The sequence below is a fragment of the Oncorhynchus masou genome, chromosome 27 (assembly GCF_036934945.1).
Source record: "Oncorhynchus masou masou isolate Uvic2021 chromosome 27, UVic_Omas_1.1, whole genome shotgun sequence".
Lineage (NCBI taxonomy): Eukaryota > Metazoa > Chordata > Actinopteri > Salmoniformes > Salmonidae > Oncorhynchus > Oncorhynchus masou.
This window is the reverse complement of record NC_088238.1, coordinates 23,764,047-23,835,500: the sequence shown is the minus strand read 5'-3', so window position 1 is coordinate 23,835,500 and position 71,454 is coordinate 23,764,047. Positions and strand designations below refer to the sequence as shown.

The window sequence follows — 71,454 nt, the reverse complement described above, 5'->3', positions numbered from 1 at the left end:
ATCGTGCGCATTAGAAAGATCCAGGTCACCGTCATTCAGCATGTCAAATGGGTGACTTGATGACACAATACCGGCATTAAAACCATCAATGAGGGTGTTGACACTTTTCACCATGATATTCCATTCATTACTTGGAACAAGAGTTTTATCAGCTGGACTTCTGACATTTCAGACATATAAAAGCAACAAACTGAAGACTGTTGAAGGTTATGACATCACTATTAAAAACAGTTTAATGCTTAAATTATTATTTTTTAATCACTGCAATTCTACCAATTTTATTCCCTCCAGTGCTGCGATGCATGATCGGACGAGTGTATCGACCCTGTTCGCAAGCATAAGAGTGTGGTGGATCCTACACTGCTGTCCTGCCGTCGGTCAATCTCCTGCAAAACATGATACACTTTCCTTATGTGTTCCTTACATCTGTGGCATGGTTCTAAAACACAAACCATGTATAAAACTATTAAAAATGTTTTGAGAAACCTGAAAACAATTGTACTTGTCAATTCTGGGTCACATAACATAGCTACATTTGGAAAGTCACCATTGTTCAGGTGAAGAAAGTCTATACTGTTTATGATAGTAGTAGTGAAGATGCATGTGAGAGAGGAGAAGTGACTAGCGGTGGGCCTTTTGTCTTAGTGGGAGATAAACTGCAGGCCAAGCCTCCGCAGATCGGCTATCAAACAGATCTGCTAGGGTTTTAACCACTCTCAGACTTTCCACATTGCCTCAACAGCTCTTCTGCATCATTGCATTACACTCTCCCACAGACGCACGACAGCTGGTGATCTTTCTTTCAAAATGATGATGTCTGTCAATTGTTGGAAAGCACAACAGAGGCAAAAAAATAAATAGAAAGTACAATAAAGCCTCTAAAATCAGGCCAAACTCCACTGGGGGAAAAACAAGTGCAATTGATTACAGGAACATTCAGCTTCAAAGAAGACAGACCATTGATTAAATAAAACATTACTAGTACTGCATTCTACTTCAACACGACAATGAATAGTTTACAATCTGAAGAAGCTGGTGAGCTTGCCCTGTCCGGCAATCAGTTTCTTGTTACTTGGGGCTTTCTTCTCTGACAATTTGGTTGATGTTACAGTGGTGGGGGGGGTTTCTTCAGAGGGAGCTCGTTCTCTGACCCACAATGTTCACTACAATCCACCAGCTTCCGTTTACAGGCCTTGCTACTTCCTTCTGTCTGGATGGATGTTGGTCTTCAGACCGCCCCCGCCTGCTCCACTCCTGGGCCCCAGCGCTGTGGCAACCCCCCGGGTCGTGCCTCCTCGCTGGGCCTCTTTCCTCTCAGCCTCTGGGTAAACCTTCACTGGAGAGAGGAAACAGTAATAGAGCTTAACAATTGGGGTCGAAAAAAATTGACATAAGAGAGGAAGGAAAAAGGAGGGGGGGGGAACGGATAAAATTGCTGACGTTAGCCTGTAGTTTAACAGCCAGAGTGTTTATTCTAGCGGGCTGAAAGTGAACATTTGTCATGTAAACCGATGGCGCAGAGCCTGGATTCCCACAGAAAGGGGGGGGGGGGGGTAGGTTTTTACTACAGATGTGGGGGCGGCCAGGTTTTATAAAATGGGGAATCATTTAAAGGTTGATCGTAAGTACCAGTCCCAGGGCTGGGACTGGGCAGGGTTCGAGGCCAGGGCTGGGAAGGTGGGTCTGGGCATCGATCCGAATCTGTGGCGTCAGAGGGAATAGAAGCCAATCCCTGAAGGGGGGGTGTATGTAACTGTGCTGCACTATATATGAGGAAATCTGGAGCAGTTCACCAGCATGCATGCAGATTAGTATATGCAGTTACAGGTCTCTGAGAAAGGGAGAATGATGCCACAACTAGACATTTTTACCTCTGCTGTCGAGGAGCTGGGCAGAGGTGGAGTCCACAGTAGTGAGGGTCCACTTGGAAGCCTGTTGCACACAGGTAGGGCCAAGGATGATGCTGGGGAAGTCCAGCACGCGGTTGAGGGGTGGCTCCGAGTCGTCCTGGTACGTGCAGGCAAACTGAGATCTGGCCTAAAAAAAAAAAATAATAAAAAAAGTCTCTTTGAATTTAATCACGGCTCTTCAACCCTGTTCCTGGAGAGGTACCCTCCTGTAGGTTTTGTAACCATCCCGATTCAGCTTATCAACCAGCTAAATATTAGGGTCAGGTGCACTAGTTTAGGGTTGGAGTGAATATACAAGATGGTAGATCTCCAGGAACAGGCTTGTTAATCTAAACTATTTTGTTGCAAGTTCTGGAGGAAAAACTTCATTACGTCACAATTTCTCAGCCAAGCCGCCATTAGACAATGAACCTAGAAGCCCGTTTAAAAATAAATCATTCAAAAAAAAAGTAGCGAGTCTCATCTCCAGAGCCCACGATCGCAGCAGCCCCAGGAGTATACTATGATTGAAGCTAGAGATACTCAGGTTTTTCTAAATCCAGCCAGCTTCAGTTGGCTTCTCCTTCTCAGGCTTCCTCCATACTACAAATGTGTATATTGATTGAACAGTCATTGCAAATTCCGCAGGCGATGGTGTGAAATAGGCTTGAAGTGCAGTGTCAATTTGAAATATAGTTTTGCTGTGCTTATCAATGCACAAGCACCCCCCCCCCCCCACACACTCCTATTGATAAAATAGCATTACGTCATATACAAGTTTTACTCTGCGTGAAGTTTCAAATGCATTGTCATTACTAATGTGTAATTTAACATCTCTTATCCAGACCAATTAGGGTGTCTTGTTCGAAGGCTCGACAGCTTTTTCACCAAGTTGGCTCGGGAGTCGAACCAGCAACCTTTCGGTTATTGGCCCAACGCCTGTAATTTGAGGCATTTTATTTTTATCAAATATTTTTAAAATCAGTAGTCTTCCTCAAATTAGGGGGTTGACTCAATATTTGTGAGAGGGAGGGAGTCTGATTTAAATTGGTCCTCAACTGTGGCTTCATTCAGGATAAATGGAGTTTGCCAGCCTGGGATCAGGTTAGTTCTGAAGTATTCGTTGCTGTAGAAATGTAGCTGGCTTAAAGGTGAGCGAGCACTGTTGTGGAACTGGCCAGTGGCGACCTGTCATTCAGGGCAGGTGGGGCAGAGCTGCACCGGATTAGCTAAAATACAATATTTTTTGTTTTAGCATGTCATTTTGGCAATAAGTGTCACAACAGTTTGCAGACAATGTAAAAACATTTTTTTTAAAGTATCATGGAGTTAAAGCCGCATACAAACGTGGTCTCTTTTTGTGCCGTTTCCTCTAGTTGTGCCGTGATAGGCTCAGTGTTCTGTCACTCATGGGGACACTATGCCACCGCAAAGTATACGAGGAGAGCTCAAAAATTCAAGCACCTTGGGTGCTGCCATAGATTTACATTAGAAGTGCCCATCCAAGAAGGCTCAAGTTCAATGGCCACAGATAAAATGACGTTATAACAACAGTAGCTTTGATTGGACTGATCATGTCAAAATCATACTTTCAAAATCTTAGCTAGCAAGCAAGCAGTAATTGTGAATCAAGTCGACACTACTGGCAAATCCTTGTCATATGAAGATAAAACGTATCGGTACTCATCAGCCATACAGTGCATTTGGAAAGTATTATGACCCCTTGACTTTCCCCACATTTTGTTACAGCCTTATTCTAAGAGTTAATAAATAAAATGTTAACCAATCTACACACAATACCCCAGAATGACAAAGCGAAAACAGGTTTAGAAATGTTTGCAAATTTATCAAAAATAAAACAAATACCTTGTTTACATAAGTATTCAGACCCTTTGCTATGAGACTCGACATTGAGCTCAGGTGCACCCTGTTTCCATTGATCATCGCCTGCGGACATGATTTGGAAATACACACACACGTCAGAGCAAAATCCAAGCCCTGAAGTTGAAGGAATTGTCCATAGAGCTCAGAGACAAGATTGTGTCAAGGCACAGATGTGGGGAAGGGTATCAAAACATTTCTGAAGCATTGAAGGTCCCCAAGAACACAGTGGCCTCCATCATTTTTAAATGTGAGACGTTTGGAACCACCAAACTGAGCAATCAGGGGAGAAAGGCCTTGGTCTGGGAGGTGACCAAGAACCTGATGGTCACTCTGACAGAGCTCCAGAGTTCTTCTGTGCAGATGGGAGAAGTTGTTCAGAAGTACAACCATCTCTGCAGCATTCCACCAACCAGGCCTTTATGGTGGGGGACCAGAGGAAAGCCACTCAGGAAAAGACACAGGACAGCCCACTTTGAGTTTGCCAAAAGGCACCTAAAGACTCTCAGACCACAAAAAAAACAAGATTCTCTGGTCTGATGAAACCAAGATTGAACTCTATGGCCTGAATGCCAAGCGTCATGTCTGGAGGAAACCTGGTACAATCCGCACGGTGAAGCATGGTGGTGGCAGCATCATGCCGTGGAGATGTTTTTCAGCAGCAGGGACTGGTAGACTAGTCAGGATTGAGGGAAAGATGAATGGAGCAAAGCACAGAAGTGGCTTTGTGACGAGTCTCTAAGTGTCCTTGAGTGGCTCAGCCAGAGCCTGGACTTGAACCCGATCAAACATCTCTGGAGAGAACTGAAACTAGCTGTGCAGACACATTCACCATCCAACCTGACAGAGCTTGAGAGGATCTGCAGAGAAGAATGGGAGAAACTCCCCAAATACAGATGTGCCAAGCTTGTAGCATCATACCCAAGAAGATTCGAGGCTGTAATCACTGCCAAAGGAGCTTCAACAAAGTACTGAGTAAAGGGTCTGAATACATATGTAAATGTAATATTTCAGTTGTTTAATTTGTTCAATTTGCCAAAACTTGAGAAAAAAACAAAACAGTTTTTGCTTTGTCATTATGGAATATTGTGTTCAGATTGATGATGGGGAAAACACTATAATCCAATTTAGAATAAGGCAGTAACATAACAAAATATGGAAAAAGCCAAGGGGTCTGAAAACTTTCCAAATGCACTGTAAACATTACATTGGAAATCGCAAATTCAACAATAAGTGGTTTGGAAGGAATCAATGGCTAACTGCAAGCGCTAGCCTGCTATTCAATGGAGAGGGTATGGTCCAAGTCTGGGTATCTTTCAAGTTAAAAGGATAAAACATTCACATGCAACATCATGGGCCAGAAAAGGTTGAATACAATCGCCCATGTTGTCAATCCAGCATGACTTCTGCCGTGTTCAAAACTGGAAACTCGGAACTAGGAAATCTGAGACCTCAGCGAGTTCAAGACAACTGGGACCTTGGGGTGGGGGGGACAAGCTCTGACTTGGAAAATATATTTGGAAAGGTCATGGTGTACAGTGCGAATACTGTAAGAATTGCCCATGTTCTGAATTCTGCCGCTGTACATTTCAAAAGTGCTGAAATAGACTCGTCTTAACTCGCTCACTAAAAGTCTTCCTCAAAATGGAAGATTGCCTCATCCGCTCATCATTCCCTTACGCCATAGTTTGAACATCTCAATTGTCATCTCAATTGTCAGTAGAAACCACATTTGTTGAAGCAAGTCAACCATATAAGATGAGGCTGAATTTCGCAGCCAGACAAGGCTCCACTGATATCCAGGTGAAGTGGTGGTGAAGGTTAACTCCATGGTGCTGAAAAGAAAACTCTGCTGTTGGTAAAGCTTTATGTGGGCCCTAACAGTTTGTGGGCACCGTTTGTCACAGTTATAGTGCAATTCATGTATTGTTTAGTGTTGTGTAGTGGCTTTGCTGGCATGCACCTTTTTTTAACGATTGGGGTAGTTATCCCCACCAATACTTACATGCTAAAATTGCCAATGGAACTGGCTCTCTCGAGTTGAACAAAGTTACCCCGTTAATGTCTCAAACCAAGTACGTAGTATAGGGCTCATGGACCGGTTTCTCAAAAGCATCTTAAAGCTACATTCATTGTTAGAACCTTCGTAGGAGTAGCGTTAAATCTGTCTCGTTACCGTTGCACTTGAAAACGCTCGTAATTTAACGCCTGCCTCACACTCATAGAACAGCTAAATGCGTCAGGTGCTTTCTTGCCCTCCCGCTTCACTATATACAGATCCCCGCAAAACACAGAATCACATGGTTTATCCGTCTGACCACGGATAACAGAAAATCCAAGTTGTATTTGCAATTGACAAACAAGCGAAGTATAAAAATATGCTACAAATGAAAATCGAGATAACATGTATATTTCAATGTTATGTTCAATCAATTGAGTTATACATGTTTCTACTTCTAGGCTACTCTGTATAATGTCAATACATTGCATGGTGTGTAGCCTACTGTATCATGTGCGAATATGCCAAATCCGCGATTTGACTGAATTTTTATTGGGTAGGCATTACAATAAACCGCGTCAAAATTTGCAGCAATGGATGGTAATATCGCTCGGAGCTGATCTGTTGTCAGTATTTTGAAATAACTTTTTATAATTAAGGAAAAATTTGAATGGAGAAAGCGGATCCGAGAGCAGCGCTCCCATCATCCTCGACACATGCTCCAAGATGCACATCACGACCCTTTCTTTTGGGAGATGCATGTTACATATTTAGCCGTTTTAGGCAAGAGTCATCGTTAAAAACACCCGTAAGCCTAAATTCCATCACTATCGGGAAACCGGGCCCTGGTTGATCCACTCCTTTATCCCCCGTTTGATCTTGGCCTGCTGGGGATTATCACAACTCAAAAGATTTCTCCCTCCAGGCCAGCAGCAGAACCGCAGTAGGGAAGGAGGAATCATTGGAGAAAAAAGAACGGTGTGCAAAGCTGGGTGGGACTGTAAAGCGAAGGGGGAAAATTAAAGTCAAGAGAAAAGGCTTTTCAAAGAACTCAAAATAACTTCTCAAACGAGCACCTAAAACAACATTTAACCCTCGGATCACCAAGCATGAAATGTACACCCGTACCCTCGTTACATGCTGATAAAAACGCCTCGCTAAAGCCAGAAATAATGACGGACAGGGGAGAACATAACGCAGGCAAAGAGGTAAAAGACTGACAAGACGTCCTCCTGACATACAGCTCACACTTAATCCAATTACAGCAGCTGGAAAGAGCAGCATCTAGTTATATTACAGGGAGAGGATGGGGGGGGGGGGGGGGGCACTGCAATGAAGGAGGGAGGGGGCACTGCTTCTGAGGCTGTCCTAAGACAACCTCTATAGACTGGTTGGCCTGGCCAGGCTAAGGTAAGCCCATCCCGATGAGACCTCAAGGAACAGCAGGTGCAAGCAATTGCTCTGTTCTCGGGTCTGGTGTTTGTTTTTGAATGCACGCACACAAGCCCAATAGCCCACCTGCAAAATCAGGATATTAGGTGAGGAGTTGGCAGACACATTGTGTTCTTATGGCAGCTCCTCTTATGATGAGCCAGCTTTCATTTCATGGGGAAGAGGAATAAGTCAAAGCATTGAAAGGCATCTTGTTACAGAGATCAAATTATCACAGAGACGTCAATCAATAATGTATCATACTATTCATCCAAATTATGCAATTCAATACATCATTAAGCTCACTTAACTTGCTGTGTTTAATCTGTCTGAAACAGACACAAAAGCATGGGAAAAATAACCGCAATGCAAAAACTCAAATGTGACCATCTGCACGTGTGCCAGGTGACTGCCGTCAGCATATGATGAAACTATTGGACAGGGGCCCGGGTTGATAAAGACATTCAGCAGACAACAACCATTCAAGTTTCCCTTACTAGTCGAGTTAAGTGACTGATATGGCATCTTTAAAGTGAAGTGGATGCAGAAAGCTTCCGCCCGCCGAGTTCAGGAAGCGGTGAGCCGCCCAGGGACCATTACAGCGCACTCACAGGAAGACGGCCAGAATGTGGGGAGCTAAAGTGACATCTGCTAGCGCAATCAAATAAAGGAGCCCATTTCCACAAAATGTGTTTAGCACACATGTTTGAAAGGGGTTCAAGCAGTCTTTCATGTAGAGACAGAACAACCCAGCCCCTTTAAATCTCAAACTGTCATTGTTTTTAGAGGAGTAAGCAGTTTCTACATCCAGGTTGTATTTGCGGAACGGTATACTTGTTACTGACGAGCACAGCATGTTAGCACCAGGTCTCAATTCTACTAGTGCATCGTGGAAACGGCAAACATGTACACGGAGGCAAGTCGATAAGCCCACAGCCTTCCAGGCTGCAAACACCGCACTGTTAACTGAGAATCTCTCCACATCCGCTGGTTATATCAATCCGTTTATATCAAGATAATTTGGGCCGATACCAGTATAGTATCGTGGCAAGAAAAAAAACAAAAAAAAAACATGAAGCGGGTTCCACTTTAGGAAAAGAACCCAAATGTTGGAAACAAACATGTTGTTTGTCACATTTTTTCTTTCTTTCTCCAAGCTACAGCAGACAATCTGTATCCTTTAAAAAAATATATATTTTTAAAAGGACCAAAGAATTCTGCTTTGTGTTTTCATTTTTGCTATGGAAAAATATTGCGATACTGGTATTGTCCCTAGCCTACTGATAATGAATGAAAAGAGAACACATCTAGGGATGCTATACAATGACCACAGTAAACAGGTAAAACCTCAGAGGGATAGACAAAAACAGAAGAGTAGAGCATCTTCTGACCAGCTACTTATCAAACCAAGAGGGTGGAGCCCTGTTGAGAAGCATAACAAAACGTGTCACTGGGAGGTTGCCGGTTTGAATCCCCGATTGTAGAGGAGTAGTTCTATACCCCAGACTCAACTAAGAGCAACACACTGGATTAACGGGAGCAATAACACAGCTGTACAAATGTGAACGTGTAGAAGCCAGTTATAAGATGAGGGGCGTCAACTGAGCAAATAAATAATACAATACCGGGGAGAAATTACAAAACGTAAAGACATTATTTTTCAATGTTTGGACATCTGATTCAATGTTTCGTATTCGGGTCTCCTGGTCCTACTTGGAGGGTGGGCGGGCTGTGTGTACCTTGGGTTTGAGTTGATCTTGTCACTCCTGGACGTGGGGCTGCAGGGGTTTTGGAGAGGAGCCTGTGGGAACCTCAGGGGATCTGAGGACACAGAAGCAAATCAGACTGAAAGCAGCTGTTTATGAGTTAGGGGTTAGAGAGGCTGTGAAAACCTAGGAATTATTAGCATATTAAGCATTGATTAGTGTGTGTGCGTGCGAGATGAGGCTTACCGGAACAGTAAGAGCATGCAGGTCCCCTCCTCCCCACTGAGAACAGCCTGATCCACAGAGTGTAAGACGGCCTTGTTCCTGAATGGTGGTGCCAAAGCATCTTCATCCAGCAATGCTATCAGGACCTTCAGTCTCCCGACCTCCATAAGCAGTGGTGTGGTTAATAGCATGGCATCTAGGCTGAAAAGGATATACACAAAACCATATAGTGTTAAGATGGCGTTGATCAAACAAAAAGGGCCATGACATATACATGTAGGCTGAGAGAGGTTGGATCCGTTGGCCCAGAAAGGTGTCATACCTTTCCCTGGCTGGGCTGATCCCGGTCCCACTAGCCGACTGTAGTCTGTGGGACAGGTTGATCTGAGCGATCTGCTCTTTGAGGTCCTTGGCGGTCTCATTGTGTATGCTGCAGCTGACATCTCCACTGGCCCACCCCTTCAACAGAGCTGCCCTGATACTGGTCACCAGACGAACGCCAGCAATATTGAGAAAAACAGGTGTACATAAAATATAATAAAACATTTGTAATGATCTAATCCATTATGAAGACAAGTTAAGCAGCCTTCTACTTATAGGCCTCGGGTAGAAAGATGATAAAGACGCTCCCTTCTTCTAAGGGTTCACTCACTTTTTTATTTCACCTTTATTTATTCATTCACCACTGACCATGAAGTGACTACAACATTATTGGGGTGTGTGAAAAGAGCAGCAAGTGTCAACACTGTAGCAAGGTGGGGTGGAGAAGGAGCAGGCTAGATTCCCTGACCCAGCTATGATGAGGGGAGTGAGTCTGGAAGAGAATCATCTGGGATACCAGATGTTAGCTGAACAAGAGGCCCTGAACCCTTCAGAGAAGGTGTTTGTGTGTGGAAATACAGTACTCCACTGAGGGTGTGAAGGGGGAGGTAGGGGTGCAGGCTGTTGAAAGAGCCATTCTGGCATCAGATCAGTCCAGTGTCCCATCAGAGAGGCACCACAGCAGAGCAGGGAGAAAATCCTCAGTCATAAACACCCAGAAGGCCCCTGCTATGAGGGAACTGGGACAATACATCCAATATCATGGACTCTACAGCTATATATCTGAGTGCCAAGGTGTCAATCATCTAGCGCTGTAGTTGCTACTGCAATTCAGGGGAAATGAGGTCTTGTTGTGACACAGCATGGCTTCTTCCATTGCATTAGATCAAAGTTCAGTCCACACGTTTTCATCTAATGACCAAACAATCTCTTAACCACATTTGTGGCACTGCCAAACGCTTGATGGAGAAAACCTGAATCAATCTGTAATTATACACAGGCCATGAAAGTGATCAATGAAATCTTAAAGTTTGATGATAATTTAACAAAGTAATCAAACCAAGGAAGGAACATATTATCTTTTTACTTTTAGTCAATTTTACTTTGATGTAGCCGAGATAAACATGTTTTAGTAATTCACATGTTATCATGAGAACCTGGGGCAGAAGTCATTAGGGGAAAATCAGATCTGTACACAGCAATAGGCAGGTGGGATTTGATGACAAGGGTAAGCAGAGATGGAGTCTGCCAGGCCAGGGTGGTATTCATTAGGCACCAAACTGAAGAAAACCGACAAACCAGGAGGGACTACAGTACAAAAACATATCCATTAATAAAGGTTGGGTTTTACCTTCCATTCCAAAATGTTTTGCTACAATGTGCACTAATGAATACAACCAAGCTGGTTGAGTACCTTGGGTTAGGGTTGTCTCCCAATATCTCCTCCAGATTGTCTGTGAAATGGACAAAGTCTGACAGGCCTTTAACATGTTTCCTCAGGTCAGACTCAGCGGGAGCATAGCCCTTTCCTCCCAGCTGGACCGCTCTGGCAAATGATGTCGCAGCCTGCAATATATAGATGATTAACATTACGAGATCATAGGATTGTCATGTTGTCAACATTCATTGGCTAAACCCATACGTCAGTGTAATGATAGGAAACAGACACGGAAAGTGTAGAGGCCATTTTGTCATTATTACCAAGAAGAGTGACATGTTCTTGCTCCGTGCTCCAGGTCAGTAAAAGCTACACGTCCGAGCGATCTGCCAGGGGTGTCACGGGTGTGCGCTAGGGCCATGTCGTTCTTGGAGTTGACCAGCTGATCCAGATAGAAGCAGAAGACCCTCCTCGCCACCTTTCCTACCCATTGGGGATTTAGCAGCCTTTAAAAACAACAGCCGATGCCACAAACTACACACACACGGCCCCATTTAAAGTCAGAACACCATCTTCAACCCAAACCAACATTTCAAAAACCTTGTCATCCCCAGGCAGTATTACAGTAGCAACCCGTATTCTACCCACTCATAAATCAGACAGTTGACAGGGCAGCAGCCTGGAGAGAGCAGCGCATGTCCTAGCCCACAATGTCTGTTGCGTTTTAAAACAGCTGCCTGGTAATTTAATTCACATTTGGCTCTTAAATCTGAGTGATATGATTTAAAGTTCCTGTTAATAAGAGTGAGACAGATTCCAGTGCCTGAGAAAGACTGGAAAAGCTAAGAGAGAATGAAAGGCTTGCCAGGCTGACTGGGAAAACGAGAGGGAAGAGTGAAAGAAAGTACCTTGGTTGCACAACGATATGAGCCAATGTAACATTTAATATTCTGGCCATACCACCTTCTCTCATGTGAGGAGAGAATGGAGAGTCAGTTTGCTTACACTATGCTGACATATTCATACATTCTTATGACATATCTGCTTACCTGTGTGCTGCATGGCTTTGACTTGCTTGATGAGTCGAGGGGACCTGGGACAGGGAATCCCTCACCTCATAGGTCTCCATGTTACTGGACTGAAACAGCTGGACCTTGGCAACAACATGAACACAGAATTGGCAGTTAGCGTAACTGGCCTTCGAGACTATATCAAACAGTTGACTAAAACTTCCAATCATGGTCATTCATCCTAGTTTCAATCAGACCTAATACTCACTGAGCTCAGAGGCTCCTCAGGGTCCCGGATCAACTTTCAACTGTTTGTACATAGAGTGGATATCAATCAAGTCCATAGTGTTGGTGCGCTTCAGAAAGGAGTCATATTCTTTCCTGATGATGTCATAGTTTTCTGGTCAGGAAGAGGGGCAGGTGAAGTTTGTCTACTAGTAAGTGTTTCCAGGCCATCAGGACGTCGCTCAGGGCAACAGTGAACTCTCCACTCTCCTGTCAGAAGAGAGCAAAAGCAGATGGCTTAAAGCCATGACTGCTGCCTGTGAAGGGAATCAGAATGCATAGTTCATGGTGAATTCTCCTCCCATACAGTCTGGTGGGACCAAGGGTGGGACAAATTATGTTATTATTGTAGGGTCAGGAGTCTTTCCTGACCATGTGATCAGGGGAAACCAGGCCCAAATGGCTATAATAGGGGTGCAGATAAACTCATTGCCTTAATGGCATAACTCCAAAACGTGTTGTCACTAAATGTTATGACTTTGATCCCCGTGTCTATTAGGACCACAGTCACTGGCGTACCACAGCAGGCTTGGGGGACCTACGTGGTACGCAAGAGTGGTACGGACATGAAGCTTCTTCTGATGGGATAAAGACCAGCCATTTGGGTCAACCATGGTTTACCAGTGCTGTGATAATGATGGTGTAAAATAATGAATGGGAAAAATGTCTGCACTGTATGTTGTTTGTTAGATAGCCAGCTTTAGATGAATGATTCCATAAAAATAATATTTTAAAAAGTAACTGCCACTATTACAGTCAAAAAATGCAGTCAATCCACAGCTATAAACTAGTTGAAATCAGTAGATGCTAGGATTTAGACACGTAAATGCTGATATTGTACTGATATTGTAGCATATACATGGTCGCCAATAGAATATAACAGTATAAGCCATATCAAATATGCTAAGAATAATAGGAAATTAGCTGTAAAACTGCAACAACAAAAAATCTCAGCATCATGGCAAAATGTGCAGAATAGCAGGAAATTAGCTTTAAAAAAATGACAAATTCTCAGCCTCATTGCAGAATGGTATAAGTAGCTATAAAATCCACCATTTTCCTTTGCCCCATGGCATAAAGTGTAGAATTCTAGTAAGTTAACATATCCCCCCCCCCCCTTCTCGTCTGAATGTTCTCACTATTGTCTTCAGACTGTCCTCTAAATTAGCGATTGTCCTTGTGAAGATGATAAACAAGACTGTTTAGTTATATGTTCTGAAACCCTAAACGGCAATGTAACCAATACAAACGAAGTACTGTATGACGGCTTATAACAATGTATTACTTAGAATGTTCAACGTTAATTAAAGTGGATATAAGATCTACAAGAATACTATTGTAGGTTGCTGGTAGCTAATGAAAATATAAAACACCATTAAACACATACTTACCTAAACAAATGTTACAGCCTCAAACAGGGGCGTATGTTGTGAGCGTATCGCCAAAATACATTCTTCACCCACGTAGCCAATGCACAAGCAGCTGATGCGTTGACATTTTTTAAATTCTGCGAAATAACCACTCTGACCAATCAGATTCTGTGTCATCATTTAACCACGCCCACGTTGTTTCAACTGCTATCTGTGGTTCATTATCACAGAACCCAATATTGTTTTTAGCATGTCTGACTATGTTTCGTATGAGAACGTTTATTAATTATTATTTTATAACGTGTTTTTAATATAGCAATAGTGTGTAACGTGTCAAAGCGCTGAACCATTGCGTTTTTAATCTCAGTGTGGTCCCCCTAGAATTGAAGAATAAAATGGCATGGTACGTTCCAACACGGACATCAACTGGGGAACAAATGCATTTTTTTTTTTTTTGGGGGCAGAAGTTGTAGCTAACATGCTGAAAGGCGCGCGTAGGTATGGTTATGAATGAGCTATATATGCTAGTTAAAAGGCCGCGTTATTTGTTTAAATATTTTGTATTATATTGTCATCACTTTTAATCGCTTTAGTGTGTTGTAGGCTGCTAGCGTTTGAGTAGTTTCCCTGGCTGACATTAGCTGTCTATCAGCTAACTAGCGTCGTGTTTGGACGTTAATAGCTAGTTAGCAAGCACTGCTATATTGCAAGCTAGCGTTTACAACAGTGGGGGGCTGCTAGTTACATAGCATTTCACAATGTTACATTATCAGAGCATGTCCTGAAGCCAAGGCTACAACCTTTCTGGTGGTTACAAGGAAGATAGTCTACCTAGCTATCGGCCGCGAACTAAGTATTCTAGCTAGCTACAGTACCGACCGTTTGTGCACTGTTGAGCTAGCAATAGCCAGGGCATGCCTCATTGACCCTAACCTACTAACTATATTATAGCCTGTCTTCTATGTGTAACATATATATTTGGATTGTTAATGCCTATCCAGACATGTTTTAACCCCGTATCTCAGGAGTTATCTAAAACATTTTAGAACGAACTAAGCCCCCAGTACGTTAAGTAATTAACTTGCCTGCTTAAAATGGCAATTTGAAGTTACTATAATATTTTTTAGACCTTTTAAATATTTTTTTTTGTTGCATACCCATTGATTATTGAATACTATAACTCGTAGATGCCTCGTGAGCTTAGTTCAACTGTCATACCCCAATCAGAACCCACAATGTAAGCTTGTTTTTTTTATTCCTTTTGTTTGCAAATACTGTATAGCTTCAATCTGATTAATCCTATACTTTTGATATAGATCAGGGGTAGTTAACCCTGTTATTGGATGGAGTGCCACAGATACTACAGGATTTTGTCCCAACATGGCACCACACTGAGTTGGTTACTTTCTTAATTGATCAGTTCCCTGATTGCCTAAATTCAACACACCTAGTCTTCCAGGTCAGTTAAATCAAAAACATGAAGTGCCTGTGACATTCTAGGACCAATGTTGCCTACCCCTGTCATAGATGGTCAGTACTTTCATCCATAGCTCTGTCCATGAACTTGAGTGGTTACATTTCTCAAGCCCCATCCCACAGCTGTTTACTAAATCAGTGGCAGTGTGGGCCGCTCTGTAATTGTTCGAACTGCACATTGCCCCTTTAAGACTGCAATCAATGACACTTGAGACTGAATGATCCAGTGTAGTGAAATGGTGTTCTGTTGCCTTCACTTGGTGGATCCCCCTAGCTGTTAACCTTGAGTCCAAAAGCCCAGTGGTTTTCAAACTGGGGGGTAGTGCATTGCCAGTTTTCTTCTTGTCATGTCAATCATTGCATACCTATTTATAACTTAGCAGAAATGTCCAGATCAACTAGCCCATGTCAGCTAATGTTTTTTTGCCCATAGATTTTGTCATGTTTGAGTCACTCAATTCACATGAATGCACATTAGTTCTTTAAAACAGAAACATTTTCTCTCTGCCAACAAGAGGGGTGAACGGTTTGTGTCATGAACAGTGCTTATGCCTATAGAAATGGATGTGGCGCCTGCAGGGGGATGCTCCCCAAACCTGGAAGTGGGGTCTGAGTGAAAAGTTTTGGGAATGTACAGTTTGGGAACCTACAGCCTACATGATGTCAGTACAACAGCAAGAATGATGTCCCATTATGTGATCACTGACAGCTGTCACCTATGACCTTTCACACAATAAAAAAAAAAACTTCCATCTAAACAACCTCCCCGACCCACATGTGCCGGAAGAAGGGTGTTTCACCGCACCCTTCCTAGAAAAGCCGGGCAAGTCTGTGTTTCTGGTATATCTCTCCTAGTCAAATTGTAGCAAGGGATCTATATGACTGGTTTTGCATTTAGGGAGGTTCTGATCTCATGGTTATCTTATTGTCACTCCCTACAGTGACTACCACAGAAATTAAACAGGCACATTAACGTTTAGGCTATATGAATCCCCCTCAACAAGTTAGCCCAATACTGGAGAATGTAAGCTTTGGCTCGCTTGAGTATGCATACGGAAGTATTATATTTGGCTTTCAATACAGATGTGCTGTTTCTGTATCAGGAAGTTAATATTAACCCCTCTTCAATCCTGATGCAGGTGGTAAAGTCAAACCAAAGAGTAAATACACCGGACATAAACATCACCAAAAATACATTTAGCATGGAGGACTCTGGTCGAGGAGCCAGCTACACAGTGCCCTGTGACGACTACGTCCATGTGGTGGAGTTCAGCCCCTTTGACAGTGGCTCAGCTGCCCTTCTGGCATACGGCGGAAACCAGTATGTGGTGGTTGGCACCTGCCGCTTCCAGGTGAGTGGTAGCATGCCAGATTCCTCTTCCTCATGTCCTCTCTTCTAGCCTCCCTTCTCAAAATGAATCTGAAGAGAAGATCCTCTCAAGGTTCCTCTCTAAGGAGGCATGGATAGGGGACACAAGGAAATGAGAAACAGTCTGTGTTTTGGTGCCATGTGTGATGTAAACCACTGCTGTATGTGTGACGTTAACCACTGTTTGAGCAGGAGGAGGACATGGAGGTAGAGGGGGTTGAATTCACCACACTGCGTGTTTTCCATCATGCGTTACCTGTGGATTGCCTCGCATGGAGCCCTGAGTCTCGGCTGGACAAGCTGCCCCAACTCATCAGGTAGCCTACTTTAAACCTTTTAGTTCTTACAGCCGTCTTTACATCAGGGTGTCTGGTCCCGGAGTGCTGCTGGTTGTTTCAGGCTTTCTTTCCAGCCCTGCAGTAAGTAACAGCTTGATTCAGCTCATGTCGCAGACTGAAGACTTGGTTAGTTGGTTATTTGGACCAGCCACCGCTGTGGGTTGAAGCTGCACTACTGTTTTTTTTCCATCTTTCCTACGTAAAATGTATTTATAAAGCCCCTTTTTATATCAGCAGATGTCACATAGTTCTTATACACAGACCCAGCCTAAAAGCCCAAAGAGCGAGCAAGCAAGCAGGAGAGGGCGAGAAGGATACTTAAGATCACACAGGACTCCAATCAGACTGGAGAAAAACTTCAGATAGGACAGACCCACCCTTGCCCCCCGGTAGGTAGACTATTGCAGCATATATATTAGGGACTGAGATGGAGGGGTCGGGGGACACTGTGGCCCTATCCCATGATACCCCTGGACAGGGCCACATACTTTGCAAAAGCACAGCCTCCACACCACCAGATGGATATCAACAGACCACGAGTATAGCCCGTGGAGATCTCCCCCATCACATGAGCCCGAGGGGGCGCAAGACCAAGTTGGAGTATAGTGAAAAGAGCCTGGCAAAACGTGATGTTCCCGTCCTACTGACGGCATCAGAGAGCACAAGCAAGCCACTTACTCAGCCCCCGTAATAGGGTCAGTGGAGAGAATCCCAGTGGAGAGGGGGGGGGCAGGCGGAGACAGCAAGGGTGGTTCATCACTCCAATGCGTTGCTATTCAACTTTGCACCCCTGCTTCAAGATTACACTCAATCATAGGACCTACTGAAGAGATGAGAATTCAGTAAAGAATTAAAGGTTGAGACCGTTTCTGCATCTCTCATATGGATCGGCAGACCATTCCATAAAAATAGTGCTCTGCCCTGCCTCCAGCTGTTTGCTTAGAAATTCTAGGAACAATGAGGCCTGCCTCTTGTGAACGTTGGGTACGTGTAGGTATGTACGGCTTGACCACCTGCTTATCCCAGAGCCATAGATTTATCTAACTATGTCTCTGGGTCATTCATCTACACCACCTCTGTGTCAGTCAGTGGTATGAAACCCTCAGTAGTCTTGGCCCAGCTGTATTCCTCATTCACCTACCATATGAAGCTCAGTCATCATTCTAGTCTGTGGCCCATTGTAGCGGTGGAATACCAACCCAGTTATTTCAGGTGTGGTTTGATTTTATAAAAAAGGAAGTTGAACGTTATTACATAGAAAGCAACGTTTTCCTCTTAATTGGAATGGTGGATGGGAATGCTGTAATCCCGCAGGAGATGTTTCTTTAATTGAAAGGGAAAGATAGCGATACTTCCTGGCCTTCTGTGGTCAAGTCTGCAGGGCCCTGGGGCCGGCATGTGACGTGCGCACGTGTTATTACACTGATGGCTCCCCCGCTCAAGTTCCGTCCCTCCCCTAGTTTTGCACGTAGTTATGCCTTCCAGGAAAAGCACAGTGTTCTCACTGGCGTGCCTGAGACAGGGGCCGGCGAGGGTGCTAGGAGGAGGAGGGGGTAGGGGGCTTACGCTGGGAGGATCCCAGATTCTACCAGGCCAGCCATGTGAGGTCCAGTCAGCAACCTCCTGGTAGATTCTGGGGAAATGTCAGGAACACTTCCCCAGCATCAATCAGCTCAGGGCCAAAACAGACCCAGTCATTAGTCAACCCTGTGACATTGACAAGTCTTTGAAGATTGTGTCATGAAGAAATGTTCTCCCATTTGGCACTTGTTCTTTCATTGACAATATTCCTGCAGCGTAGGCTAAATCTCGATAGCCTAGTCCGTATTGCAAGACTGAAGTATGTATTGAATTAGAGGTTTGAGTTGAAAGAAGGGTGAAATGCCCTCCACAATTCGCTAACTACTAGGCTATGTATCAGTTCTTGGTATACTCACCTGTACCAGTTGCTTGGGGGAATATTCTGACTGTGTATCGTGACATGCCAAATCCGTCTGTTCCTGTGACTGCAAATGTGTGTGATGTGTTTTTCTTGTAAGTGAGATAGTGTAATTGCAGGCGCTGGTATATACTACTACTAATTAGAAGCAAAGTCATCTCCCAGGCGTTAGCAATGCTCAAATGGCATGAGGAATCTTTGTTTTTCTCCATGTTTATCTTCGCACTTAGAATTTCCCTGGCAGTGTTTCCATTGATCCATGTCCAAGTCTTTACCACACACACATCCAAAGGTGTCAGTCCACGCTGCAGTGCAGTCAAACACACGCGTAGACATGGACATGTGCCTGGGTGCGTGTGCGTTTGCGTGTCTTATAGTAGGATGGGCTCTGTTTTGATGTTCTCTTTCTTTGTTTGTTTTTCTCTCCGTCTTTCCCTCCAGATTTTGCACTGCTGCAGCAGACAGAAAAGTGAGGCTGTTGACTTCTGATCTTCAGAATCAACATGAAGTCAAGGTAGAGTACTGGAGCCCCTGCCCTCACGACTAGATCCCACTGGAACTACTGCACCTGTCAGTTCAGTTGGCTTCTGGTTTCTTTAAATCAAGCAGTTTGTATATAGCACACTGACAGTAGGCACTTAGTGAATGGCTTTTTATTTTAGTCTAATCAAGAACACAGCACATAAGGAGCCAGGGAACTGTCTTACAGGCTCGCACCAAATGCAGTGTTTTGTTAATTGTATCTTCTGTGGTGATGTCTGTGTGGTTGTCTAGGTGATGGAGGGTCACACCAGCTACATCAACCACTTAGTGTTTGAACCCACGGAGGGGAAACAAATCGCTTCGGTCAGTGATGACCATACATGCAGGTCAGTCCGAACCTCCTCCCGGTCTCATTCAGCAAGAATAATATGTGTGTCTTCCCCCAGCTCCTGGATCTGCGTTCTGTTCTCTGTTAATGGTGCAGAAAGTCCTGACTGTTTCCAAAATGAAACCCAATGCTTATCACAACACACGCCGGTGTTGCCGTGCGGAATCACACCGCTGCTTCTCCAGCTTTTCAAAGTAATTGGTTAAATATGTAAATCCAATTAGCTGCAGTACTGGTGGAGGTTGTTCCCCTCCTTAGGGTTGACTCTTAACAAGGTCCCCCAATGTGGCCTATCAATCAGTAGCTAGGTAGTGGAGCAAGGAAGGAAAGAGTGTGTCGCTAGCCAAAGGTGTAACCATGGGGTAACCTGGCACAGGAGGTTGGTGGTACCTTAATTGGGGAGAATGCGCTTGTGGTAACGACTGGAGCGGAATCAGTGGAATGGTATCAAATACATGGTTACCCGGTGTTTGCTATTCCATTATCTCCGTTCCGGCCATTATTCTGAGCTGTTCTCCCCTCAGCAGCCTCCACTGAACCTGAGGGTCCTCCTGTTACCTTAGTAACTAGGGTTGTAGCTAGGGTCCAGACAGGTCGAAATCCTGGCCCAAATCCTACTTCCTTTTTGCCCCTTCCCACATAATGTGAGCTCTTATTGTTTGACCTGTGATTGATCAAATCAAATCAAATTTATTTATATAGCCCTTCGTACATCAGCTGATATCTCAAAGTGCTGTACAGAAACCCATCCTAAAACCCCAAACAGCAAGCAATGCAGGTGTAGAAGCACGGTGGTTAGGAAAAACTCCCTAGAAAGGCCAAAACCTAGGAAAAAACCTAGAGAGGAACCAGGCTATGTGGGGTGGCCAGTCCTCTTCTGGCTGTGCCGGGTGGAGATTATAACAGAACATGGCCAAGATGTTCAAATGTTCATAAATGACCAGCATGGTCGAATAATAATAAGGCAGAACAGTTGAAACTGGAGCAGCAGCACGGCCAGGTGGACTGGGGACAGCAAGGAGTCATCATGTCAGGTAGTCCTGGGGCATGGTCCTAGGGCTCAGGTCCTCCGAGAGAGAGAAAGAAAGAGAATTAGAGAGAGCATATGTGGGGTGGCCAGTCCTCTTCCGGCTGTGCCGGGTGGAGATTATAACAGAACATGGCCAAGATGTTCAAATGTTCATAAATGACCAGCATGGTTGAATAATAATAAGGTAGAACAGTTGAAACTGGAGCAGCAGCACGGCCAGGTGGACTGGGGACAGCAAGGAGTCATCATGTCAGGTAGTCCTGGGGCATGGTCCTAGGGCTCAGGTCCTCCGAAAGAGAGGAGAGAATTAGAGAACGCACACTTAGATTCACACAGGACACCGAATTGGACAGGAGAAGTACTCCAGATATAACAAACTGAACCCAGCCCCCCGACACACAAACTACTGCAGCATAAATACTGGAGGCTGAGACAGGAGGGGTCAGGAGACACTGTGGCCCCACCCGAGGACACCCCCGGACAGGGCCAAACAGGAAGGATATAACCCCACCCACTTTGCAAAGCACAGCCCCCACACCACTAGAGGGATATCTTCAACCACCAACTTACCATCCTGAGACAAAGCCGAGTATAGCCCGCAAAGATCTCCGCCATGGCACAACCCAAGGGGGGGTGCCAACCCAGACAGGATGACCACATCAGTGAATCAACCCACTCAGGTGACGCACCCCCTCGAGGGACAGCATGAGAGAGCCCCAGTAAGCCAGTGACTCAGCCCCTGTAATAGGGTTAGAGGCAGAGAATCCCAGTGGAAAGAGGGGAACCGGCAGCAAGGGTGGTTCGTTGCTCCAGAGCCTTTCCATTCACCTTCCCACTCCTGGGCCAGACTACACTCAATCATATGCCCCACTGAAGAGATGAGTCTTCAGTAAAGACTTAAAGGTTGAGACCGAGTTTGCGTCTCTGACATGGGTAGGCAGACCGTTCCATAAAAATGGAGCTCTATAGGAGAAAGCCCAGCTGTTTGCTTAGAAATTCTAGGGACAATTAGGAGGCCTGCGTCTTGTGACCGTAGCGTACGTGTAGTTATGTACGGCAGGACCAAATCAGAGAGATAGGTAGGAGCAAGCCCATGTAATGCTTTGTAGGTTAGCAGTAAAACCTTGAAATCAGCCCTTGCTTTGACAGGAAGCCAGTGTAGGGAGGCTAGCACTGGAGTAATATGATCAAAATTTTTGGTTCTAGTCAGGATTCTAGCAGCCGTATTTAGCACTAACTGAAGTTTATTTAGTGCTTTATCCGGGTAGCCGGAAAGTAGAGCATTGCAGTAGTCTAACCTAGAAGTGACAAAAGCATGGATTCATTTTTCTGCATCATTTTTGGACAAAGTTTCTGATTTTTGCAATGTTACGTAGATGGAAAAAAGCTGTCCTTGAAATCGTCTTGATATGTTCTTCAAAAGAGAGATCAGGGTCCAGAGTAACGCCGAGGTCCTTCACAGTTTTATTTGAGACGACTGTACAACCATTAAGATTAATTGTCAGATTCAACAGAAGATCTCTTTGTTTCTTGGGACCTAGAACAAGCATCTCTGTTTTGTCCGAGTTTAAAAGTAGAAAGTTTGCAGCCATCCACTTCCTTATGTCTGAAACACATGCTTCTAGCAAGGGCAATTTTGGGGCTTCACCATGTTTCATTGAAATGTACAGCTGTGTGTCATCCGCATAGCAGTGAAAGTTAACATTATGTTTTCGAATAACATCCCCAAGAGGTAAAATATATAGTGAAAACAATAGTGGTCCTAAAACGGAACCTTTAGGAACACCGAAATTTACAGTTGATTTGTCAGAGGACAAACCATTCACAGAGACAAACTGATATCTTTCCGACAGATAAGATCTAAACCAGGCCAGAACCTGTCCGTGTAGACCAATTTGGGTTTCCAATCTCTCCAAAAGAATGTGGTGATCGATGGTATCAAAAGCAGCACTAAGGTCTAGGAGCACGAGGACAGATGCAGAGCCTCGGTCCGATGCCATTAAAATGTAATTTACCACCTTCACAAGTGCCGTCTCAGTGCTATGATGGGGTCTAAAACCAGACTGAAGCATTTCGTATACATTGTTTGTCTTCAGGAAGGCGGTGAGTTGCTGCGCAACAGCCTTTTCTAAGATTTTTGAGAGGAATGGAAGATTTGATATAGGCCGATTAGTTTTTTTATATTTTCTGGGTCAAGGTTTGGCTTTTTCAAGAGAGGCTTTATTACTGCCACTTTTAGTGAGTTTGGTACACATCCGGTGGATAGAGAGCCGTTTATTATGTTCAACATAGGAGGACCAAGCACAGGAAGCAGCTCTTTCAGTAGTTTAGTTGGAATAGGGTCCAGTATGCAGCTTGAAGGTTTAGAGGCCATGATTATTTTCATCATTGTGTCAAGAGATATAGTACTAAAACACTTGAGCATCTCTCTTGATCCTAGGTCCAGGCAGAGTTGTGCAGACTCAGGACAACTGAGCTTTGAAGGAATACGCAGATTTAAAGAAGAGTCTGTAATTTGCTTTCTAATAATCATAATTTTTTCCTCAAAGAAGTTCATGAATTTATCACTGCTAAAGTGAAAGTCATCCTCTCTTGGGGAATGCTGCTTTTTAGTTAGCTTTGCGACAGTATCAAAAAGGAATTTCGGATTGGATTGATGGGGGAGAACGTTTAATCAAGTTAGCAGCTTAGAAATTAATGACTGGCCCCTACTTTTCTCTCCGCTAGAGCCTGAAAGAGCACGTCTCTCATATCCATCTTTAAATCCAAAGCTCCCTGGATGAGAAACACACCTGAAACATCTGCTTTCTATTCATAAACTCATAATTTCAGGAGCCTGGAGCTCGCGGTTACACTTCCAGTCATCAAATACAGGCCATGGTTGAATTATCTCCTCGATCTCCTTCCGCCCTGCTTAAATGCTCTAAAGTGTTGGTTAGGATGAGGGCTGTGGGGAGAGAGCGGCCTCAGCTCGGGCTGGTGATGAAGCTCTGCTACTGCGAGAAACATCAGCAAACATTTCTCCCTCAGCCTCCCTCTATAATGGTCTGGCCAGAGAAAACGGGTACGCTTGCTCGGCTCCATCTGCAGAAAGATTTAAATTCTGTCACGTTGAAAAAATATAGGACGCAGGAGGAAGAGTAAGGTGGAACTAGGGAAAGATCAAGTTAACAGGAGAGGGGCCTTCCAGGCAGCCCACAGAAACCGAGACCCCTGATAGGGTGAGAGAAAAGAAGAGTGGACCGTCTTCTGTACTTGGCAGGTTGCACTACTATAACTCTGCTGTGCTCTTTGTCAGCACTGTCCTTTCCTTCGTGGGAACTTTACTCCAGCCGGAGTAGCCACCTGTAGCAGCTAGAAGGTCGCAGCCTCCCACGGAGGTCAGAGTGTCTGCCAGAGGTCCTAACCTCTCTGGGCTTGGCTCCCATTGTCTGTTAGCTTCCAGTTGGATTTGCAGTAGGTAAGTTTCTGTTGAGTGAGATGGATTCCTCAGTTCAGCCAGCTCTAGTTTCGTGTTGACATGGATCAGCAGAATACAGCTTACTCAAGGGGCTTGAACAGAGACACCTGCTGCAACTATTTGTGCGGGATCTCAACTATTTGTTTTGTGTATGATCTACTGTGTCATCCTTTTGGGAAGTATTTCTGAGGCGTTATTGCAATAGTTTGAGACTTTCTCCCCCCTCTAGCCCATCAGTCAAGTTATCTGTCAGTTAGTATGTCCATGTCCACTCTACAACATTCCGGTCTTTCATCTCCTCTTTTCTCCTTTTCTTCTCATGTTCTCACACTTTCTTTTTGCTCTGTTCTAGGGGATCCCATCATCAACTCTAGCGAGAGGAGCAAACCGATCCAATAAAAATGACAAATGGCCGAGATAATTATTTCAACAGTCCAAATGTCTGTTAAAGAACGTGTTATTGTTCAAGACACTTGAGCAGGTCTGATCAAGATGGATGTTGGTGTGGTTTCGGGGAGGGGAGGATGGCGTGCTGTGCACCTCTGCCTGGACTCCCCTGTGAGGCTCTGAGGCGGGATTACTGTTTGTCTTTCTCAACCCTCGTTCCAGCCGAGTGTCGCCAAAGTTATTTACCCTGCACACTCTCATAATTTAGTTCACACGGTGCACACTACGTTTCCCATTTCCTCCGCTCATTTGGAAAACGTTGACCGAAATGAAAGTGTGGCTGCTGTTTCTCACTCACATCTACACAGACTTCAAATGTAGTCTCGCCTTTCAACTCTATTGTACATGAAGCCCAGTGTTATTGCTTGATGTCACGTCAGCTGTGTTATGCAATTACACATGTCTTTGTCAGTGGCGGTTTGTCTTGTTTCTTGCCCCCTTTCACCTTGTTCAGCAAGGATTACATTAAAAAATATATATATATAATTTTTAAATCATAATCTTTCCCCATTTGAAGGGCAAAGTGGTGGACCACAACTTGGCCGGATGTGGCGTAGCATGCGATTGAACTCTGCTTGGCGAGTGGTCTGAGAAGAGAGGGTTTATGCTTGTTTGTCTGCGGTGGTCTGAGGTTTCCAACCTTGCTCATGCTCTATGGGGGAGGGTCTGCACCTCACTCTACACAGGGCCATTCTGACTTTCTTGTTGGGTCACGTGAAACGTGAGGGTGTTTTATCCCCTGCAGGGAAGACACAGGAAAAGTTTATTTACTGAGGTTATCATCTGGGATGGGGCATAATCATATCCTCTCCTCTGCGCCACTGCAGACATCTCTCCAACATGTTTGACTTTTAGTTGGGCTTTGGGCCTTTTATTAGATGTCTTCTGCATGACCTCATCAGTCAGCGCATTCACATCGCTCCCAACCATAGTCCTTAAAAAAATAATGTTTAATCTGCTTGCATGTTTATTCCTCCCTGGTTGAGGGGAATGTTTTGTGATATTCGAGGCCTTGTGTTCGCTGAGGAGGGCTCTCCGATGTGGTTGAAGAGTAAATCCTGGTCTTGGGAGCAGCCTGTCTTCTCCAAGTGATTTATTACATCCGTGCGCACGTTTGCCTTGTGTCTTCGGCCTTCTCGCTCATCAGCGCATGGCCCCGCCCTCCTGTCTTCACAGCTCAAGGGGGAGATTACGACCAAGATCCCTTTTTCCCTGAAAGAAGGGTGGTACTAGTGAGGCTCTGTGTCCGCATCTCTTGGACAACTGACAGAAGTTAGATAAATTACACACAGGCATTACATGCTTTCAGAAAAACACTGGCATCACTACAGGCCTGGTGTGTGCTACTCACTCATTAGAGTACATTCCGAAGAGCGTCTCAGACGCCTGGGGAAAGGTGGGTTTGGATGGAGGCTTGTAACTTCGCTTTTTTGACATGGATCCTGTGAGACAAAAACATCCAGCCAGCCATGATGTCTTTTGTTATTTTTGATATTTTTAGCTGCCATTAGCGTGTGTAATCCTTTATTTTGTGTGCTGTCAGCACCAAGGCATCTGCCTGCGCTGTGCAGCGCGTCGTCGCCTCTCCCCTCCTCACACGGGGTGGCTGGTCTCCTCCGGAAGCTATTTTTTTAACACTGCCGCGCATCCAACTCCAGTACAGCTAATTGAGTGCCTATTAATCTTGTTTTTTGGATTTGATAATTTGTCATTTTTGACAGGACCTGTTTTCAGACCCAGTTGTTTTTGAATCGTAGACTTCCTGTCTCAGGTTGTTTTCTAAACGGGTAGTTGAGGATAGGAGAATCATTTTCTTTCGGTCCTTAAACGGTTCATTTCCCCTGAGCACAACCTCTCTCTGACCATTCTGTAGTGTCCAGCTAGTGCCCTTTCATGCTCGATGGCCTCTTGTCCCCGCAGGGTGTGGGACCTGGAGGGGAATGAAACCACTACATTTAGACTACGCTCTCCTGGTGTCAGTGTGTGCTGGCATCCTGAAGATGCCTTCAAGGTACGTTCAGTAACAGTGCTCTCCAGTTTCATAAGGAGAGTTTAAATACTTAGTGCGAGTGAAAAGAGCTTGTGGTACTAAACCTTTGTCCTCTGTATAGCTGATGGTGGCCGAGAAAAAAGGGACGATACGGTTCTATGACCTGGTTACCCAGCAGGCCATTCTTTCTCTGGATTGCGGCCAGTCGCCGCTCATGTCGGCCGACTGGTGCCTCACCAACACCATCAAGGTGGGCGCGGTGACGGGCAGCGACTGGGTCATCTGGGATATTACCCGCTCCAGGTGAGTGTCTGGACAGATGCTTGTGACCGACTGGGTTTGAACCCAGACAAGGTTACCCATCACCTCCGTTACATGCTGTGTAACACTACTGTATGAAGACATGGGATTTGTTAATGGTTATTTGTCTGTTCGTAGTTACCCACAAGAGAAGAGGCCTGCCCATGTAGAACGAGCAGGAAACTTCAGGTAACTGCTTTGTCCATGCTTCCAAAGTCCTTGCTATCTGGTATCCTTGGGATGTCCCTCCCCCATTGAAATTATGTTAAATGGATAAGGTAAGGGTTATGGTTATGGTTAGGGTAGGGATGTCCCAAGGATCCTGAATGCTTCCAATTCCTCTGACCTTCAGAGTTGTGTGATGCATGTTGTGGTAGTCCGGCTGATACCGCTGCTGCCGACGACGTCCATGATAATGGCTGTGGTGGTGATGATGATGATGGCAATTACTGTAACCACTGGTGTCATGTCTTCCAGGTGGTCTCGGGTCAATGAGAATCTCTTCTCCACGACAGGATGTCCAGGCAAGATCAGCAGTCAGTTACTAGTGCATCACCTTGGTCACCCGCAGGTCAGTGAGCTGTGTGTTTGCCTGTTTGCATAGACAGTGAGTCAGTTTCTGAGTAATAAAAGTGTGGGAATAATGTTCAGTAAGAGTGTTGGAAATGAGGATAACGTAACATGCGTCCTGAACTTGATTTCTTACGTTTATATGGTGGGGTTGCAGCCCGTGATGATTGGATCAGCCACGGTGGGGGCGGGTCTAAGCTGGCACAGGTCCCTCCCACTCTGTGTCATTGGCGGTGACCGAAAGCTCTCTTTTTGGATGACAGAAATGTAATGCAGTCACTCCCTATGGACATACGGGAGGCAATGCAAATGTACATTGAAACTGTTTGACATGAGGTGTGGTTGGATATTTCTATTTTCATAATTTTTCAATAAAGTATTTCATTTTCCATGTTTTTGTTTGTCTTGACTTCTGAACTTAGTTTACACATCCTGGACTTTTGATGTTTATTTTAGAGTCCGACAACTGACCGCCCAGACAAACAGTCATACCCAGACAAACAGAAGGGTGGAACTTGGCTTCTGTGAAAAGCGGGGCTGGTTCTGTCTTTCTCAGAAGTTTTGTATCAGTGCTCGTTTGTTATGATGTTCTGCCAAGCACCTCAGGGTGAGCTGCAGGTCACAGGAATGTGTGCGCTCAATGCTGCCAGCACTCTACTGCCAGCACTCTACCGGTCAACATCACAATCCCTCTACAGGTGCTCACTCTCTGTAAAACAGACACACACTCACCCATACACAATCTGTCTCACGCGCACACACACAGCTGTCACCACCCATGTAGGTCCTATAACACCTGTAGAGTGAGGCCTGGGAAGGCGAAAGACTAATGCATGCAGGCTGCTCCTGCTATTGGGTTATCCTTGAGATTATGACAAGGGCAGGAAACTAAAAAGAGAAATAAGGTTTTGAAAAAGAAGCTCAGGGAACTGGGAGTTGAGGTCTTTTCAGGTCAAATACTACTGGCTGGCAGAGGGGATGAGTGATTTGTCTCTCCAGAGAAGAGGGAGATGAAGAGAAAACACAAGAGCCACACATCTCATCGTTCTAGTGGGTGGAGACGATCAGTGATGCTGAGATGGAGCATGGGAGACATTGGACCATAAGCCAACAGACGCAGAGTACTCCATTAGAAACAAGGGCTCATTGTATCCTATTGGACGGCCCATGTGCGAGAATACCACTTACTAACTGCATTAGAACTACAAGAGGGCAAGCATTAAATTTGATCATGAATCATATTTAGTGACAGCTAATCACTTGTTTCCACGGATGGATCATTTTTAGTCCGAGGGCACAGTCCTTTGGATGGAGTTGTGTGTGTCTACAGGGAGTAACACAGAACAGTTTATTTTACTCCATTAATGTATGTTTAAGGTGTGAAACAGTAGGTTTTATTGTGCACCGGTGTTGCTGCACGACAGCGTGAGGCAGGTATAGGGGAGGTGAGACCTCCACTCTTTCAATCCCGCTAGACAGGCCTGTATGTTTCTTGGAGCGTACGCACTAACCACCATCCACAATCATAACATGCTACCGCTCTCCTGGTCGACTCTTTGTTTGAACAAGTCCAATGTGGTCGGTGCCGTACGTTTGCAGTGTTGGACACAAGTGGTGCTCGAATCGCTATGTGAAACACAGAGAAATCAATGTTGGAGATCAAGACGCCGCAACCTCTCTTTGCACACACCACTGAACATTTTCCAAAGACTATAATATCCTCTTAGGGTGAATTAGAATTGCAAAGTGCAAGGTTTTCGTGAGAAATGTGAGTCATGAATATCTCAATCAATCGTGTCTCCCAGAATCAAAGTGACCCAAGATCACCACCTGGTGGTCTCCCACCCCTGTTTCTAGTCTCTAGATCACGGATGGGTAACTCCAGTACTATGGTGCTGGAGAGGTGTCACACTTTCCCCCATCCCTAGAAAACACAGGTGATTGAACTAATTGTGTTATAAACAAAAAATCACAATTAGTTGATTATTGGAGTCAGGTGTGCTGGCTGGGGCAAAAGTGACACCAATCAGGTCCCCGATGACTGGAGTTACCCATCCCTGTTCTGGACAGATGGCTTGCCTCCCACAATGTACCAATGATCCATCTTAACACGTCTGGAAAGGAAGGGGAAAGGGGGATACCTAGTCAGTTGTACGACTGAATGCATTCAACTGAAATGTCTTCCGCATTTAACCCAACCCCTCTGACCCTCTGAGAGGTACGGTATGTATACAACGTCAGTTTGGCATAGAAGAAAGGGTGGCGTTGGTACATCCAGCTTTTTTAAGTCACTGCATTATACACTTCTTGCCTTATCTTAACATCCCCTGGACACATAGTAGCTGGTAAGATGGAGATCACAGGGGTTATTTTTAATGAGGGCATTTTTGCTAGTGGCTAGTTTGTTGCAACTACCTTCACTAAAACTACAGCAAACGTTGGTTTTGATGTGTTTGCCTCGTGATTTTTTGGGGAGAGTTGTCTGTCTGAAGAGGACCCTCCCGGAACAACCAAGAGAATCTGTCATTAATCCCAGACCTAGTACTGTTGCTGCCCTAGGTCTTGAATGTCAGAGACTGCTTTGTTACCTTCTTTGTCATACCATGTCATTTTTGGCAAGTTAAACCAAGTGTAAACTGAGCTTGAAGCTTGCAGTATTAAAGTATCCATATCAGGTCATTCCCATGACCCTTAACCTCTTTATTTTTTTGTTTGAACAAGGAGATCCTTGGTTTGAAGTTGAACAGTATGATAACCATGATAGAGCTATTTCTCATAGGCCAGGAAGGCTAACCTGGTTAGTAGGCCAACTTGGCTTCCAGCTTAATCTCCAGTTGTAATGTAATAACGAACGCAGAGAGGAATCAAAGAGAGATCAGACAGGTGTGAACTCTCCACCTCTCTCTCTGTAATCCCCTCCACCACTTCAGACAAGATGAGACCTTCAGCTAATTCCGCCCCAACCCACATATGCGAAGCCAAGGGCTCAAGAAAAAGAGAACAAATGCTAATAATGAGCAGTATTAGAGGAGAGAAAACAAAGGAAGAGATTAGAGGTTTTCTTTTGAGGTAAAAAAAAATACTTTCCTTTAATCTCCTGGGGATTTTCTTAGGCCTACACAATGTAAAACCAGCCTGAAGTGATCTGGATGAGGGCAGTTGAGAGAAAAGTCTGCAAAGCATTACAATACAGACTAAATGTGACTACGATAAATCATTAGAGCACTCGGTACAGTGGGTTACACAAAATGTAAATTGGATCATTTTGGTCATCGTTTAATTTCAAGTGTCTCTGTGCAGTAATCATTGTGTTTAGCAGCATTTTTTTGTTTATGAATGCGGAAAAAAACAGTCCATGATGCTTCATCTATGTCTTCAGCGAGGACTCTGTGAACCCCAATGACCCATCCTTTTGAGTCTGGGGAGGCTAGCGTGCCAAGGTAACGATGGTCCATGACATTAGGAAACACTTAAATTCTGAAGGCAGGATGATACTGTACATCATTGGGGGATTTGTGGTTAGTATGTGAGGCAGGATAATTTTGCTTGGAACCAGTAGTGGTTATCGTATCGTCATGGCAACCCCTTTTGTGTTTAGGGGCCTCAGCAGATTTGGATCCCAGTGGTCTGTGATTTTCTGGGGGGGGGGGGGGATTTTTGGATTCGAGCTGTGCTGGATGTAAGCTGAGAGATGCAAAATTATTAAGTGTTTGAATTTGGGTTAAGCAAGTGGATGTGTGCACTGCTGCACTCAAGTCGAGCGGTATTGTAGATCAATCTTCGGCTCTGTGCACCATTTTCTCTCCACTGGAGAGGTTGTGTTTCTCTGTGAGTAAAGGGAACCATGTTTGATTTACACTGGAATAATTGAACAGGAAGGCCTCCCACTCTAGGTGGTCGGAGGCTTTCACAGCCACTGTGTACATCATGATGTTTTACAGTCGGAGTAGATCTATGAACCGATTTGCGTTCTGGCTTTAAAAATGAATACGGGTGAACTCTAGTGCAGACACATTGTCACTGATACAGAAACAAGGCATCTATTACCCCTTGAACCCACAGGTAGAGAGAGGAAGAGAGAGGAGTTGGAGAGTTTATCATGCCAGTTGTGAAACCCTACTGACCGTGTAGTGTTATACTGTGAGGTCTGTGTGACCAGGTCCAGCTTTAGATCCACTGGGCCTCAGTACTGGCTCTGACAGTAGCCAGCTGAGGAAACATGATATTTAAATCATTCATAATTAGCTCCTTCCCTTTACTTAATAACACGTGAAGACAAATGGGTTCCAAGAATTTTCTAAATGGAAACAGTTGGTTTGGAATGGGAGGCAGTGGCACATGGGCTTATATTGTAGTACTCCCACCCTCTTTGATGTTCATGTTCCCTCTCGCTCTGTCTCTTGCTCTCTCAAACGCAAATGCACAGACTTTGTATACTTTTTTTGGTCTCTTTCCTTGATCTCCCTCCATGCTCTCTTTCTGATCACTATTTTACACATGCATTCTAAAGTTTTTCTCTGTAATCTCTCTACTAAGATAAACATTCTCGGACATATTCAGCCTGTACATTTCCTACCCCCATGTTTGTGTCTCTCTCTTTCATGCCCTTTGTGTTTGGACTGAAATAAATTAAATGTATTACTTTGTACATTCTCCTCACAATACATGTATAACGTCACTGTACATATCAATACATGCACCCAACAAGGAAATATTAATGAATCTTGCACGTAAATATAAATTATGTTTTTCAGTTAACTAAATATATACACAGTATTTCACATCCATCCATGTTTAAATGCTAAATCTAGTTTAGTCTCTAAAAAATACAATAATAATAATGCAAGTATTAGCCCAGCAGGATTGAAGAGGTGGATAATCAACTGATTGCCTGAAATGGAACTACTGTATTTTGTGCAATTTGAGCATTGATTGTTTGTGCATTTGGCCCCATGGCCACACAGAGAAATGACAGATTGCACCTTTAAAGACCCAAAATGGTTTCCCCTTTCCACCCCTCCAGAGGTATGTATCAGTTTCACTCCCTGAGTCTCTGGCTCAGTTTTGAGGCCCTCAGCCCAGTTTCTCCAGGGCACTGTGGAGTATCTTCAGGTCGTCTCTCATCTGGCCTAGGGCATGCTGGATCTTACTGGGTTGGTCCAGAACCTCCAGACTGCAAGTGAATGGGTCGTACCGGACAGAGAAGGGCCGTTGGATGGACGACGAGTACCGCCTGCAGGTAGAACAATAGGGTTTTAAAACATTGGGTCCATATTTGCGAATAAGCAACCATTTAATTTTAAACAGTTCTCTGACATCAAATGCATATCAGCCAATTCAAATCTGTGATTTACTTGCATGTGACGGAAAGCTAAATTCAAAATCAAATGTTATTTGTCACATGCGCCGAATACAACAGGTGTAGACCTTACATTAAAATGCTTACTTACAAGCCCTTAACCAACAATGCGGTTTAAGAAAATGCCCCCCAAAAAGTAAGAGATAATAATAACAAATACTTAAAGAGCAGCAGTAAATAACAATAGCGGGGCTGTATACAGAGGGTACCGGTACAGGCACAATGTGCAGGGGCACCGGTTAGTCAAGGTAATTGAGGTAATATGTACATTGAGGTAATATGTACATGTAGGTAGAGTTATTAAAGTGACTATGCATAGATAATAACAGAGTAGCAGCAGTGTAGAAGGGGGGCATTGCAAATAGGCTGGGTAGCATTTCATTAGATGTTTAGGAGTCTTATGGCTTGGGGGGGGGTGGAAGCTGTTTAGAAGCCTCTTGGACCTAGACTTGGCGCTCTGGTACCGCTTGCCGTGTGGTAGCAGAGAGAACAGTCTATGACTAGGGTGGCTGCAGTCTTTGGCAATTTTTAGGGCCTTCCTCTGACACCACCTGGTATAGAGGTCCTGGATGGCAGGAAGCTTGGCCCCGGTGATGTACTGGGCCGTACGCACTACCCTCTATAGTGCCTTGCGGCCGGGGGCTGAGCAGTTGCCATACCAGGCAGTAATGCAACCAGTCAGGATGCTCTCGATGGTGCAGCTGCAGAACCTTTTGAGGATCTGAGGACCCATGCCAAATCTTTTCAGTCTCCTGAGGGGGAATAGGTTTTGTCATGCCCTCTTCACAACTGTCTTGGTGTGCTTGGACCATGTTAGTTTGTTGGTGATGTGGACACCAAGGAACTTGAACCTCTCAACCTGCTCCACTACAGCTCCATTGATGAGAATGGGGGCGTGTTTGGTCCTCCTTTTCCTGTAGTCCACAATCATCTCCTTTGTCCTGATCACATTGAGGGAGAGGTTGTTGTCCTTGCACCACACGTCAGGTCTCTGACCTCCTCCCTATAGGCTGTCTCATCATTGTCGATAATCAGGCCTAACACTGTTGTGTCATCTGCAAACTTAATGATGGTGTTGGGAGTCGTGCCTGGCCATGCAGCCATGAGTGAACAGGGAGTACAGGAAGGGACTGAGCACGCACCCCTGAGGGGCCCCCGTGTTGAGGATCAGCGTGGCGGATGTGGTGTTACCTACCCTTACGACCTGGGGGCGGCCGTTAGGAAGTCCAGGATCCAGTTGCAGAGGGAGGTGTTTAGTCCCAGGATCCTTAGCTTAGGGATGAGCTTTGAGGGCACTATGGTGTTGAACGCGGAGTTGTAGTCAATGAATAGCATTCTCACATAGGTGTTCCTTTTGTCCAGGTGTGAAAGGGTAGTGTGGAGTGCAATAAAGATTGCATCATCTGTGGATCTGTTGGGCCGGTATGCAAATTGTATGAGGTCTAAGGTTTCTGGGATAATGTTGTTGACGTGAGTCATGAACAGCCTTTCAAAATATTTCACGGCTACAGACGATGTTAGTGCTACGGGTCGGTGGTCATTTAGGCAGCTTACCTTAGTGTTCTTGGGCACAGGGACTATGGTGGTCTGCTTGAATATGTTGGTATTACAGACTCAGACAGGGAGAGGTCGAAAATGTCAGTGAAGACACTTGCCAGTTGGTCAGCGCATGCTCGGAGTACACATCCTGGAAATCCGTCTGGCCCTGCGGCCTTGTGAATGTTGACCTGTTTAAAGGACTTACTCACATCGGCTGCGGAGAGCGTGATCACACAGTCATCCGGAAAAGCTGATGATCTCATGCATGTTTCAGTGTTTCTTGCCTCAAAGCGAGCATAGAAGTTATATAGCTCGTCTGGTAGTCTCGTGTCACTTGGCAGCTCTCGGCTGTGCTTCCCTTTGTAGTCTGTAATAGTTTGTAAGCCCCACCACATCCGACGAGCGTCGGAGCCGGTGTAGTACGATTTCGATTTTAGTCCTGTATTGATGCTTTACCTGTTTGATGGTTCGTCAGCAGGTATAGTGGGATTTCTTTTAAGCTTCCGGGTTAGAGTCCCACTCCTTTCAAGTGGCAGTTCTATCCTTTGGCTCAGTGCGAATGTTGCCTGTAAACGGTGGTTTCTGGTTGGGGTATGTACGTACAGTCACTGTGGGGATGACGTCATCAATGCAATTATTGATGAAGCCAGTGACTGATGTAGTGCACTCCGGAACATATTCCAGTCTGTGCTAGCAAAACAGTCCTGTAGTTTAGTATCTACTTCATCTGACCACTTTTTTATAGACCGAGTCACTGGTGCTTCCTGCTTAAATTTTTGCTTGTAAGCAGGTATCAGGAGGATAGAATTATGGTCAGATTTGTCAAATGGAGGGCGAGGGAGAGCTTTGTATGCGTCTTTGTATGTGGAGTAAAGGTGGTCTAGAGTTTTTTTCCCCCCTCTGGTTGCACATTGAACATGCTGATAGACATGAGGTAAAACTGATTCAAGTTTCCCTGCATGTATACAGCTCATTGAGTGTGGTTTTAGTGCCAGCATCAGTCTATGGTGGTATTTAGACAGCTATGAAAAATACAGAAACTCTCTAGGTAGATAGTTTGGTCTACAGCTTATCATGAGATACTCTACCTCAGGCGAGCAAAACCTCGAGACTTCCTTAGATACCGTGCACAAGCTGTTGTTTACAAATATGCACAGGCCCCCGCCCTCTGTCTTACCAGAGGCTGCTGTTCTATGTTGCCGATAGAGTGTATAACCCGCCAGCTTTATGTTATTAATGTCGTCGTTCAGCCACAACTCGGTGAAACATAAGATATTGCAGTTTTAAATGTCCTGTTGGTAGGATATGTGCTTTCAGTTCATCACATTTTATTTTCCAGCGAGTGAATGTTAGCTAACAGTACTGATGGCAAAGGCAGATTAGCCACTCGTCGCCTGATCCTCACAAGGCACCCCGATCTCTTTAAGTGAAATATCAGTTTCTTTCTCCAGCGAATGACTGGGAAACTGGGCCTGTTTGGGTATATCCTTCCCGTCTGACTCATTAAAGACAAATTATTCATCCATTTCGAGGTGAGTAATCGCTGTTCTGATGTCCAGAAGCTATTTTCGGTCATAAGAGATGGTAGCAGCAACATTATGTACGAAATAAATGACAAACAATGCGGAAAAAAATTACAAAATAGCACAGTTGGTTCAAAGCCAATAAAACAGCAGCCATCCACTCCGGCACCACGTTAGCAATAAAACAGCAGCCATCCCCTCCGGCACCACATTAGCCCTATGCTAACCTCAACAGGTGGCACTTATTCTTCATCAGCCTATCAAAGATCTTAGACATATCCTTATTAGGAGTTTTTGTATGGAAGTCAATGAGCGTCGAATTTGGTCAACAACAAAAATGAATAGCTTATTTGCTACGAGTTTTATTTGATCGTGTGGAAGTTCCGTAATGCTTAATTAAGTTGTTATGAGTGTACTGAAATAAGCAGGACACGTAACATTCCGGTAACTTTGAGGAAAAAACACTTAATGTTGGAGTTGTCTCGAGATAGCTATACATATTCATGGCATGAAGCTGGTAGCATAGCATCTCTCTCCATTGAATACAGGCGGTTGACAACTCTCATCGAATATTCAAATAAGATTACAATAATGAGATGTATCCACAAAAAGGATATGAGGGAGCAAGACAGCCTGCCGTGCTGTTTTCTAGACAACTACCACCATTGTTAGGACAGAGGGCCATGTATCTTGTCAGTATATCCACAATCTTTGCTGTTCTGTTGGTCTGTATAGTTGTGAGCCAATATTGCATTGACGCATCCTCGACTACTCTACTAGCTAGTACTAACAATAGACATTTTCATGTTTTTGCATTTATGACAAAATCCCACGTTTCTGTTTCACACACATCCATGTGCTTTTATGGAAGAATGATGAGGTCCTTACAACATGTACGTTTATCGTACATCGTAAAACCCAAAAAACAGAGAGCCTTATGGATTTGTCAAATAGCATGTAGACTATCACTATCATTATTGCCTCAAGGTGGCACACTGCTAAAATGGTTGGCTTGAAATCAGTAGCTCACCGTGGGTTCAAGTCACCCTCCTGGTAAGCTTTTTTGTTGAGGAAAAATTGTTCACTGCAGGTCCTTGATGCTCAATTCAAAACGCATTTGACCAAGTGGGTAATTATAATAATGCATAGCCTACAAAAAGTTGTAGGCCTGGTTGTAAGTGTAGCCTACCTACATAAGAATATACTCATGACAGCCAAGTGTGATAAACTTATTTTAAAATAACTGCAATACTGCCATCTGTAGGATGATAATGATACTAAAAACAATCCTACTGTACACTGTAATGTTCATCCTTCTCGAGTCAAATAACGCATATGTGACAAAGTAGATGATTGTAAATATGCATATAACACATTGTAGGCCTACATTTGTATTCATGTCCATGTAATATAGTCCATGTAATATAGCCTATGCCATATAATTATTAGGCCATAGCAGTGCGTTTGTCTGCAAGGCTGAAGAAAGAGTTATCTCCTTATTCAATTATTTAATAATCTTCCCTTTCAAGCTGTTGGCGTCCCTTTTCAGCACCCTAAAACAGTATATATACATTTCAAAGGGGAGGAAACTCGTGAAATTCGAACCCTTGCCGCAATCTACGACAATTACGTGGACTTGGCACTTAAGCACTTAACACAAGAGAGCAATTTGACCAGTCAGTCAAATACATGTGACGCTTGCTTTGATGATCGGAGCATCCTGTTGGACTGGGGTGTGTTAAGGATGCTTCCATGAACAGGAGTTGGAACACGTCCAATCACGATGACAATTGTAATTGGCTGATGCATAATTTGTGCCAGGATATAATCAGTGCCACCTGGTGAGGTTAGCATAGGGCTAACGTGTGCCATGTTATCGGATGGGACCGGCTACAATTTAGTGTTCTGTCAAGTGCAAGTAAATCGACAAGTTTAATTGGCTGATATGGATTTTGTGCCAGAGAACCTGTTTAAAAAACCCTAAAATGGATGTCCGTGTCCCCGCGGAAATCTAATTATCATAATAAAAAAAGAATCATAAGAATCTGTCAGTTTAAACAAGAGATATCTGTTTTTTTGCATTGGATGAGGCTCAATGCATTGCATCCGCCTATGTAACACCGCATTTGCGGTCAAATGTGACAGCGTGGTGTTTGTCAGATTCATTTATTTTATTTAACCTTTATTTATACAGTTTTTTCTCATTGAGATAACATCTCTTTTCCTAGCGAGACCTGGTCCAATAGCATATGATGAGATGATGACATTCTGAAAATCGTCTTCTAAGGGGTTAATAAAATGTTTGTTTTTTTGATACTTCAAGGGGTCTCCAGATTCAAAATCAAATAGCAAAATGATCCTTGGTATGACCTTAAAACAATTCCATATAGCTTAGTAGTACCCCCTCCCCTGGCTTAGACGGGCTTAAAACTCATATGGGTTAAATTTAAATGTTCGCAAGTATGGACTCTGAGTGTCTCCTCAGGTCATCTCATCTCTCTCATAATGAGGTCACCCGTCCAGCATCACTACTCTGGATGGTTCTGACTTAGGATATGTGGACAACTACAAATACTTAGGTGTCATGTTACACTGTAAATTCTCCTTCCAGACTCACATTAAGCATCTCCAATCCAAAATTAAATCTAGAAGCGGCTTCCTATTTCGCAACAAATCATCCTTCACTCATGCTGCCAAACACCCTAGAAAAACTGACTATCCTACCTATCCTTGACTTTGGCAATGTAATTTACAAAATAGCCTCCAACACTCTACTCAGCAAATTGGATGCAGTCCATCACAGTGCCATCTGTTTTGTCACCAAAGCCCCATATACTACCCACCACTGTGACCTGTATGCTCTCTCGTTGGCTGGCCCTCGCTTCATATCCGTCGTCAAACCCACTGGCTCCAGGTCATCTATGAGTCGTTGCTAGGTAAAGCCCCACCTTATCTCAGCTCACTGGTCACCATAGCAGCACCCACCCGCAGCACGCGCTACAGCAGGTATATTTCGCTGGTCACCCCAAAGCCAATTCCTCCTTCAGCTGCCTTTCCTTCCAGTTATCTGCTGCCAATGACTGGAACGAACTGCAAAAATCACTGAAGCTGGAGACTCATATCTCCCTTACTAGCTTTAAGCACCAACTGTCAGAGCAGCGCACAGATCGATGCACCTGTACATAGCCAATCTGTAAATAGCCCATCCAACTACCTCATCACCATATTGTTATTTATTTTGCTCCTTTGCACCCCAGTACCACTACTTGCACACTCATCTTCTGCATATTTATCACCCCAGTGTTTAATTTGCCATACTGTAATAATTTAGCCACTATGGCCTATTCATTGCCTCACCCCCCTTATCCTACCTCATTTGCACACACTGTATATAGACTTTCTCCATTGTATTATTGACTGTATGTTTGTTTATTCCATGTGTAACTCTGTTGCTTGTGTCACACTGCTTTGCTTTATCTTGGCCAGGTCGCAGTTGTAAATGAGAACTTTTTCTCAACTAGCCTACCTGGTTAACTAAAGGTGAAATAAATAAATGTGTTCACTAACACACCTGACTCCAATAATCGACTAACCATGATCTTCAGTTTAGAATGGAATTAGGTTGCTCAGCTGTTTGTGCTAGGGATGGGGTAAAAGTGTGACACCACTCCGGCCCTCAAGGACTGGAGTTGCCCATGTCCATCCATACTCTGCTCATTCAGATTACATTAATATATTACAAAACGTAATGTGTTAATTACGAGTAACTCCTAAACAGCTGCATTCAGTCTGATTTGCTTCTGTGTCCTCAGATCCCCTGAGGTTCCCACGGGCTCCTCCCCAAAACCCCTGCAGCCCCACGTCCAGGAGTGTCAAGATCAACTCAAACCCAAGGTATACACCACATGTTACACATTTCCTGTGACGCACTGAAGTGCTCACATATAGACATTCACCACTTGTATGCATTGATGTACCTCATCTTAATCTTGGCATCCTCAAAGCTTTCTGAGACAAAGTAGACAGGTTGGAAAGTCTGGTCCTGGTAAGGCTGGATTGCTGTCTCCTCTGGGTTGAATGGCTTGTACTCAGGTTCGTTAGAGAGAGCATACTGAAAGATAGAAGTAAGAGATAAGGGATTAGTTATCGTTTTAGACTCCTTCAGAAATGATTAGTGGCATGTTATATGAAAACAGAGATAATAAATGAGGAATTAGTCCCCTCTATCAGTACAATTCTACAGTGCCAATGTAAAATACTACTCACAATGAGTTCTCCATATGAGGACAGGAGGCCGGCACCATATGCCTTCACAGTTCCATTCTGCTTACACAGTCCAAACTCCACCGTGAACCAGTACAACTGTCGGAGGGATGGCAACAAGTGATGAGGAAATGATAAGGCTCCGTTTCACCCCTGACAACACATTCATCAAATGGTCAGATTGGTCAGTATTTTATATTGTCCACTAGATGGCAGCAAAGGTCCGTAATTTGCAGTCCAACTCCCAACCTCAGTGCAGTATCTAATGTTTTACATCTGATTGGTAACTGCTTATTTTGAAATGAAAGCTCAAAAGTCAGCTCTTACAGTTGAGAGTCTCTCAATATCCTCGTCTGATGCTCCCAGTGAGGCGAGGCCAATTTCCTGCAAATGACAAACAATTGTGAGTGTTGCGCACTGATAAGACAATTTATGTATTATTATAATGGATGTATTATTATGCCGAAGCATCATATGAACCATATTACAAGTCTAAATGTTTTTACCTGGGAAAACTGGGCAAATTCTTTGTCTGCAAGCATAGGAATATGGCCAAGTAACTCATGACAGCAATCTCTGAGAGAAGGAAGCGAAAGAGCAGTGACTACATGACGCACATGAATATGTCCATTGATTAGACTGATTATCATGATACACATTAATCATACATATGTTATTATTTATGATCAGTTAGTAAACTGAATATTATGACACACACTGCTTATTTCGAGTGATTCTACTATGTCAATGACACCATTTGACGTACGGCTCCGGGGAGTGCATGGGTGCGGAGGCGTGGCGGATGTACTGGGTACACTGGAACACTCTGAAGGCCAGGCTAGCTAGGAAGTCTCTGGCGGAGAGTAGCCCTGCCACCGGACGCAGCTGGAAGCCTGTCTTCTCTGGACAAACAAGAACACAGCGCAAGGTACCACTGTCAGAGACATATTCACAGCATGGATGCTGATGTTCATACATGGTGAACAGTGACTGCCTGTAGTGTTTCTGCAGTACGAGAACAATCCCTAATGTTGTTATTACTGTTGTAAGCAATCTACAATAAAATAACGAGGCATAATCAATCTATAAGGTGCACACTGCACACAGTCATCGACCAGAATTAGTCATTCAATGGAAAGTCATGGGCATGCTGGATTTGCCTCTGTCCGTGTTTATTCTATTCCTCGAAGCTGGGCATAGTGCTGCTATTGCTCTGTCCCTCAGGCAGAGATAGGCTGCTGGGCCTCACCTCTGAGGAAGGCAGAGACCTCCCGGAGCTGGGGGATACAGTCCTCTCCGTAGCCACACTCCCTCTCCAGCTGCTGCAGCCCACCCAGGAACTGTCTGCACGCCAGGTCAGGGTAGATGGTCCTCAGGGTACGGTACACCTCTCTCCTGTTAAATGACAGCAGAAGGAGAGTCATTAGAACACTGTCATTCCAACTCCACAGGTATACTGACTGTAGACTATTATCATGATGAAATAAGTCTATTAGGATGGTATGATGTCCATCTCCAGTATACTATACATCGGCTGTTATTCTCACCATGTGGCCACCTCCTCTGGTGTGTACTCCACTCTGGGTAATGGTTCCCCCCTGTGGAACAGAGATGGATGCATCAATCATTCCTTTACGAATGCATTTCTACAATGGCATGCCTTTGGTCCAATGATGCATTGCTGGCACCTAAGATCGACTGACTACATGGGAATATCTTTTTTGAAAGGTGAGAATGATGAGATCAATTTACTGTCTGTAATTTGCTGCAAGTTCAGCGATGAAGCACCTTCTTTTTCTGTATTCTGGATCACTGAATCCCTGAAAAAGGAATCATAACAATTAGTTAACCATGACATTTTTAGTTTGTCATCCTTTTTGATAGTTGAGTATTTATTTCTAACAATCCAATTAATTATACAATTATTGTATCAATGTCATATAAATGGAAGCCTAGCAATATTGCTAAGATAAACACTAACTGGATGATCTTGGTCCATATCTGGGTCATATTTCGTTATCAACAGGTTGCATTTATCCAGATCTCTGATCTTTCTGGGGAACCAGGGAACTAAAACAAGGAAACAGGAAAATATGTCAGAGCATAATTATTTCACACAATTTAAATGATTAGATAAGAAAAAAGTTACTATTATTAGAAACGTGTGATTTATTATTTCATTCAAATTGTATTATAACCTTTTTCCTCTGGGATAGTGTGTACGTCGTCGGCGACTCTCTTGAGTGAGTTGATGAAGATGTCTGTGTCCGAGATGTGCACTTCACACCTCATAAAGAACTCCAGATCATCACAGCCACTGTTCTTAGACTTCCTCCCTGGTCGGCTCTCAATATGCAGAAGCTTAGCTTCAAACGTCTGAATCCATGGTAAAGACATACATATCATATATAAGCAAACACATGTATATTTGATCACGTTGATTCGATGCCGTAGACCTGATTTTATTGAAGCTCTCCATCTGCAACTCATATCTAATGATGAACATGTTTTCCTTACCTCAAAGACTTTGCCAGTTTTAAAGAACCCTGCATTCTTCTCATGGCTGAGTGCGAAAAGAATGTTCAGTGTCACTGTTCCTTCCTTTTCCTCAAACACAAAGTTTTCACCGCCCCGCGATGGGCCAGGGGAAGATGAACCGCTGGCGCGCTCTTTCCGGGCATCTTCGATCAGACTTCGCTTTCTGCCGACGAACGGAATGTTTTGCGCCACACTCTCTGTCTTCATTGAACTTATGTCAATTTTATCGTAGACTGTCTTAAAAATAATATTGTAGAGTTGCTATGATTTGTTTGATCGAATAGTCTGTATAGGCCTATTACCGGATACTGAGACTCTCCGAGGCAGTGTCTGAAGCTGTGCTATCAGCAGAGAGACAGGTTTATATCCCAGTGCCACACAATTCTTTATGGAAATGAGTTACGCAAATGCACACGTCTCACTTTTCGGTGTTATGCGTCATAACAGGCAATCAATCACCTTTTAATGGAATAAAACACAGTTTATGAATGCACGTATAGGCCTAATATATTGAGAGAGAAAAACGTTTTGTAGCCTACAAAATAAGATTATGAATATTGAGTTTTACTTACATTTATTCTAGGCTATATATTTTTCTTTCCATGGATTTGTAGCAGGTGCAACAGGACATTTATTTTCCCCTGACTTGGGATGCTCTCCAAGGTGCTGAAACGCACTTTGACAGACTCTAATACAAAATATGTCCTCACAACCAATTATAGCATAATAATAATAATAAAACAGAATTATTTTGAGAATTGATCTGAAAGAACCTTTTAAGCATACATTTATTTGGCAAGTTAATAACACATTATATTATTATACAAACACGTGATAGTAAAGAATGGAAAAACAGTCGATCATTTGGATTAATCAGAATTCAGGATATAATCAAACACATTCTCTAACATGCTGGACATACACATTGCATTTCCTTATTGTGTTATATAGGCCTAGCTATTTCTAGCATAATGCAAGGATGTATTTTTGCTATTTGCGATTTAACCAATATAGATCGAATACTCAAGTGCGAATTAGATCGTCTTCAAAGCCTGAGCTAATAGTTCTGGAACAGCACTCTTCCAATGTAATCCCTCTCAGCTGGTTACAGAAAATGACATCGGTTAACCTATCAATACTGTAGTGGCGGTGTTGGATTTCTAGAACATACTGAAAAGGGTATGTTAAAATAATACTTCTCCTTGTTGGTGTTAACAAAAATCTAACGAAAAACTCACTCACTTATCGAATAATTCATTTAAAGTTAATACTTGTTTTATGTAACTTCATATTTACAATGAGTGACTAATTTCGATGTACATTTTCATTGGCTAGTAGTATGTCTGTGTGATTCATTGAGCGAGTGCTCCTCTAATATTGACGACTAAAATGAAAATGTTCTACTTAAAATGACTCGTGTCTGGGATGCAGTAGGTATTTATGAATACTTTATATAAAGATGAAGCAGAATGCATTAGATGTTACAATGGACAAGCACACAGATTATAAATACAAAGAGTATAATGGAAATCTACAAGATTGATGAAATGCATTGAGCTTCTATCATTGCGCACATCAGTATTGAAGGATGTCTCCAAAGTGGTCTCCTTACTCCATCTTCCGCAGGGCATTGCACAAGATCCAAATTTCCCCTAAAATAAAAGCAACATGATAACATTAGGTAGTTCATCTGTGGAAAATTAAGAAACATTAAATTCCAGTAGGAGTTGTGCATTCATACCGATATTGTATTGCATTAAACTGTTATCAATTATATACACACAGTGTATATAAATGACAATTGGTAGAAAATCTAATTTGAATCCATTTCCAATAGTACTTGATGTTTTTTATTTGCATAAGGGGTTATTGAGAAGTTTTATGAGGACTCCATAGAAATGTCACACACCACTGATGTTGTCAGCCAGGTTTCTCAGCTGCTGGGTGTTATCCAAGACTTCAATGCTTTGGGTGTACGCATTGTAGCGGACTGAGAAAGGCCTGGGGATGGTATCGGCAAATTTCCTGTGTAAAGAGTCATAACATAGGACTTTCAATTGAACATCTGAACGTATATATTGCGATATAAAGATCCAGAGTTCCAAAGCAAATGCAGTGAATGGATGTGGCATAATTAACGTTTAATATTGTGCAGATGTTAAATATTACCTGACTCTCTCTTTGGCGTCATCAAAGCTCTCTGCAACAAAGTAAACGGGTTGGAACTCAGTGATTGGGTACTTCTGGAGGCTGGTCTTTGCAGGGTCAAATGGTTGAATCTTGGGCTTGTCTGTCAAAGAGTACTGTAAAACAATTCAAAACAGTCAAATGTTATTCCAGAGTTTGACTCCAACTCTAATCCCCACTTATGGGAGATGCACCACTGTCATGGGAGATGCACCACTGTCATGAATCAATCTACAATGAGCAGAATCCAGGTTACAAGTCCTCATTTGGTGTTTTGAGGTCACGGACCACTAGCAGTGTGCAATTCCTCAATGACATTCTGTGCGCCTAGGTAGCAGTAAACAGGAAGTGCAGTGTGAATGGCGTCCTGCTGTGATATGACTCAGCTAACTGCTCATCCTCTGATGATAATGTCTGATGTAACTGGTGACTTAAGATATGAATTCTGTCTCTGCCCCCTACTTCTCCAGTGAACCACTAACCCACTCCTCACCAGTTTCCCCCAGTGACACATTTAGCCTGAGCCCTGGGTGGACCACTAACAAACTGATTGACAGCTGTATCGCATTAGTGGAAACCAAGATTGGTATCAGGGCAAGTCTGACGGTTTTGACTAGTGGAAGTTACTTTTCGTAGCAGTTTAGGAGAACTTACCTGGCAGGTTTGGAGAATTAGGTTAAGATTAGAACTGTCCCCGACATATCTAGCTACAACCAGGTCTGCCCTGAGAACAGTCTTCAATTCGACTAATGCGATGCTGCTGACTGACAGCCCACTGGGCTACCTCATAGGGATTTGTTTATATTAGAACTGCAGAAAGGAGGCCTGCGCACGTGGGCATAAAAACAGGTCATGAAAGACACCCTCGCAAAAATAGCCACATGGCTAAATGGCAACCAAATCCAATGGAACTTGGAGTGTGTCTAGGGTGTCCGGTAGGGTGGAGGTGATATGGTCCTTGACTAGTCTCTCAAAGCACTTCATGATGCCGGAAGTGAGTGCTACGGGGCGGTAGTCATTTAGCTCAGTTACCTTAGCTTTCTTGGGAACAGGAACAATGGTGGCCCTCTTGAAGCATGTGGGAACAGCAGACTGGGATAAGGATTGATTGGACATGTCCGTACACACACCAGCCAGCTGGTCTGCGCATGCTCTGAGGACGCTGCTGGGGATGCCGTCTGGGCCTGCAGCCTTGCGAGGGTTAACACGTTTAAATGTTTTACTCACGTCGTCTGCAGTGAAGAGTCCGCAGGTTTTGGTAGTGGGCCGTGTCAGTGGCACTGTATTGTCCTCAAAGCGAGCAAAGAAGTTGTTTAGTCTGTCTGGGAGCAAGACATCCTGGTCCGCGACTGGGCTGGTTTTCGTTTTGTAATCCGTGATTGACTGTAGACCCTGCCACATATCTCTTGTGTCTGTGCCGTTGAATTGCGACTCTACTTTGCCTCTACTGATGCTTAGCTTGTTTGATTGCCTTGCAGAGGGAATAGCTACACTGTTTGTATTCGGTCATGTTTCCGGTCACCTTGCCCTGATTAAAAGCAGTGGTTTGCGCTTTCAGTTTCGCGCAAATGCTGCCATCAATCTACTGTTTCTGGTTTGGGAATATTTTAATAGTTGCGTGGGTACAACATCGCCGATGCACTTGCTAATAAATTTGCTCACAGAATCAGCATATTCGTCAATGTTGTTGTTTGACGCAATGCGGAACATATCCCAGTCCACGTGATGGAAGCAATCTTGAAGCATGGAATCAGATTGGCCGGACCAGCGTTGAACAGACCTCAGTGCGGGAGCTTCCTATTTTAGTTTCTGTCTATAGGCTGGAAGCAACAAAATGGAGTCGTGGTCAGCTTTTCCGAAAGGAGGGCGGGGGAGGGCCTTATATGCATTGCGGAAGTTAGAATAACAATGATCCAGGGTTTTACCAGCCGTGGTTGCACAATCGATATGCTGATAGAATTTAGGGAGTCTTGTTTTCAGATTAGTCTTGTTCTAATCCCCAGCTACAATGAATGCAGCCTCAGGATATGTGGTTTCCAGTTTACATAGAGTCAAATGAAGTTCGTTCAGGGCCATCGATGTGTCTGCTTGGGGGGGAATATATGCGGCTGTGATTATAATCGAAGAGAATTCTCTAGGTAGATAATGCGGTCGACATTTGATTGTGAGGAATTCTAAGTCAGGTGAACAGAAGGACTTGAGTTCCTGTATGTTGTTATGATCACATCACGTCTCGTTAATCATAAGGCATACCCCCCGCCCTTCTTCTTACCAGAAAGATGCTTGTTTCTGTCAGCGCGATGCATGAAGAAACCAGCTGGCTGTACCGACTCTGATAGCGTGTCTCGAGTGAGCCATGTTTCCGTGAAGCAAAGAACGTTAGTCTCTTATGTCTCTCTGGAATGCTACCCTTGCTTGGATTTCATCTACCTTGTTGTCAAGAGACTGGACATTGGCCAGTAGTATGCTCGGGAGCAGTGCGCGATGTGCCGGTCTCCAGAGCCTGACCAGAAGACTGCTTCGTCTGCCCCTTTTACGGCGTCGTTGTTTTGGTTCGCCGGCTGGGATCCGATCCATTGTCCTGGGTGGTGGGCAAAACTGAGGATCTGCTTCGGGAAAGTCGTATTCCTAATCGTAATGATGATGAGTTGACGTTGCTCTTATATCCAATAGTTCCTCCCGACTGTATGTAATAAAACCTAAGATTACCTGGGGTCCCAATGTAAGAAATAACACGTAAAAAAACAATACTACATAGTTTCCAAGGAACGCGAAGCGAGGCGGCCATCTTTGTCGGCGCCGGAATTGTTCTGTTGTGAAGATGCCCAACATGTGACCACTATGGCTGCTTCTAGCATCTATTTGCCATTGTACATCGCTCTGGAAGGTGTAAATGCAATGTAAATACCTGCAGCTCTCCAAATGATGAGAGAAGGCCAGCTCCATAGGCCTTGATCTCAGACCCCTGCTTGCAGAGGCCAAACTCCACTGTGAACCAATAGACCTGTGGACAGGCAGACACAAGGGCTCATCACATATTCAATATTGTTTTGCCTTCCTCTGGTATCAGGAGTCGTCTCACAACATCAACTACAGCCGTCTGAGATACTTACAGTAGCAAGCCTCTCAATGTACTCGTCGGGGGCACCCAGGGAAGCCAGACCGATTTCCTGTTCAGAATAGCGTCAAATAAATCATGTTATTGTCCATACAGTTGAAGTCGGGAGTTTACATACACCTTAGACCAATACATTTTAAACTCAGTTGACAATTCCTGACATTTAATCCGAGTAAAAATTCCCTGTCTTAGGTCAGTTAGAATCACCACCTTATTATAAGAATGTGAAATGTCAGAATAATAGTAGAAATAGTTATTTATTTCAGCTTTTATTTCTTTCATCACATTCCCAGTGTGTCAGAACTTTACATACACTCAATTAGTATTTGGTACCATTGCCTTTAAATTGTTTAACTTGGGTCAAATGTTTCAGGTAGCCTTCCATAAGCTTCCCACAATAAGTTGGGTGTATTTTGGCCCATTTCTACTGACAGAGCTGGTGTAACTGAGTCAGGTTTGCAGGCCTCCTTGCTCGCACATGCTTTTTCAGTTCTACCCACAAATTTTCTATAGATTGAGGTTAGGGCTTTGATATGGCCACTCCCAATACCTTGACATTGTTTCCCTTAAGGCATTTTGCCACAACTTTGGAAGTATGCTTGGGGTCATTGTCCATTTGGAAGACCCATTTGCGACCAAGCTTTAACTTCCTGACTGATGTCTTGAGATGTTGCTTCAATATATCCACATAATTATCCTTCCTCATGATGCCATCTATTTTGTGAAGTGCATCAGTCCCTCCTGCAGCAAAGCACCCCCAGAACATGATGCTGCCACCCCTGTGCTTCACGGTTGGGATGGTGTCCTTCGGCTTGCAAGCCTCCCCCTTTTTCCTTCAAACATAAGGTTGGTCATTATGGCCAAACAGCTCTATTTTTGTTTCATCAGACCAGATGACATTTCTCCAAAAGGTACGATCTTTGTCCTCATGTGCAGTTGCAAACCGTAGTCTGGCTTTTTTTATGGCGGTTTTGGAGCAGTGGCTTCTTCCTTGCTGAGCGGCCTTTCAGGTTATGTCGATATAGGACTCGTTTTACTGTGGATAAAGATGCTTTTGCACCTGTTTCCTCCAGCATCTTCACAAGGTCCTTTGCTGTTGTTCTGGGATTGATTTGCACTTTTCGCACCAAAGTACGTTCATCTCTAGGAGACAGAATGCGTCTCCTTCCTGAGCGGTGTGACAGCTGTGTGGTCCCATGGTGTTTATACTTTCATACTATTGTTTGTACAGATGAACGTGGTACCTTCAGGCGTTTGGAAATTGCTCCCAAGGATGAACCAGAATTGTGGAGGTCCACCATTTTTTTCTGAGGTCTTGGCTGATTTCTTTTGATTTTCGCATGATGTCAAGCAAAGAGGCACTGAGTTTGAAGGTAGGCCTTGAAATACATCCACATGTACACCTCCAATTGACTCAAATGATGTCAATTAGCCTACCAGAAGCTTCTAAAGCCATGACATCATTTTCTGGAATTTTCCAAGCTATTTAAAGGCACAGTCATTTTAGTGTATGTAAACTTCTGACCCACTGGAATTGTGATACAGTGAAATAATCTGTTTGTAAACAATTGTTGGAAAAACTACTTGTGTCGTGCACAAAGTAGATGTCCTAACAGACTTGCAAAAACTATAGTTTGTTTACAAGAAATTTGTGGAGTGGTTGAAAAACGAGTTTTAATGACTCCAACCTAAGTGTATGTAAACTTCTGAATTCAACTGTATCTGCTTCAGGATATTGTGCTGTAACACAGATGAAAGCGTTCTACAGGAGTAAAACCAATATTAGAGAAAAACTGACACATGCAGTACAGTTGCATGGCATTCTCCTCAATCCTCTTCAACATTATGACTATCATGACTGTGTTTGAAGCTGATCTTTAAAGTGGTGCCCTTTTTCACGCCAACGATAGTTCTCTGAAGTTATGATACCAGCAGGGGTTAAAGAAAGTTAATGTCCTCTTGTGTTCTTTACCTGTGAGAATTGGGCAAAGGTGGGGTCAGCAAACAGAGGAACATGGCCCAGGAGTTCATGGCAGATATCCCTGTGGAGAGAAGTCAATGACTGTAGAACATATTCAACTGGTCCCAAGGTGGGGTGTGATGCCTATATAAAGGCACGGACACAACAGTGGCGTTTGCCGGCTGAAAATACTTAACGGGTGCCGTAATTTGCAAACCGAGTACCAACCGATTCTATATGTGTGGAAACGGGCGAAAATGACGAAAATCGGACGGTCCATAAAACATACCATGGCAATGTTATGTTTTTGATGTTTTTTCCCCTTAAAATGATGAGGGTGACACTTACGGCTCAGGTGTGTACATGGGCTTGGATTGGTGCCGGATGTACTGTGTAGAGTGGAAGACTCGGAAGGCCAGACCAGCCAGGAAATCCCGAGAGGAGAGCAGGCCAGCCACTGGGCGCAGCCGAAAACCTGTGCATGCTAAAACAGAGAGGAGGGTAGGGTACCATGTCAGTGTATGTGGGACGCTGATAGAAGCAGAGGAAGTGGGGCACTTAGGCACGATCGGTTGTCTTTACACTGCAGGTAGCGTGAGATGTCCTCCAGCTGGGGGATGTTGTCCTGCCTATAGCCGCAGTACTGCTCCAGCAGGGGGAACACACGGTTGTGCTCGCGGCAGGCGTGCGTGGGGTACAGAGTCTTCAGCTCATTGAACACTGTGCTCCATGTGGCCTTCTCCTCCGCTGTGTACTCCACCTTGGGAATGACCTGGCCACTGAAACAGAGAGACACACTGTTGTTAAAACACACTTGTGTATAATATGTTATTCTATACACAGACACACAGTCCCTATTTGGTGAGGGAGGATGGATGAGGGGGGGGGGGGGGATCAGTGAGTGGATTCACTTCATTATTCTACCAAGGTCCCACTGCTATGTAAATGTGAGCTTCCTGTGAGGGCGTTTTCATTGGGGCTGGCGCTCTTTGTAGTTCCTGGGAATAATGAAGTCTCAATTATGCGAACAAAGCTAGAGGCTTCAAATCCACCACTGCCCCCTCTGTAATTTGTCCCCTTTTGTTTGTGGTCATTTTCAATAAAAGGCCAAGCGGGGACTGAAATGAGGATGGAGGAGAGGGACATAGATCACTTCTAGAGCCCAAGAGAAAAAGTATTCTAGTCTGGATGGATGGATAGTTACTGTCTGTAGCTGTAGGCAATGTCAGCAAACTCCTTCCTCCTGGTTCTGTACACTGGGTCTGTGAAGCCCTGGAGTGAAAGACAGAAGTAATCAGTGTTAGATCTTATTTATGATCACTGCCTGGCCCTGTATATAGTGTGTAAATCCTCAGCTAGGACTACGTGGACTCTTTGACAGCATCATACTCTCCCACTCTGCTGAGAGCCCTGGCTGGAAACACATATTCAAATGAGGCCTTTGTAGAATGTGTGCTGCTCATGAGGAATACATTTCACTTTAAAGGCGGTGGCAAAAGGGAGCAATTATCTATAATTATAGGGGCTCAATTAAAGCAATGACATCAATTTGGGGCCCTAGAGAGTTTCCATTAGAATAGATAGCAGAGTGGGGACTCATCACGATTTGAGTCTTTCATAAAACACACGTGTGGGTGCACATGCACACACACATGCACACACACATGCACACACACATGTACATACTTATGTACACGCACACACACAAATCAAATGAAATAGTAATTGTCACACGCTTCGTATAACAAGTGTGACCTAACAGTGAAATGTTAACTTACAGGCCCTTCCCAACAATGCAGACACACAGACAATACAAAGCAGACACTCAGTACACAGTGTGTAGGATGTAAACGGACAGTAATAAGTGGTTGATCCTTACAGGGTGATCAGAATCCAGCTCAGATCCGTAGCTCAGAATCTGGTTGGCAAATCGATCCAAGTCCTGGATGTGATTGGGGAACCATGGAACTGTGGGACGGGGGAATCTCCTCATTACCCAGTTCAGGTGAATGTGACAAATAGATATATACATGGCCAAAACAGACCAGAGTAAAACCAGTCGAAACAGTGGTACATAACTTCTTGAGATGTAGAAAACTACAATTTAGTAATATTTACAATTGTCTGTAGTATATCTGTCTTGTGTTCAATGTCCAGTTCCAAAATGTAAATTGATTGAAACAAGTGAAGCCCAAATGAATATTGATGTGGATGGCTTTGTGGGGGATTTGCCTGCAGGGTGCTTTGTATTGGGATAGAACACTATCCAGTAACCATGTTGACAGTGAACAGAGCACCAGAGGAGGTCACCCATTGGCTCATTTATGACAGTTAGAAGTACTGGACGTCGACCATTAATCTAAATCGAGGCCGTGTGGTCCAGCCTGAGGCTAGGAGAACAATGGGACTCCACCAAACTCCTCTCAAAACAGCCTGTCTCCATCTCAGACCATAAATATCTCTAATATCCTTCAATCACACATTAACCTGTCGCCCTGTCCAGTAGACGATAGGGCTAGGCAGAGGGGGCTTGGTGGTGGCCCTGTCTATCTGTCCTGGATGAGTGATGACCCTGTTCGGGTTTCCCTCCTCTGGGTCTGTGATAGAGGCAGTCTGTTCTGTGACAGTCGGTGACACTGGGCTCCTCTGTTTGCAGCTAGGCCAGTTGGTGCCCAGTAACTAAACTAATGTCATTGTGGAAACAACTAATAAAGGAGGCTGGATGTGAGGGACAGGCCATCCGTCTCCGCGGCGACGCTCATCACCTCATTAGACAGTCTGGCTGGTGGCCTGTTAAAGCGCCACCCAAAGTTCAGATCATGTGACACACACACACAGGCTTTGTCTACTTCCTCCTTCTCCCTCCTAGACACAAATATATCATCATATAATTATTGTTAAGTACACTTAAAATAATGATTTAATAGTCATGATTTTAATCAGTCATGGTTTTTAAAACTTCCAGTCATGGTTTCTAATATGTTATATGCGTATCTAGATTGATTATTCATTGATAATATCTTTCTATATACCTACACTCATACACACCAGGATTTAGGATGAATTCCATTTCAACTCTAGTCAATTCAAAAAGTAATTCTGTATTCCAATTCCAAATATTCCTAATTAAAAAGTGTTGCAGAGAGTTGGATTTAACCCCAATCCTGATACACACACCTGTGTCCTTCTGTTTGTTGCGTGAGAGCTCGTGCACGTGGCCACTGATCTCGGTGCGCAGGCCGTCGATGACCTCGTCCAGGGACTTGGAGTAGCTGGTGTCCACGCTGATGAAGAACTCAAACTCCTGGGTGTTCAGTCGCGACGGGCGAGACTCGATGTGCATCAGGTTGATGCCCTTCTCCTGTTTCAGAGACAGAGGAGAAGCCATGTAGCTCTGTAAATCCTGTGTGACAGCTGGGTGGTTCAATCCTGCTATTAGATCTTGTAAATCACTTTCACATTTCTTTGGTTATTTTGTTTTGTATATTTACTTTAAAAGCATTATTGTATTGTTGACAATAAAAGTTAGGCTACATCTTTGAAAAACGAGTATAAACTTCCTGTGATTCAACTCATAACGATCCAGCACTGGAAATACTTTGTGTGGACTTAGCATACCCCTAGAGGGCGCCAAGTGCACATCCAAACAGTGGTCATTTGACAGGCTTTGTGGAGTCGACCATGCCCTTAGGACAGAACAGTACACCACTAAACAATCACCCAGATAATTAACTGTGGGCTGGATGTTATGGAACCGACTAGAGCCAGGACGTGAGCTGTAGTAGCATTGAAAGGGCTTGCACAACAACCATATGAATCTGCTGTTGTTTCAACATCCAACAGCATTTAGTTACAAAACAACGCTCCAAAATATGTCCCCCGCCCAGTTAATGTGGACCCAGGGCCTCTATGGGTCGTTTGGGTAGATTTGTGTACTTCCGAGGGATGTCGCTATGCTCCTGGTGATTTTTGAGGTGGAATGAATGACTACCACAAGGCCTCGTGTGAGTGACATTATTCCTTCCCGTGCCCTGGCTGGGCGAAGGCCTTGGTCTGGTCATGAAAAGCTTACTGATGTTAGGAATGAACTCCTCACATGTCATCCAACCCACGTCACATGAGCTGGCGTTTCAGAGGGATAAACAGGGAGTTAATGAGATGTAACTGGGGACTTGAACTGCATAGGAGGACTTCTCGACTCCAAATGAATACTGTAAATGTACATGGGTATGAATGATGCTGATTATGCAGCTGGTAATATGATATATGGAGCCAATGTAAAAGTTGCCTTTGTATTCGGTCCTTCCTACTTGAGCTGTCATTTTCAGGTTCTCACATTCAAATTATGATGGTTTCTACTTGGATGCCTTCGATGTTTCACTCCACAAACATAAAGCCATATGGGAACATTGTATTCCTAAACCATGCATATGAGCCTGTCTTCCCACTGATGACTGAGAGGTGCTCTACGGGGGGGGGGGGGTTGCCAGCTGATGTTGATGGTTTTCAGGGTAACGTGGCCTGTTTTTATAGAAAAGGAGGGTGTGGATGCTGGGATGTGATTGGACTAAAACTTGGTCTGATGGTGGGGAGGTTTTGGGTTTTACAGGGAGATGGGGGTGGAGTAGGGGGTGGATCTGGGGAATGAGAGCTCATAGGTGCAGAGGAGCTTCTCATGTTTACATTTGGAGCACAGCACGTGAAAGATACTTATTGATCTCACACATCTCCACAAACACACATTAAGATTTTATTTTTAATCTGTAGGGGAGAGTGGGGTAAGTTGAGCTGTTATTTACATTCAGCATCACAACATCAAGGGAAATATAGTATTCTTTCTAACAAAGATATCTACATATATTTCAGGATGGTGTGTGTCCCTGGAAATAATCAGAATTCATAATAGTTTTGAAAACGGCTTGCCCCCCCAAAAAAAGTGGTCTCTTGTCACAACTTACCCTGGGTAGGTTGAAAATGGGGACAGGGTGAGTGGGTGATGGGAATGGAAGGTCAAAGTTTAATTCATGGAATGGGGATGTGGTATATTGTACACCCAAACAAGGGCACTGCGTTCATCCACCTCTGGCCTGCTCGCCTCCCTACCACTGAGGAAGTACAGTTCCCGCTCAGCCCAGTCAAAACTGTTCGCTGCTCTGGCCCCCCAATGGTGGAACAAACTCCCTCACGACGCCAGGACAGCGGAGTCAATCACCACCTTCCGGAGACACCTGAAACCCCACCTCTTCAAGGAATACCTAGGATAGGATAAGTAATCCTTCTCACCCCCCTCCCTTAAATGATTTAGATGCACTATTGTAAAGTGGCTGTTCCACTGGATGTCAGAAGGTGAATTCACCAATTTGTAAGTCGCTCTGGATAAGAGCGTCTGCTAAATGACTTAAATGTAAATGTAAATGTTTGCCTACTTTCAGATATAGATCTCTCTGTACAAAATCACTAATCCTTCCATTTCTTGACCAGTTGTCTGGGACAGGGATGTTGTTTCGATGTACCAATTCGTAGGCAAGTTCTTTTGAGGCGATTAGGCCCATGAAACTGGTCTGCGAAATTCTTGATATGTTTATCAAGCTCAGCCTCCATGTCAATCAGATAAGACCTCGTGTGCCTCTGCTATTCTCTCATAGCCTCTCTGTTAGTTTTCTTTTTTTGTCAATGTACCTCTTCAGTTTCATTCAGTCTATTTTTTTCCCATCCATTGCTGCTGATCGAATGGACTTCTTCCCCTCTCTCACTCCGTTGGCTGCTCTCTCAAGAACCTCAAGGGGGCTAGACCCCTGATTGTTTTACATTTGTAAACACGGGACATGAGGATGTCTGCTCTGTAACAATACAAATGCAATATCTTGAGTTCATATGCATGACCTATTAAACAGCCACCACTAACATTGAGTGGCTGCTGCCAACACACTGACACTCACTCAACTCCAGCCACTTTAATAATGGGAATTGATGGGAAATGATGTAAATATATCACTAGCCACTTTAAACAATGCTACCTTATATAATGTTACTTACCCTACATTATTCATCTCATATGCATACGTATATACTGTACTCTATATCATCGACTGCATCCTTATGTAATACATGTATCACTAGCCACTTTAACTATGCGACTTTGTTTACATACTCATCTCATATGTATATACTGTACTCGATACCATCTACTGTATCTTGCCTATGCTGCTCTGTACCATCACTCATTCATATATCCTTATGTACATATTCTTTATCCCCTTACACTGTGTATAAGACAGTAGTTTAGGAATTGTTAGTTAGATTACTTGTTGGTTATTACTGCATTGTCGGAACCAGAAGCACAAGCATTTCGCTACACTCGCATTAACATCTGCTAACCATGTGTATGTGACAAATAACATTTGATTTGATTTGCAGGCATATTATGCATACAACTGACCAAATTGAATCATTTGTATGGAGAATAGTAACCATTGGCTCTACTTATCCTAATGTCCATTTTCTCAACTTACTCCAGGGCAAACATTTTGTCTATATTAGCCAACATAGCTACAAGGATGAACTTTCAAGCTAGGTTTAGAACCTCATGTGAAGTTTATAGAGACCCCAACTGATGTATAAAACCATCTAGTTTGGTTTCGATTCAAGCATCATGAAACGTATAGCACACTAAATGAATTTATTTTCTGTTTTTTGGACCTAACTGTTTTTTGGAACTAACTTACCACTTTTTCCACGTGGTTTCTTCCTTCACAAGACTCCATGAAATGATGACCTCTTCCTAAATATTTGGTCAGATGATTAATTGTGTGCATGGTTTCTTAGAAACAAGGGGTGGCTCAACTAACCCTTTGACACAACTTACCCCGCTCTCCCCTACAAGTGAGGCACAAGACAATCCAATTCTGTTTTGACCACTAGGACATTAAACTTTGATAGCACTTCATCGTCGAAGGTGAAACAATGGATGTGCTGCCCAACAGCGCCGACTGCGTGCTACGAAGTACACCGTCGTTTAAGTCAACACAAAATAAATAAAAAACAATGCACCTTGGTACAGGGTCAACTGTTGCTGGTGGCAACAACACAACATGGTTAAATGAACGCAGTAGCCATAACTGGTGACCATATTGGGGTCGGATGGGTGTCTTCCAGTCTGTTTGACTATTTCAAAAACAGAAACCTCAGCCTACATCGTGGATTAAAGAGCGGCCTGGAACAATTGTGTCCACAGCTGCTCCCGTAGATATCTAAGATAAAGATGTCATCACACTAACAGTTACCATAGAGCCGTAAATCTACACTGTCAGGCTTACATCCCCTCAATTCTAAATTCAGTAACCTACATTAACAACATTGGCTACTAATACATTGGGCAACCAGCACATTGGACAAAGACGTCAGATCAACAACCACATTTTGGTTAATATTTGATTGAGTTGTCAACAAACTCAAAATATTTCAAATAGACCAAACCTTGAACCCTGGTTGAAAGGTCTTGAGTTAAAGTGACACAACAATGTTCAACATGTATGTGTTAAGACAGCGACAGCATCATCCATAATGATGCAAGGGTATCATTTTGATTCCGAAATAACAAGGAAACAATGTTGACAAACACTTTTTGCCCAGAAGTAGAGGGAATCTACTGCACCAACCTAAAGCCTAGGACTTGAATGATACATTATGTAAAAACCTTGGGGTAGTCCTCCAACTCCTTCACACCCTGCTGGAAACTCTCCACTAACATTTGGCTAGTTAAATGTTCATGTAAATTCTGCCCCAGGGAAATGTCCATTATTCATACTTCATGGGGTTGCAGTAGTTACCGTACAGTGCATTTACTGGTAGCATCCAATGGTGGAGCATTATTTTCCATGACCTTGGCCTCTGTTGCAGGAGCCTGCATAGAGATTTAACAAACTGGTCTATATGTATGAGAGAGCCTGTTTCAATCGGACACAGTGCTGTGCACATTGAAATACAGCAGGCCCTACAGTAGGATATACTCCTACTGGGGGGAACTATGTACTGTATTCAGCCAGACACGGGTCCTTTACTGGGGCAGGTACCCGGATGCAGGAGGATGGTCAGTAACCTCGAACATCTGGAGCTAACTGGAAACATGCTGTCTTATGAAACGCGTTTGGTTGCGTACCTTGTAAATTCTTACATGGGGGGAGAGAAGGGAAGAGAGGGAAGGTCTGGCTAACTCAGTGTGAAGCCCTGGCCTACATGGAGGGAGAGAAGGGAAGAGAGGGAAGGTCTGGCTAACTCAGTGTGAAGCCCTGGCCTACATGGGGGGAGAGAAGGGAAGAGAGGGAAGGTCTGGCTAACTCAGTGTGAAGCCCTGGCCTACATGAAGGGAAGAGAGGGAAGGTCTGGCTAACTCAGTGTGAAGCCCTGGCCTACATGGGGGGAGAGAAGGGAAGAGAGGGGAGGTCTGGCTAACTCAGTGTGAAGTCCTGGCCTACATGGAGGGAGAGAAGGGAAACGAGGGAAGGTCTGAAGCCCTGGCCTACATGGGGGGAGAGAAGGGAAACGAGGGAAGGTCTGAAGCCCTGGCCTACATGGGGGGAGAGAAGGGAAGAGAGGGAAGGTCTGGCTAACTCAGTGTGAAGCCCTGGCCTACATGGAGGGAGAGAAGGGAAGAGAGGGAAGGTCTGGCTAACTCAGTGTGAAGTCCTGGCCTACATGGGGGGAGAGAAGGGAAACGAGGGAAGGTCTGAAGCCCTGGCTGTCTCTTTAAATTGGTCCCTTGGACTGACAAATGGCAGCTAGTAAACTTCTGTCTAGATCTTTTAGTCTCTCTGATTTTTATGGGCATGATCGTTACCTCCCTAAAGTTGCTAGTGATAAATGGTCCCGTGGAGCTCATTGGTAGAGCATGGCGCTTGCAACATCAGGGTTGTGGGTTCGATTCCCACAGGAAACCAATATGAAAGCATGTATGAAAATGTATTCCCCCGCTACTGTAAAAGGCTCTGGATTAGAGTGTCTGCTGAATGACTCCAATGTAAAACAAACAAAAAAACTGTCCTCCTGATGGAGTGACGAAGCCGTTTTCCTGGTCCAGAACGCAGCTGTGAAGTTGACTCTGAAGATACTGTGGATTAGTCTTTTTCCATCTGTTTTATTCATATTTGGAACGCATGGTATGACATGGATAAAAACACCTGATCGTTTGCTTATAGCCTGTTGTTGTGCTTGTACTGAACAACAGCCTCATACTCACCTCTCTTTCTCACCTACAGAAACTATTTCAACATCTAGCTTTTAAAGTTACATAAAGTAAATGAATAATAATAAAGCTATTTCAGCTTTTACAGCTTTTGCAGCTTTTACAGCTTTTACAGCATTTACAGCTATTGCAGCTTTTTCAGCTTTTATAGCTATTTCAGCTTTTACAGCTTTTACAGCTATTTCAGCTTTTACAGCTTTTTCAGCTTTTACAGCTTTTTCAGCTTTTACAGCTATTTCCGCTATTTCAGGTTTTTTGCAGCTTTTACAGCTATTTCAGCTTTTTCAGCTTTTACAGCTATTTCAGCTTTTACAGCTTTTACAGCCATTTCAGCTTTTTGCAACTTTTACAGCTATTTCAGCTTTTACAGCTTTTGCAGCTTTTACAGCTATTACTGCTTTTACAGCTATTTCAGCTACTATTGCTTCCAGCTTTTAATTTTTTTCTTTTTTTAGCTTTCCAGGTTTTTTACTTCTTATTTGTCCTTGACCCATGACTCATTGGACAAACACATCAGAGCATTTCAGAATAAAGATTGAACATTACTTTGCATGTGTGTGACTACAGTACATTACTGCACATGTAAGATTGTTTGTTTATACTGTGTACATTCATGTTCACGGTTATGTTGAGTGACTTACCTCAAACAGTCTGAGGGCTTTGGCCAGCGCCCCAACCTCCTCCTTCAGGGAGAAGAAGCAGGACAGCACCCCCGCCTTGGCACTGGTCTCTTCCTCCAGGTACATGGAGCCTCTCCTCTGCAACAAGACAAGACTCACAGCAATTTGACTTATGACCCCCGGGGCTGGACCTTACCACTGTACACATTCCAGGGGGCAACCTTCTGTAGGGTGGTGACCCTTGGCATTACCTCAACTACACGGCTATTTCTCTTCCTTTATGCCCTCTCACTCTTTCGCTCTCTGATTAGCCGAACCGCAAACACGTTGCCCACTCCCTAATGACTGAGCCTCCACAATCTGACCCACAAACACGTCGCCCACTCCCTAATGACTGAGCCTCCACAATCTGACCCACAAACACGTCGCCCACTCCCTAATGACTGAGCCTCCACAATCTGACCCACAAACACGCCGCCCACTCCCTAATGACTGAGCCTCCACAATCTGACCCACAAACACGTCGCCCACTCCCTAATGACTGAGCCTCCACAATCTGACCCACAAACACGTCGCCCACTCCCTAATGACTGAGCCTCCACAATCTGACCCACAAACACGCCGCCCACTCCCTAATGACTGAGCCTCCACAATCTGACCCACAAACACGCCGCGCACTCCCTAATGACTGAGCCTCCACAATCTGACCAACAAACACGTCGCCCACTCCCTAATGACTGAGCCTCCACAATCTGACCCACAAACACGTCGCCCACTCCCTAATGACTGAGCCTCCACAATCTGACCCACAAACACGTCGCCCACTCCCTAATGACTGAGCCTCCACAATCTGACCCACAAACACGTCGCCCACTCCCTAATGACTGAGCCTCCACAATCTGACCCACAAACACGTCGCCCACTCCCTAATGACTGAGCCTCCACAATCTGACCCACAAACACGTCGCCCACTCCCTAATGACTGAGCCTCCACAATCTGACCCACAAACACGTCGCCCACTCCCTAATGACTGAGCCTCCACAATCTGACCCACAAACACGTCGCCCACTCCCTAATGACTGAGCCTCCACAATCTGACCCACAAACACGTCGTCCACTCCCTAATGACTGAGCCTCCACAATCTGACCCACAAACACGTCGCCCACTCCCTAATGACTGAGCCTCCACAATCTGACCCACAAACACGTCGCCCACTCCCTAATGACTGAGCCTCCACAATCTGACCCACAAACACGTCGCCCACTCCCTAATGACTGAGCCTCCACAATCTGACCCACAAACACGTCGCCCACTCCCTAATGACTGAGCCTCCACAATCTGACCCACAAACATGTCGCCCACTCCCTAATGACTGAGCCTCCACAATCTGACCCACAAACACGTCGCCCACTCCCTAATGACTGAGCCTCCACAATCTGATCCACAAACCTGATTGGAATCTGGGTAGATCAAACAGTTGAACAAATATGCATTATATCATTAGGATTGTGTTAATTTAATCCATGAATAAAAGTATCACTCACAATGAAAAATCATGTTTGGTGTTTGTGTGTGGGCTGTGGTTATAGATCCCAGGTTATTTTGCGTAATTCTAAAAGACTTACCTCTTAAAGCGCAAAGCTTTCACACCTTTCCCCTCTGACCTTTTGTAGTAATGACCCCTGACACCATCTCATCCAAATCGACTATTTATCTCTACTCAGCACAAATACCTCGACGTCCACAATTCCTTGAACTTCGCTGTTTATTGGGATTCTATCCATTTAGAATCTCCACAGTCCGTTATTGTGATGAATGAACAAACACCAAACGTTTTATCATTACTACTCAAGCAAAAGCTGATGTTAAACTGTGCACCCCTTTTCTAGATCAGATTAAAAACATCTATACATATATTTATCACACACATTCCTGCATGGATTCATAGTCACTGACCTTTTAACATGATTCACAATGACTATGAGATGTTTACAATAGTCTAGTCTGTGTTGCCATTCCGCCGACTAGAAAATTCCATCCACAGTGAACAACATACAGTAGCTGGACAATGAACAACATAGCTTCCATTCTAATAGCCGTTTCACCAAATGACACTGTGACTTTATACAATAGCACGTTTTAAAGGGGGTTTGTCCAATGCCAAATATACCTGTTCCCTTCCCTATTTTGTGACATGGAATTTACTGCACAATAACAACAATATGGCTATATTAAATGAATAGAATCATAAAACCATCAGTTATCCTCATTCTAGTATTATAAGTCAATAGGTTTATAAATGTATATTACTCATTCAACATTATAACATATTGTCATCACCGTTATATTATTTGTGAAAAACAAGTTCATAAATGTATGTTGTTAAACATTTAGTATGATTGTTTACACTAGATTTGATGTTTAATATTGCTTACCTCTTTGCCATTGTCCCCGTTAATATTTTTGTATGCCTTGTCCATCCTCCAGTCTTCTCGTTGCGCAGGTATGAAACTACTGATGCTGAATGTGTGTGTTTTGGTCGAATTTGTTTGAGCAGCTCAAGTTCAACTTCAGCCATTCATGTTGTCCCACCTGACACCACACCCCCTTCTGGTTTGTTTCCCTGTCACGCGAATGAGTATAGCCCTATGGAGCCATGACGTTATGAAACTGCTATATTGGCACATTTTGTTCTTTGCTATATTGGCCCACCTGGTTCTTATTGAGTAAATGTTCAGACTCAACGTTTTGTAACCATAACCAAGCCTCCACCCACAGGACTTCCCTGTGATGTAACAGATGAATATGACTTAGGTATATTGATGAAGAGGATGGTCAATGCATTCCTATACTGTAACGCATGTTCATAATGAGACATTAGACCACTATAATGACCCTAAAATCAATATAGTTGTGTAGCTGCTACTCATATAAGGCTACGTTATGACAGTAAACGACGCAACTTGTATCGATCAAAAAGTTTGTTGCAGTTCTTTAGGTATTTTGTGTTATGAATGTTTTGGGCTCGGTTTTGCTTGCTTGGCCCCTCTTACCAGCATCCAGTGGTGTGATGGTGCTCCTAAAAGCCACAAGGTGGCGCCGAACAACCGGTTAAAACAGGTTGAAGCTGATGTTCAATACACACGCCACTTCAGCGGCCTGCCTACATAACGTCCCTCTCTATAAAAACAAACGGAGAGTTGTAAATTATTTTTCAAAATAAAAACAATTTGACTCCGAGTGTCTTATAGGACTAAGCCATGTAGGCATACTGTATTTGTGTGTCGCGGGCAACATACCTGTCAACTGGTGAATAAGCAGTAAGTATTTTACATTTCACAATTTAAAACATTAAAACAGCTATTTAAATAAATTGTCATACAGCTCCATCCTTTCTGCTGGTGTTCAACGAACACAGTAAGGCAATAGGTCTAGACATGTAGGCCTATCAATAATGTACCCAGAATTCTCCTCTACAACAATGAAGGTAGGCCTATCAATAATATACCCAGAATTCTCCTCTACAACAATGAAAGGAAGGCCTATCAATAATATACCCAGCATTCTCCTCTACAACAATGAAGGAAGGCCTATCAATAATATACCCAGAATTCTCCTCTACAACAATGAAAGGAAGGCCTATCAATAATATACCCAGAATTCTCCTCTACAACACTGAAGGAAGGCCTATCAATAATATACCCAGAATTCTCCTCTACAACACTGAAGGTAGGCCTATCAATAATATACCCAGAATTCTCCTCTACAACACTGAAGGAAGGCCTTTCAATAATATACCCAGAATTCTCCTCTACAACACTAAAGGAAGGCCTATCAATAATATACCCAGAATTCTCCTCTACAACACTGAAGGAAGGCCTATCAATAATATACCCAGAATTCTCCTCTACAACAATGAAGGTAGACCTATCAATAATATACCCAGAATTCTCCTCTACAACACTGAAGGTAGGCCTATCAATAATATACCCAGAATTCTCCTCTACAACACTGAAGGAAGGCCTTTCAATAATATACCCAGAATTCTCCTCTACAACACTAAAGGAAGGCCTATCAATAATATACCCAGAATTCTCCTCTACAACACTGAAGGAAGGCCTATCAATAATATACCCAGAATTCTCCTCTACAACAATGAAGGTAGACCTATCAATAATATACCCAGAATTATCCTCTACAACAAAGAAGGTAGACCTATCAATAATATACCCAGAATAATCCTCTACAACAAATAAGGTAGCCCTATCAATAATATACCCAGAATTCTCTACAACAAAGAAGGTAGGCCTATCTACCTCTCCTTGTTAAAAGAGACCACAAACAAGCATTTGATAGAATAGGCCTACTCCTCACAATTCAACAATGTGGTATTAACAATGAGAACACACCCAACCCACTCATGGTCATTATGGATAGTGACACGATGATAAATGTATGCAAGGAGAGGGTCTGACCTCTACTTGACCTCCTGTATAAGAGCATTCATTTCTTCAGACTACACATATGTCATCTCACTGTATATCAGTGACGACACACTTGTCTCCTATACCAATGACTGCTGTTGGATTCCATTGCATAGCTGCACAGATAGTCAATGCTGTAATCATGGTGTCATTAAACCTCATTAATGTGCCTGTCCGCTTCCTCAATGTGTTCTTCACACTGTACATCAGATCGGGGACTCACTGCGTCATTAACGGTGATGGAGACAATTGCTCGTTCTTCATGTGAAGTGGCCGAGTGTGTGCGGACAACGGCCTGTTCCAAAGAGCCTCAGTCCTCTTCTCTCTGTCTCACACAGAGCATCTGTTCTCACTAAGTACTCCTTGGGTCAAATGTGTTCTGGGGCATTTTGTCATTTGGGTGCTTCATGTGAAAAATAGTGCGGAATGAACATTTAGCCTGTCTCAGGACCCATTCCCTGAATGTTTCCCACATGTATTCCAGCTGTTGTGAGTTTCTTAGACCTTTTGTGAGTCATTATCTGCCCTATCATTATGCAACACAGACCTCGGATTCAATTATGTTGTTGTGGTGTTCGTCTGAATAACGGCAGAGTCCGTGTGATTGTAGAGACTAGACTAGGAAGCTGGGTTGGGACAAGACAGATGACAGGGGGGGGGGCATTATAGAGTTGTGAGGCTTAATTGTGTCTTCATGAGAGATGTCGTTGATTTATGGCCTGATTGACGGCAGTCCTGTGAATCAGGCCCACATGTGCACTGTCTCCCAGCCGCAGCCCAGTGTCCACAGGGGTGCTGAAGAATCTACTCTGGGTTTCCACTGGCATTGTGCAAAACTCTTTTTGAACTGAGTGAGAGAGAGGGAGAGAGATTGAAGGGGGGAGGGGGGGGGGGATAAAGAATTCAACTTTGAGGCTTTCAGCAGGGCTGTTGTAAAGAGAGTGAAAGGGGAATGGGGGCCGTGTGGCCAGCCACATGGGCTGTTCTCACTCGGATAATGGAGCTCTTTCTGTGGCACTTAACCCCCTCGCCGCACGCTGGGAACAGGCAGCCGTGCGCCCACCGCGTCTCAACAGACACGCTCAGACACGCTCACCCGCTGCATAATTGAATTTTACACCCAGGAAAGTCACCCCCGGCCACCTCTCTGCTACACGTGGCCCTGACAGCAACTCTCCCAGGATCACAGCACATCTCACCCAGGCCAGCACAGAGAGGACGCAGGCCCAATGTCGGCAGGCCCATTGGGAGAATGGTGGATAGAGAGTAATAATTACTACATATGATGGGAGACCAAATTCTACTTTACTGTAGAATCTGGGTTGAAGTGTTTGGTGGACTTATGCAGTTTTTTTTCTGGACACCATTCAGTTGTCTCTCTGACTTCATATAATATCTGATTCTGAAATGTCAGTTGTAGGGGTAGTGCAGTGTTTGTATTAGGAAACTGCCATGATACCATCGAAAGTTGTTGTAGTCACAGGAAGAGAGGCAGATATAATCTCAAAAGTGTAGATTTTATTTAGACTGAAAGAGGAAGTCTGTCTGTCACCAGTCCCAAGTAGAACTGACCTCAAATAGAACTGGCCTAACTGATGAGATACGTTTTAGCCTTAGGGTTTGTTTCCACAACATAAAAGGGTACTGGTGGAGAGGGGTTTGGTTATGTCTCCAACCTGGCAGTTGGTGACCCAAGGGTGTGTGTGTGAGTGGGGGGGGGGGGTTAAACGATGAGGTAAAGAGAGTGAGTTAAACCGACCCCTCAGTCCATTAAAGGTCCCTGGGTGTGGAGGCTGGCTGACGACCTCGTCTTTAGGAGGGACGCGGGCGGCTGAGCAGGCCCTATCTCTCTGCTCCGGCTCTCTGCCCTCTTGACCAAACACAATAGGTGTTTCCTCCCCACGACTTGGTCACTTTCACCTGTCACTCAGACTTTCTCCTGTCCCCCAGGGCTGTGTTCCTCTCTCTCTCTGTGGGTCTGAGGAGAACAGCTCCAGGTGAGCGTCCATGTGTGGCAGGCTGCTCCTCCTCAGCAGTGAGTGTGTGCACTGTGAAGCCAGACCCCCCTCTCTCACTCCCTCCAGACCCTTTGTTCAACACAACTCTCCGTATCACCACCCATCCAATCTCTACCTTTATATACATAGTATTATTTACAGAAATATCCCTCCAATCCGAGCTCCATGATGTCACCAGAGACATGAAAGTATAATGGTCACCCATGTTTGTTTGTCTCGAAGTTTGTCTGTCTGAGTGGGTGAACGACCCAGCCAGGAGACTGAGTTTCTTTGGTTCGTTCATTGTTCATCATCTGCTAAATAGCATGTTATTTCATTCCAAGTTAATGAGAGAACCTATTAATGTAACTTGATGCGTGGTAACTTACCAGTGAAGCTGATGGGGGTGACAGAGTTCAACTTAAAGCCCAGTGTTGTTTGCTCCTGTGTTCATTGACGGTTTCAATACTTCCTGCCTCCAGCCGCTGGCTGATGCATTCATCAGGTCCATTGTGAACTCCCACACACGCCTTTCAAGCAGCGCTGAGGCCTGTGTTTACATGGTGGTGATCATAGGCAGACTGCACAGCGTTTGTACCTGTGTGTGCCTTAATTAGATCCCTGTGATGGACCGACATCCTCCTGCTCTCTGTCACACAATATACCAGTTTCACTGTGCTGCCCACACAGACAGGACATCACTTCACAGCAGCTAATCAGCCACTACAGTCATGTTCACTACATTGGTCAGCTTTCCTGGCTGTTGCATGATGTCAATGAAAGCCTTAAAATGAGCTCCACACAAACCTTGGCGAGTTTATATTTTGGCATTAGCATTCCACAAGAATAGCTCAGAGGTTTTTTATAGGGTCAAGAGTTTTTCCTGACCACATGATCTGCCCAGGAACACTTTTCGACCTGTATTCAACATTGTGATGTGCTGACATACAGTTTCCTCCACCAGAGGACACCATTCTCTGAGTAACCCTTCCTCTGGTCTCCCCAGGCAACCTCCTCCTCTTTGCCTGTCGCTGTGGCCCCTCCCTTCAAAGGCATAACCTCTCCTAATCCCCCTCCCCCGGTTTCCGTGGAGACGGCCCAGACGAGCAGGTGACGCATTGACAGGGAGCAGATGGTTGCCCGTGGAGGTAAGCATGGCTGAACAATGCCCCCATATTCATCATACAGCCCCTCTCTCTCAACTTCACTCTCTGTATTCTCAACCACACACACACACACACACACACACACACACACACACACACACACACACACACACACACACACACACACACACACACACACATCAGCATAAACTCTATAACTCCCCTCTTGAAAAGCTGATTTTTACACAGATGCATGTACACACAGGCACACACACATACACAAACAGTAACAATTATTAAACCTTTCAAAGAATGTTGGTATCTTGGCCCAGGGGACATTCTGATGGACTAGTCCTGGACAGTATTTTTAGAAGGGTGGATAGGGATTGTGATGGATAGTAGAATATTACAGTATTGTTGTGGGGGCTGAAATACATTGAGGGATTGACATGAGGTTGGGGTATACTGAAGTTTTGGAAGAGGGCCGGTAGCACAGTTAGATAAACAACGGGACCTCCTCGCCCTGGCCTCTGCGCGTGCCTGTCCCCTTGCAGGTGTTTGTGGGGCCCTCGGCGCAGTAACTCACTTCTCTAACGAAGCTCATTCGTTACTCTCCGTCTCCCCTGGAGATAAAGTACAGACATCCCTCTCCCTTCCTCTCTTTCTTTCGTCCAACTCCAGAGTAATCCAGCAACAATACAGGGGCTTGAAGGTGGTGTGCAGCGATTCGCCGGAGGCCTGACTTGTTTTGAGGCAGCGGGGGGGGGGCATTATGGAGATCAGCTACTGCATGTAGAACACTGGCGAAGAAAGTGTGCGCCTGTACAATGGAGTCCTCTTTAGTGGCTTCAGAGCGCTGTGCTTAACCCACCACACCTGGAGCTCGAAACAGGGTGCGAGAGTAACCCAGCACACCCCACTTCACCCCCACCTCTCCACCTCACCCCACCCCAGCACACCCCACTTCACCCCCACATCGCTCCACCTCAGCCACCACCACACCTCCAGCACCTATCTATACAGTCTGAGGAGCTGGGCTCGGGGTGGAGGAGGCGGGGGGGCTGCCTGCATTCAGGGCCTGACAATGATAAAGACGCACAGTGAGGAGCCATTGAAGAGCCCTGTGCCTAAAATGGAGTCACTAATAGGTGCCTATTCAGCAAGGAAAGGGTTTTCTGAAAGAAAAAAAGTTTTTGGGGAAGCAACAATCACTATGCCCTGCTACCTTGTATATGTCACATTTATACAGTCCCCAGCCTACCCCCTTTTTGCTATTTAAGAGAATCACCATTGAAGAGATTCCATGTATAATTTGGAGTCTCCTTTTCTTACTTGGAAATGAATTGAAAAGTCTGTTTCTAAAGTGAGTCCAATCGAGTGGCATGGTTCTCCAAAGAGAGACACGCTCTCTCTCTCTTCTCTTTTCTCTCTTTTTATCTCCCTCTCTCCCTGATTGTTACCCCCATACACATGTGTCCAACTTGTACTGAATAGGTGAGGGCCTGTTGACCAGCATTTTGGGTTTCTTGAATACCACTCTTTCTTATAGGCCTACTTTGTGCCAGTGTGCCAGTTTTGCACATGCATGCACCAGCTGTTTCCTTGATAGGGACACTCACAGAATAGTTTTTGAATATGTCATTTTGACCCAGAACATTATGGGTGTTACTGCATGCAGCTTGGTGTATTGATGAATATAGACTCTATTGAATAGTGACCCAGTCTATGAGGAGGATGTGCATGTGGCTGTGGATCGTATTGTTGGTTGTTACTAGGCAGAACAGGGGCCTTGCCCAGTGGGAGAGAGGTCATTCATATAGAAATGCTGGGGCCATATTGAGAGAGAGGGCACTAATGGAGGAATACGGGGACCATATTGTGCAGTGTGTCACAGGGGTAAACTGACAGATTGATGAGATGAGGGAAAAAAGGTTGGTACCGGAGGGGGGGCCCAGTGTGGTGCCCCAGGCTGAGCGGGGACCAGTGGTTGGAGTGAGCCCGGGTAGCAGGGTTCCCCTCAGTCCTGCTGGGTAGAGCCAGCCCAGGTCATAGCCCCCCTTTGATTCACAGCCCTGCTGCCAACAATGGGCAGCACAGAGTGGGCAGGTCTCTCTCCCTTAGAACAGTATTTGGTATTTTTATTGGGCTTTGTCAGCTTTGTGTGTTTGCGCGTGTAATGTGTGTATATGCATGTTTTGTGAGTGAATGTGCTGGGGATGCTATTGCCTTAGCAACTCTTTATCTGATTCTAAACAGGTTATAAACATTATTATAAACTGGGTGGTTCGAGCCCTGAAGGCTGATTGGCTGACAGCCGTGGTATATCATACCATATAACATGGGTATGACAAAACAGTTATTTCTGCTGATCTTATTATGTTGGTAACCAGTTTATAATAGCAATAAGGCACCTCTGGGGTTTGTGATATATGGCCAATGTATCACGGCTAAGGTCTGTATCCTTAGCCGTGGTATATTTACCATATACCACAACCCTCGGGCCTTATTGATTAATTACCTCTTTTTTTTAAACCATTGCATTAAGTCAATTCATAAGGTGTGTTGTTTAGCATTTCTATATGCTTTCAGGTTCTTATAATAAGGGGTTTAGGAACAGAACAGTACATGACAAAGTGGTAATAATGTTGTAACAGCAGGTATAGGGTTGTAATGGTTCATCCAGTATACAGGCAGACCCTCAAAATGAAGTGTTACCCCATTAGTTCAACACTTAACCTGTGGATTGCAATGGAGTATCAATCTTGGTATGGATCTGACGTCAGATCAGTTGTGGTGTGTCATTTAGAAGAAAATACTGCAGTTCAATTCAGGGCATTCAGACAAGCATAATATGAGGGTGATATAACTATAATAATGATATAAGCTATATCAAAGAAAATGACCCATTATCGTAAAAAGGTGTTGAGACATCACAGCATTAAACAGACTGCCAGTGACTTATCCCAGGCTGTGCTTCCCTTTACAATGCATCTCCAAGCAGTGTCTTAGCAACTGGCATTGTGACATCTGGATTACCCAAGGTGCATTGCAGAGACCCCTGTTGGGCAGAACGGAGGGAGCCAAGGGGAGAGTGTGCTTTAGGAAGGGACCTGTATAGGCAGGGTCAGGAGTTGAGATACACCCATGAAGCTTTAGTCTGTCCGAAACAACTCATTTCCTTCTTGAGTTCATATGGGAAAAGACTTTTGTCGAATATGTAAACTTTTACAAAGTTAATGGACTGTAAAGGAAAACAGCTTTACAAGAACTTGTTACATTTTTCAGCTTTTCATCAGCTTTGAAAGAGCTTCTACTAGACATAAAATTCAGACAGGCTGTCAAAGATATCAAACAACCTTATAGAAAGCTTGTGTCTGTGTGTTACAGTGTTGCCTCTTGTCACTAGGGACAACGGTTACCGTTACTCTCTGGTTTGGGATTTGTTAATATGTCACTACTGTTTCATTGTTTTTTTTGTACAAAATGTCCCCTAAAAACCAATTCTAAGTTAAAAAAACATCCAACTGAAGACGGACACACTCTAGAGAATAAGCTTTGATTGATAGGTCTCTGTTTAGAACAAACACAGGCACACACACATGTACACATTCACACTCATGAGGTCTGATTTGGGGAATTGATATATCCAGGGGATATAATTGATATATCCCTTGTAATGTAACTATGGCTAGGAGACTTATGCTCGAGCGTTATAGCAGCCCAGAACGTGATCCATGTCTATTCTCTGTATTTGGGCTTAAAAGCGTGTGGTTTGGTTTGGGACAATCTTCATTCGTGGCTTTGGAGGATCACGGGGCCTGACCCAAATGTGAAGGACATAAAAGAGAACATGAAAGGTGTTTTTGTGTGTAAATGTCCCTCAAAGTGATGACGAAAAGGAACTCTGCGTTCGTTAGTATTGTATTACATTCATCTGTTTTTACTTAGGGAATAGCATGCACCAGTGACTTAGACTGGTTTACAAGGTGGTCATTATTAACAGCAATAATCCACATATGAAAACACAGTTTCAGTCCCACACAGGAAGGTATTTCATTCTCTTCCTCCCCATGTCTATTCAGTCACTGCAAGAGTGAGGTAGCTATATCAACATCATGGAGAAAGAGCATATTTTGTAGTTTGCGACATATGAATTGACCTGTAGATGTCACATTGTTCTCTCACTCAGTGGGGCGACAGAGAGGGAATGTACAGTTTAATAGAGAGGTCGG

General features: G+C 44.1%; 4 protein-coding genes and 1 pseudogene across 8 annotated transcripts in view; 2 read left to right on the top strand and 3 right to left on the bottom strand.

Moving 5' to 3' along the window:
• Positions 1 to 381, top strand: part of pmch (pro-melanin-concentrating hormone) — a 1,529-nt gene extending 1,148 nt beyond the window's left edge. The window contains exon 3 of the mRNA XM_064939617.1: positions 292 to 381. Within this exon, the coding sequence (XP_064795689.1) occupies positions 292 to 341 (50 nt within the window). The 3' untranslated portion in view covers positions 342 to 381. The remainder of the gene's footprint in view (positions 1 to 291) is intronic.
• Positions 201 to 13,588, bottom strand: LOC135515838 (PCNA-interacting partner-like; annotated as a pseudogene).
• A 289-nt stretch (positions 13,589 to 13,877) lies between these two features.
• LOC135515837 (nucleoporin Nup37-like) lies at positions 13,878 to 27,676 on the top strand. 5 transcript variants are annotated; one of them, XM_064939612.1, is made up of 10 exons: positions 13,878 to 13,898; positions 16,111 to 16,323; positions 16,533 to 16,657; positions 19,059 to 19,131; positions 19,392 to 19,486; positions 26,346 to 26,436; positions 26,537 to 26,718; positions 26,854 to 26,904; positions 27,193 to 27,286; positions 27,443 to 27,676. In XM_064939612.1, exons 1-10 carry the CDS (start codon positions 13,896 to 13,898, stop codon positions 27,554 to 27,556), a joined length of 1,041 nt encoding a protein of 346 aa, XP_064795684.1. In that variant the 5' UTR covers positions 13,878 to 13,895; the 3' UTR covers positions 27,557 to 27,676. The 5 variants fall into 5 exon arrangements, with proteins under 5 accessions (XP_064795684.1, XP_064795685.1, XP_064795688.1 ...); XM_064939613.1 differs by lacking the exon at positions 13,878 to 13,898 and adding an exon at positions 13,924 to 13,993; XM_064939616.1 differs by lacking the exon at positions 13,878 to 13,898 and adding an exon at positions 13,970 to 13,989.
• Positions 27,677 to 30,918: 3,242 nt separating this feature from the next.
• Positions 30,919 to 42,714, bottom strand: th2 (tyrosine hydroxylase 2). The gene is made up of 12 exons (XM_064938990.1): positions 42,487 to 42,714; positions 42,168 to 42,345; positions 41,951 to 42,039; positions 41,722 to 41,789; positions 41,517 to 41,567; positions 41,219 to 41,364; positions 40,736 to 40,871; positions 40,476 to 40,545; positions 40,297 to 40,353; positions 39,973 to 40,068; positions 39,684 to 39,817; positions 30,919 to 32,518 (listed from the first exon to the last, which is right to left on the bottom strand). The coding sequence occupies exons 1-12, from the start codon at positions 42,712 to 42,714 to the stop codon at positions 32,359 to 32,361; spliced, it is 1,413 nt and encodes a 470-aa protein (XP_064795062.1). The 3' UTR covers positions 30,919 to 32,358.
• A 563-nt stretch (positions 42,715 to 43,277) lies between these two features.
• LOC135515836 (phenylalanine-4-hydroxylase-like) lies at positions 43,278 to 62,228 on the bottom strand. Its single transcript, XM_064939611.1, has 13 exons — positions 62,071 to 62,228; positions 59,655 to 59,771; positions 52,950 to 53,133; positions 51,652 to 51,740; positions 50,977 to 51,044; positions 50,355 to 50,551; positions 50,121 to 50,256; positions 49,785 to 49,854; positions 47,808 to 47,864; positions 47,603 to 47,698; positions 44,677 to 44,810; positions 44,417 to 44,532; positions 43,278 to 44,159 (listed from the first exon to the last, which is right to left on the bottom strand). Exons 1-13 carry the CDS (start codon positions 62,113 to 62,115, stop codon positions 44,116 to 44,118), a joined length of 1,353 nt encoding a protein of 450 aa, XP_064795683.1. The 5' UTR covers positions 62,116 to 62,228; the 3' UTR covers positions 43,278 to 44,115.
• Positions 62,229 to 71,454: the final 9,226 nt, after the last annotated feature.

Excerpts from the sequence above, each read along its gene's own strand:
- LOC135515836 (XM_064939611.1), bottom strand. The coding sequence starts at position 62,115 with ATGGACAAGGCATACAAAAATATTAACGGGGACAATGGCAAAGAG. Across the intron at positions 53,134-59,654 it reads AAGCCCTCAGACTGTTTGAG|GAGAAGGGCATCAACCTGAT; the intron begins GTAAGTCACTCA and ends TCTCTGAAACAG. Across the intron at positions 50,257-50,354 it reads CATCTCACGCTACCTGCAGT|CATGCACAGGTTTTCGGCTG; the intron begins GTAAAGACAACC and ends TCTCTGTTTTAG.
- th2 (XM_064938990.1), bottom strand. The coding sequence starts at position 42,714 with ATGAAGACAGAGAGTGTGGCGCAAAACATTCCGTTCGTCGGCAGAAAG. Across the intron at positions 41,568-41,721 it reads CTTGCAGCAAATTACAGACA|GGGGGAACCATTACCCAGAG; the intron begins GTAAATTGATCT and ends TCTGTTCCACAG. Across the intron at positions 40,069-40,296 it reads ATATTGAGAGACTCTCAACT|TTGTACTGGTTCACGGTGGA; the intron begins GTAAGAGCTGAC and ends TCCCTCCGACAG.
- LOC135515837 (XM_064939612.1), top strand. Across the intron at positions 19,132-19,391 it reads AGAATCAACATGAAGTCAAG|GTGATGGAGGGTCACACCAG; the intron begins GTAGAGTACTGG and ends GTGGTTGTCTAG. Across the intron at positions 26,905-27,192 it reads GAACGAGCAGGAAACTTCAG|GTGGTCTCGGGTCAATGAGA; the intron begins GTAACTGCTTTG and ends CATGTCTTCCAG.